Here is a 67,866-nt window from a genome sequence, read left to right as displayed (position 1 = left end):
CACATCCCATCTCCACACACTCCACACTTCCCCATTTCCCCAGGTCACGTCTCTGTTTGTGTAAGTACCTGTACCCCTGCTGCTACCCATGTGCTGCTCTCTGTGCTTCTGTGGCCACATGTATCTGGTTCAGTGGGGCTAGGATGGGACAGTGGACTTGGGATTGTTGCTGGGAGCTTGAGGATAGTTAGCACAGTGCTTGGCTCCATAGTTCACAACTGAGCTGGAAAGAAAATGCTGATCATTCCCTTTACCTCCCTTGTAAGAACCCTTGTAAGCAGTGTTGGGGGGATACAGGAGATGCAGGGAGGGGATCAGCCAGCAACGCTGGCTGGAATGGTCCTCCTGCTCCAAGGTCTGTCAGTTCTCCCAGGGGGAAGCCCACGCTTTCTGTGGAAGGCGAGTTGGGGCGTTGTGTGCTGAGAGTCTGCAGTGCATGGCCAGTGTGGGAGATCCCTGGTGGAGCACACAGAGAGAGTGCAAGCCTAGGAGATGCTGGGCTCCAGGGGCAGGATGGCCAGATTTAACTGCTGCTGGCAAAGGCTGCCAGGGTAAGCTGAGTTGAGTGTTTCCAGCCTTCCCTATAGGCAGTGGGCACCATGTGCATTGAGGAGCCTCTCCCTTCCCTGTCTCTGTCTCCCACAGACTTTTCCCCTTCCCCAAATGGAAAACCAAGTGGTTGACGCTTTGCTTGCTCTGAGCTCAAGGGTGTCCTTTCCCTCCCAGCTCGTGCTCCAATGAGATCCTGGGCCTGAAGCTGCCCTCAGAGCCAGTGCTGAATGCCAACACGGTGTGCCTGACCCTGCCGGGGCTGACCCGGCGGCAGCTGGAGGTGTGTGTGCGCCACCCCGACGTCACCGCCTCCGCCATCCAGGGCATCCAGATTGCCATCCATGAGTGCCAGCACCAGTTCCGGGACCAGCGCTGGAATTGCTCCAGCCTTGAGACCAAGAACAAGATTCCATATGAGAGCATCATCTTCAGCAGAGGTAAGGGTTGGACGGTTCCCCTCCTGTCCCACTATCCAGTACCTGCTCTCTGGAGCCCTCAAGGGCTCCCCCTGGGCCCCTGCACAGCTCTTCCCTGTCCCAGGGGATGATGAGGTGAGCTCTTCAGCACCCCCATGGATGAAGGCAGACAAATGTTATGGTCTGCCAGACAAAGGAGCACTGCACTATGGCAAAGCTGCTCCATGCACCTTTGTACCTGCACTGGCCCTTGTCCTGAGCTGCTCTTCCCTGACCAACTCCAGGTGTTCCTAAGGCTCTTCCCAGGCCCTCCTGCTTTCTGGCATCTTCTCCCAGTGTGGTGTAGGCTGGTGTTTGGAGCAGTGCCATGGGTGTGCAGCATAGTTGATGGGTCTGAAGGTGGATGCTATGCTCTGGGATTTGGTTTGGTGGATACAGTTGAACATCTTGGCTCAGTTCTGCCCTGGGGATGGTGTTTGAGTGTGTTGTGATGAGCTGAAATGCCCCTAACTAGTGGGATGTAGCTCTGTGAGCCTGTCACCTGGTGCTCTGCCAGTGCAGAGGGCTAAGGGGTCACTGTTTTGTGGGACCCTAAAGCGTGATGGCAGAGGGGACAGGCTGTCCTGGGAGCTCACCTGCCCACAGAGCCCCCAGCTGCACTGCTGAGAGAGCTCTCCTAGCTGTCCATGTTCTGCCAAGGATCCTGGTGCCCGGATCTCATCTCCCTCGCGGTCATGTCTGGCTCTGCCTGCACCAGAGCCTCCCTGGCTGATACTGTCTCCCTCAGGAGCAGACTCTGCGGTGCAGAGGGGCTGGCCTGCATGGTGCAGATTAGGGTTGTGACCTGATGGGATCTTCTAGAGGACTTGAATGTGTATTTTCACCTGAGTACCCTTTATTGAAACCTGTGCTTCAGCATATTTCTAAGTGCCCATTGCCACAGGCCATGGTCAGGAAGGACAGTGTGGTACCAGTGGCCAGCAGTCGGGGTGCCGAGGGCAGGACAGGTGCCCAGCACACAGACCACTCCTCCAGCAACAAAAGAAAAGTGAAAACTACCTAAGAAATTGCTCATATACCCGCTTTGTGAGCCTCTCAACCTGATGCCCAGCAGAGAGTTGCAACATCCACTCTTCTTCAAACATCCTTCCACATCCTATGTCTTCTTTCCTTGGGACTATGAGAAGATTCTCAATGAGGAGAGGTTGGCAGCTTGAGGCTTACATGGCATTGAAGGGATGTGGTGACAGGAGCCCACAGGCAGCTGTAGCAAGTGGGGAGAAAGCTGGAGAGGGGATCACAGAAGTGTTTTGGTGTCCAAAGATGTTCAGGGCAGCCTGGACAGCCTCGCTGGATGGAATGCTACCTTGGAGCATGTGTGGCATCAGGGCTGTGGTCCTGCCATGGAGCAGCTCTGGTCCCTCTCAGGAGCTTAGTGCCTGGAGAAGGGCAGCGTCTCCTCCCTCTGTGAGCAGTGCCCAGGTTAGGGCCTGGCAGAAAGGGTGGGGACTGTCAGCCCTGATAAGCATCGAGGTATTTTAGGTCCTCTGAGGAATGTGGTTCACTTCTAGTCTCCTCGGGCGGCAGGAGACACTGGCTTGCTGGCTCGAGTTGCTCACACACCCAGACAAGCTGCTTTGCACCGGGTACCACCAGGCTGGGAGAGAAGCACCAGCAGCAGAGAGCAGTGACCTGCATCCCTCCCTCAGCTCACCTTGTCTGCTGCTGGCCCCAGGGCCTCGCACCTCACTGCTGTCTCAGGTGCTCCTGCAGCCCTTCCTGCTGTCAGGGCTGTGACTGATGGATGTGGGGACTCCCACAGACCCTGGACTCCTGTCCCTGTCTCAAGTTGTTGGATATGGCTCAGCCCAGGCTCTCGGCATTGGTGGGGTCCCATTCTCTGGAATGGAGACACGATATCCAGCAGCAGGGCAGGATGGAGGTAGGGCTGGAGCATCAGAGCAGGCAGGCTTCTCATGGCACTCCTGTTTTGGCAGCAGAGGTTGCAGGATGAGCCCCAAGAACCCAAGCCGTCTCATGGAGCTGCTTGGAGCTGTTCTGGCATGGAGCAAGCCTTGATACCAGAGCCCTGGCCCAGTTTGAACCCACTCATGTCCCTCAGTGGCAGCACTGGAGCTGTGAGCCTTGCCTTCCATCTGTTCCAGGCATCAGAGAGGGGATGCATCTCAGTGAGTGGTAGAAGTGAGGGGTGCAGGCTTCATGGCGCAGACTTTAATGCACCCGACCTCCAGGGAGCAGGGCTCTGCTCTGCGCCCTGCCCCATCCCTGCCGTGCCTGGAACACAACGTGCTTGTAGGATCATTGTTTGTAACCCAAAGTGACAGACCCCTTTAATCTTTCATTCCTTTTCCCACTTCTTCTGCCATCAGCTCAGCCGTGCATGAATCTCACTTTAAATTATTTGTAGCTGGCTTCTCCCTCCTGCTCTCCCCGCTTGGCTTCGCTCCCCAACTCTGTCCTGTCCTCCTGCATCTCTCACGTCTTCTCCAGTGTGGGCATGAGCCAGACAGGATGTTACCCTGTTCCAGCTGTCCCATGGTGCCCATCCCACAGTGCCCAGTATCCAGGCACTCAGTGCTGCCAGGGACCTCATCCCCTGGGGACAGAGAAGAGGACAATGGCAGATGAGTGCCCATCTCCTCATCCTGCTGAGCTGATCCCAGAAGTCTGAGTGCAAGCCCTGGGGAGACAGGAAGGAGAGGCTTCAAATCAGACAGGGGTGGGAGTCTGGGGTGGCTTTAGAGCAGCACAGCTGGAGACAGGGATGCTGCCAGCATGCTGGGCAGAGCACAGACCTGGGAGATGCTGCCATCTGGGAAACAGTGGTTGTGAGGCACAATGGCAGGTTAGTGGAGGGCAAGGAGGGTGCCCAGGAGTTTACCATCCCTGCTCTCACAGTGTCACTGGGTTATTTGAGACACCACCATGGTCTGTGGTTTGGTCTTTTGATGCTGCATCCTTGGGGTATGAGATGTCCTTTATAACCTCTGTTGAGTCTCCAGTACCATCTGCATCCCACATCCTCCTTGGCCCATGTCCCCTCTATGTTAAGCCAGGCTCAACAGTGCTATGGCAAATCCTCTGCCAGTTTTCCCTGGCTCCCCAGCTGGCTGCCTGTGCTCACCACCTTCCTGCCCATTCTCTGGCACTGTCACTTCTGCCAGGACTCTCCAGTGCTGTCCCTGGTCCCATCCTTCTCTGCTATACCTTCTTCTCCCTCCATGTGCTCACCTGGCTGACAGAGACATTCTCTTCTGGCCTCAGGAGAGGTAGGGAGAGGGAGCAGTGAGGTCGAGGCAGGTGGCTGCATCTACACCAGCAGTGGAAATAGATCTCCTGCTCCTGCTCCAAGGGTGAGCAGCACGATTGTGCCCACCCCACTGGAGAGGATGGCCTGGTGTCCTGGTACATTGTCCCACCACAGCGTCTGTGGGCTGCCGGGCGCTGTGTGGCTTGGCTGGGCTGACCCGTGCCTGGTTGCCTGATGAAAACCAAGCTGCAGATGGTGGTGGGTCACTGAGTCTTGGTCCTTGTCCAGTATGTGTGGACCCGTGAGTGGGTACAATGCCATCACGGCCGGGACTGTTTGGCTGCTGGGCAGGGGCTGTGTGAGGTGTGCTATGGGACTGACTATTCCCCTTTGCTCATCCCAACCCCAACCTCGTCTACATGGGGCTCTGAAAAAACTAGGACCTCCCGTGGAGGGGCTGGGTGTCCTTGAAGGCCTTCAAAGGCTCATGGTTGGAGGGGACATGACCCTGGAGTGCAGTATTTCTTGGTTCCTGCAGCCTTTGGAGAGACGGGTGACGCTTCCAGGCCCTGTGCCCACCTTAGAAGGGCTCACTGGTGACAAGGGGTCTTCATGGCCATGGCCAGATCTTGATTTCATCCAGCAGGGAGAGGGGAACTCCCTGCAAGGCTGGAAACACCAGGTGCTGGGGCCCAGCCAGCTGTGAAACGGAGCTTGGGGAGGCTTTGCTGCGTGCTGAAGGAGGCAGGTGCTGTTTCAGCTACCCAGGGAGATGCCGCCAAGCTCAGGACCCCGGCACCCAGCTCTGCAGAGCCCCAGCCAAGCTGTGGAACCCGCAGACCGCAGCGCCTGGCCTGGCGCACCTGCAGCTGGGCTGCTGGCATGGATTTGTGCACCCCCGGGCAAACCAAGGGCTTTGCCCACCTGGCCCTGCAGCACATGCGGGTACTGTGGAGGCTTGGCTTCATCCCTGTGGGTTCCCCCATTCCCTGGACCTTCTCCCCACTGGCGGTGGAAGGGAGACCCTGGGGCCAGGCAGGATTGCTGGCGGTGTGGGCCGAGCTGGGCTCCCTGCAGCCCGCACGGCAGCAAGGGCTGCTCCCTCACGCTGCCGTGGGCGGACAGCAGCGAGGGCTGCGGGCTGTCCCTGGCACGCTCAAGGAGGTGCAGGGAGGCAAGTTGGGATCTGCAGGGAGGCATTTAGTGCCTGGTGCTGGGCCAGACCCTGGCAGGTTCACCTGCAGTTTAATTAGGGAGAGGGGAGGGGAGGGAGCGGGGCTGGGGGAGAGGCAGCATGTCGGGACTGGCCGTCTCGGCAGGCCTCGCAGGAGGTGGCAGGAGTTCTCCTCTGCCTTGTATCAGGGCTGGGGCAATGTACCCACAGCTCCTGGCAGCTACACCTCACTCCTGGGGGGTATTGCCATGAAGGGGGCAGCTGAGCATCCCTGGGGTACCCTAGGGTGGGCCTGCGTGAGGCTGTCCCGCTGGCTCCCTCAGTGCCAGCCAGGCATTGCAGTGATGAGTGCTGGGAGAGAGCTGCTGCCTGGATGTGATGGTGAGCGGTGGGAGGAAGGCTGTGCCTCCAGCTGTCCCTGGTCTACAGACTGTAGAGCCCAGAGCTGTGCTGGAGCCAGCCCTGTAGCCTTCATCGCACATTTGCTTGAAAGATGGAGGAACTGCAGCATCCATGGCAGAGCCAGTGCTGCTGGGACTTGGGGTCTTGCTAAATGACCCCCCATTTCTTAGGTACTGCTTGACAGAGAAAAACTTTCCCCCCTAAGAAAGCTGCTTTGGGATTTGAGCTGGGGAAGAGATTTCAGACCTGTCCTCCTTGCCCAGCATGGTCTTTAAGTACACAGCAGGGTGAACGCTGGTGGTGGTGTCAGGATTGTGTCCTCCTTTCTCTCTTCCCTGCAGGATGCAATACTTCTTGTACCTCCCACAGCTACACCTCTTCTGTGGTCTCTGGAGGCATATGGTGACTCAAAAATCATTGCTGAGGTCTTAGGTGGCTGGGGTAGCTGGAGAGCCTCCCCTCAAAGGGCTCAGGGCTGGCCACCACATGCCACTCTTGGCTGTGGTTCCTGGAAGCTTCCAGCTTCCAGCCACGAGGCAGGTGGTTGTTGCAGCCATGTTGCTTGTTGCTTTGCTTCAATCCTCTGTCTCTGGTGTGGCTGGGGTAGAGCAAGGAATGTAAACTGAACCTCCTAGCAAAACTGTACTGGCATGGCTGCTGTGATCCCAGTGCTGCCCTGACCCCTCCTCTCCTTTGCCCACAGCTCCCCATGAGAGCAGGTGAGGGAAGAAGGGGAGAAGGCAGGGAAGAATGGTGGGGCCAGGCAGAGTGATACTGAGCAGGGAAAGGACCACGATGAAATGGGAACAAGACTTCCTGATTGTGACAAGACATGGCTGTGATGCCATGTCTTGGGGACCAATCTGTCTCCTGCCCACAGCCTGGGCAATGGCAGCTCCAGAGAAGAGGATCCATACATCATCCATCAGCTCACATGTACTGGGCGAGCACTAGAGGAAGAAGGAGGACTGGGACTTTAACCCACGGGTTTCCCAGCCATGGAGGGTGCCCAATCAACCTGACCTCTTTACCTGTAAGGACACGAGCTTGCTAGACGGACTGGGTGGGGTAGAGCTTGTGTCTGGGCTCAGAAGAGATTTTAAGGAGATGCCACGCCGGAAATTATATTTTAGACTGAAGAAATGTGTGAGAAAGAGGCAGGGCTGAGAGGAGGGTGTTGTGCTGAGTGAAGGGTTTGCTGCCCCTGTCCCCAGGCACTGGCTGTGCGAGGAGCTGGGGATGCCCAGCAGGGTGGCAGTGACGGATTGGGCTGTGCTCAGGTTTGGCATATGAAGGGCTGAAGCTGGCCCAGATGGCAGGATCAGAGAACTGACACAGGGAGGATTTGGGAATCCAGGAGACTTTTCTGTGCTGTTTCTCCATCCTCCCTTGCTCACCTGGGGACTGAAGTTGCCCAGATGTGGGCCTTCATGCTCCAGCAGCGCTGTGGGTGTGTTGCAGGCGCTGCCTGCCAGCACTCTCCCTGGGGAGGCTGCACGGCACAGTGTACGCACCAGCGGCCCCATTACCTGCCCGCTGAAAAATGTTGTTCAACTTGTGCATGGAAAGAGGCAGGCTGAGAGCAAGCTTGTCCCACACCGAGGGGAAGCTGGGAGAGGCTCCTGCTGGCTTTTAAGCAGTGCCTCGTTAATTTTTTAAATGCACCAGTGTCAAATTAACACACAAAAGAGCAGCACGACTTTAAATGCAGGTTTCCGGGCTGCATTTCATTTTCCTTTAATAAGATCATAGCGTTTGCTCAGCGGGCGGCAGTAACCGCGGAGGAGACATGCGTGCTGGGGAGCACTGCCCAGCACGGCCGGCAGCAGCGCTTGCACTCCCACTGCTCCCGACTCTGGGGCACAGGCAGAGCTTTGGGGTGCTCATCCAAGACTCCAGTTTGATAGTGTGGATTTGGTGAAGAAAACACCCCAAAGCCTGTTGTCTGTTCAGCTGTGTCAAAGCCAAACTGCTCATGTCCAACAGAGGGAGAGAGGCTGGGAACTCCAGCTATTTATTTATTCACATGTGACGCCACGGCACAAAATCTGGCACTCCCTGCATCCTTGCCTCATGCTGGGGCCAGTCAGTGTGCACCAAAGCAAAGGGCACTGCAGGCTCCCCGTCTGACCTGGGAACCACAAACAAAAATATTACTTTGCATTTCAAATAGAATAGAAACTCCCAGGGAGGAGAGGGTCCTCACCTGGCTTCAGCGAAGCCAAGAGATTCTCAGGTATCCCCTGCTCACAGCCACATGGAGCCCCATGAAGCCCCTTCTGTGAGACCTGCCCCTTCTGTGAGACCTGTCCCTGTCCCCATCTGCCCTGTCTGCAGCTAATGACACTTGTGGATGTCCTCACTCCCTAGTGTTTAATGACAACCAGCTGCTGGCTCTGGCAGTCCACGGTGTGGTCACGGCATGCTCTAACTGATGAGGGATGCTCATTTTTTTACAGCCTGGTATCACATTTAGAGCTTCTTGTGGGACCTGGCAGGGTTCAGGGTGGGAAGGGATATGGGCAGATGAATGGGGCTGGACAGGCAGTGCAGCCTGCTCTTTTTACTGCCTAATCTGCACCCTGTGAGTAACCAGAAGTGGTCCATTCTTCAGCAGAAATACCTCTCGGCCAGTGTTACATTTAGTATAGTAGGAAACTCTGAGTGGAGAGGGGAGGAGGGATTGCCTTTCCCCTCAGAGCCATGACGCTGATGCCTGATCAGTGCTGTGGTGGCATCTCTTGGAGTGATGTGAGAGCAGGGTGGTGGTGGAAGCTGGGGTCCCAGCTAGGGCAGGGCTGGCCCTCAGGGCAGCAGTGTGTCCTGGTGGGGATGGGGCTGGAGAACAGAGAGTGGCGATTCACTCTGTGTGGGAGCTGGTGCATCAGGAAAAAGCAAGATGCAAGCTGAACCTCCCAATCCCTGCACGCCAGTGTGACGATGAACTCATCCAGCCCCACTCGGGGGTCACAGCGCCCAGCCTGACCCCAGCGTCTCCTTCCTTGCAGGCTTTCGGGAGAGCGCCTTTGCCTACGCCATAGCAGCTGCTGGTGTGGTGCACGCCGTGTCCAACGCCTGTGCCCTGGGGAAGCTGCAGGCCTGTGGCTGTGACCAGAAGCGCCGAGGCGATGAGGAGGCTTTCCGGCGCAAGCTGCACCGCCTGCAGCTGGAAGCCATGAACCGCGGCAAGGGCATGGTGCACGGCGTGCACATGGAGCACATGCCCGCTGAGACCCCTGGCCTCCAGGACTCCTGGGAATGGGGAGGCTGCAGCCCTGATGTGGACTATGGAGAGAAGTTCTCCAAGGATTTCCTCGATTCCCGGGAAACCTACAGGGATATCCACTCCCGGATGCGGCTGCACAACAACCGCGTGGGCCGGCAGGTGAGCGGGGCGCTGGTCACGGCTGTGGGGAGGGGATGGTGGCAACAGGGTCCCCAGGACATGTGTGGGAAGGCTGTGAGGGACTCATGCTGGCTGCTGTGGAACCATTTGTGAGTCTGGGATTGCCCCCGAGGCACCCCCTCTCCCCAGTCTTGCCCAGAACAAAGGCAGTGGTGCCCTTAGCAGGACAGGGCTGCAAGGATATGCTGGCCAAACACCTGCTGGGAGCAATACCTCTGAGCATTGCTGCTGTGGCCTTGCCAAGGGACGCTGGCCAGGCCACTGTCCCATGTCTGTGCTCCAGTGGTGCTACTGGGGTGGCACAGCAATGATTCTGGCTCCTGCCTCTCAGTGAACTGGTGTTGGGCAGCTGCAGTGGGGGTGAGCTAAAGACAGGGAGAAGAAAGTCACTGGCATCATGGGGACACAGCACAGATTCTGCAGCACCTAGACGTGTCTCTGCCTCCAGAAAGGGAGCCAGTGCCCTGAGGAGGCAGATGTGAATGAGATTGAGTTAGGCAGTGGTCTCCTATACCAGCTGGGAAACACAGCATGCCCTTGGGAGCAGAGGTGACAGCCCACAGCCTTGTCCCCCATCTCAAGCAGTGTGTTGGAGCCTGCTCAGGCAAGCAGGACAGCCTCCCCTCCATTCTAATGATGTCAGGTCTTGTTAAAGGTACTAATTAGTATCTCACTCTGTCTGGAAGCTGAGGTTTAAAAGCAGCCTGACACTGGAGACAAGGAGCATGAAGGCAGGACGGGCTGGGAGGATGGCTGCATTTCCCTGCCTGCTTTTGCTCACAGCAGGTGCCTGAGAGATCACATCCATTGAATCCAACAGGACACATGTCCCCAAGACCCCAGCCACATGCTGCCAGGGCAGTGCCAAGGGATGTGTAGTAGCTGCAGGAATAAATAATTAAAGTCAGAATTCCACAGGGAATGTTTCCTTGGGATGGCTCAGACATTTGGATGTGCCTCTTGCTTTGAGCATGTTTCAAGCTGGCTGTGAGATGAGGATGCTGCAGAGCAGGACCTTAATGTGTGGCTTACCCTGATGCTGGAGCTGAGCTTTACCACCCTGGAGAAGCCACCCCAGTTTGGTCAAGCTGTAAATGCCTGGGGAATAGCAGAACTTTTGATTTGTTTGGCTTTGTTTGCTTGTGTGTAGTGAAAGCTCACTCAGTGTTAGGCAGCTGAATTCTCTGCAGACTGCTCTGGCCCAATCTGGGCAAGACCCCCGTTCCAGTTCTGACTGCAGGGCTCTTCCCGATTCCCCTACATCTCTCCATGCCCCAGATCTCTGGGACTCTTGGCAGTGCTCAGAAACCTGTGGTCTGTGTTCCCCGTTTCCCAAGGGAAACCTCACAGCCTGCAGAAGAAAGGGAAGGTGAGAGAGGAATATTTGCTCTGGTAGGATGTCACGAAACATTTCCCATGGGATCCAGTAACAGTAAGAATGTCTGGGGTCTGCTTGTCCCTGAGGACAGACAGGCACGAGACTGGCAATGTCAACTCTTGATCGCTTCAGAGACAAGATCTGGACTGATGAAAGAAGCCTGGGAGCTGGAAGAAGAGGCAGAAAAAGACTAAAGGAATAAAGGAGGGAACGGTACCTGTACAGGTGGGGAAGGGATGCCTGGACAGGCAGCTCAGGGACCTTGTTGAGATGAGGATGTGAGCCCATGTGTGGTGCTGTGGGTGCCAGGCATTGGAACAAGGAGATGATGCTGTGCCTGGTCTGTGTTGGTGCTGTGCTTATTGCCAGGGCTGGCCCTGGGGATGGGTTCCCACTGGGGATGGGTTCTCCAACTCCCCACCTGCTCTTATAGCAATGCTGTGGATCCCACACCCACCAAGCCCCACTAAGTACCAGGAGCAATTTTCCTGCTGTAATAAGGAACAATCTCCTGGGATTTCCTCAGAAAGGAATGGCTGTGCTCATTGCAGCAGCTCTGTGGTCCTCCCCTCCAAGTCCTGAGGCTTGAACCTCTTTAGCAGGGCAGTGATGTGGACGTGCACACCTCGTGCCATGCCCTGCCATGCACCATCCCCGTCCGTGCACCGAGCAGCTGCAGCACCCAGAGCCCTCCATCATCTCACTGGTTCTGAGCATCTTCTCTCTGGTTCCTGTGTGTCCCGAGGGTGCTGTGCCTGTGGGTGAGCCTGTCTCCTGGCTCAGACCCTACAATGCTGGAGGGAGGTGACAATTCCATGGATGGTGGCACCCAGGTGCCATCAGAGGTGGTTTCTGTAGTGTAGTGGTTATCACGTTCGCCTGACACGCGGAAGGTCCCTGGTTCGAAACCAGGCAGAAACACACTGATTTTTCCTTTTTACACCCAGCTATGAAGCTGGGCAGGGGATTGCAGCTGCAAGGGATGTGCAGCATCCTCTGATAGAGCCCTGCAGTGGTGACCTTGCTCCTGAGGAAGGTCAGGAAGCCCTGGGACAATCATTGCTTGGTCCAACTCAAGACTGAGGTGGGTGTTCTGCATCCCTGGCAGGCAGCAAGCTCCCCAGCAAGGAGCAGCAGGAGTGTGAGAGAGGCTTTGCAGGTCCTCCTAACTCACCAGATCTGAGAGCAAGAGAGGATGAAAGGAAGCCAGGAACTACCCATTACCCTCACAACAAAGACCTATGATAAAGTTCTTATGAGCGTGCCTGGGAGGAGCTGGGAATGTGTGAAAGAAAGCACCAGCGAGTCCGGGCATGTGTCGAACTTGGGTGTCTATGAGACAGGGAAAGGATGGGTAAGGGTGCGTGGAGAGAATTCAATGACAAAAGCACGGGGCGAGGACTCACATGGGCTCTTCTTGCATCTCCCAGCTCTGTCAGGGTCCTGTCCCCTCTGTGCTGCCTGTGCAGGGGTAGACGGGTGTTGTGGTGCTGGGGCTCGGGATGTTCAGCAGTGATGGCTTGGGTGATGCAGATGGTCACACTTGACACCTTCTTCAGCCCCTGCTGTGACCAGCTGTAGGCCCAAATAAACTCTTGTCCAGCTGTCACACCACTGTGCCCTCCATCCCCATGGCGAGCCTGCCAGCCACAGCCCTGAATGCAGATTTTTCCTGGTCCAGCCAAGCCAGTAGGGTGGGAATGTGGGAAAGGGTGCCAGTGCCAGCGTGTTCCCAAGGATAGTGACAAGAACAGTGGCGAGCAGCTGCTGTCACACCCAGGACATGGTGGAGAGGCCAGGTAGCTCATTACCTGTGAGGTGGAGGCTCTTCCCAGCAGGAGCAGGACTCTCAGCAGGATGAAAGCCAAACTCCAGCCCAGCCCAGACCTCTCCGCCATGTGCCCCGAGCTCCAGGCGTGTTTCCCTGGCCTGCCTTCATTACCATAACTGCTTAGCAACTTGGAGATTTACTCAAAAACAAGAAAACAAGGAATAAAAACTACCCACCTCTACCTAAACAAGGCTCTCCTGTCACATGTGTCCCTCCCAGGGAGGGGGGCAGAAATAGGCAACATGTGGCAGGCATGAAGCCAGGTAGATATGTAGGACAGGCATTGTAGGACAGCACCTTTCACAGGGGCAGGTGTCCCCTGGAATCCCCCCACAAGCCCTGGAGCAGGGCCCTGGGTATGGGGATCAGCCTGTGATAGTCTGCAAGCCCCATCTGAACTCTGGTGAGGTTTGGGTGTGTGCATGGGAAGGGAACTCGGTGAAGCCTGTGTGAGCACATGGATATGGGGGCACACAACCCAGCAAGAATCCCTGTTGGGACAGAGCAGAGGACATTATAAACTGCCTCTTTCCAGCCTGTGTGGGGATGTGTGGCCATGTTGTGCCACACATTGATGGGCATGAGCTGTTTCTCTTGGCTTGGCCACAGCAGTATCCCTTACAGGGAGGGGGGGATATAGGGGATTCCAGCATGCAGCCTTGCCAAGGGAGTCCAAGGAGCCCCACACTGGCCTCTGACCCCTGCACGAGCTGTGCTTTCAGGCTGGCCCAAACCACAGCCAGAGCCCAGCCCATGCACCCTGGCCCTTGAAGGCGCTGGATGGGTGGCACTGGCCACACTGCAGCCTCTACAAACTGTAAGTCAGGGATGTGATCCCTGCTTGGAATTTGGAACTGTGGCGAGGTTGGCTGCAGGAGAGCAGGCAAGAGCTAAAAGCAGAGCTGCTCCTAGGACTCCCAGAACTGGGGCTTTATGGGATGAAGGCCTTGGGGAGAGGAAAGGAAGGGGAAGCATCCCTCCCACTTGCCCCACTTGCAGTGCTACTGCCTGGTGAGGTGCATGGGAGACCCTTGCACTGGGGAGGTCCCAGTATGGCTGCACCATGCAGCCAATGCTCCATGCTGGCTTTTAACTGGGGTCCAGGATCAGGTTGATGCTGCTGGAGCCAAGCAGCAGTGGGAGGTGAGATCCAGGCTCCTTCTCCTCCCTGTGCTTAAAGAGCTCACCCTCTCCTTTAGGTGCCAATCCCTTGATGAAACATAAAAGCCAGTTGGTATTACCAAGATGGGAAGGGACAGGGTGTGGGACATGAGTTGCACTGGGCACAGCAACAGGGTGCAGCCTTGCTGGCTTTGCAGTTCCAGAGCTTTGATGGCTACTCATGCCAGCCCTTGATGCTCCTGTAGTGCCAACCCACACAGAGCTCCATTGTGGCTTCTCCAGTCCCCAAAATGCGTCTCCTTCATGCTAACTCCTCTGTCCTTCCTTCCTTCCCCGCCCAGGTGGTGATGGACAACATGAGGAGAAAGTGCAAATGCCACGGTACCTCAGGGAGCTGCCAGCTGAAGACATGCTGGCAGGTGACGCCTGAGTTTCGCCTGGTGGGGTCCCTGCTCAAGGACCGCTTCTACGGGGCCACTCTCATCCGGCCCCACAACCGGAACGCCGGGCAGCTGGAGCTGGGCCACGCTCGGCACCGCCGCCGGGCTGGCATCAGCGAGCTGGTTTACTTCGAGAAGTCACCCGACTTCTGCGAGCGAGAGCCGGCCCTGGACTCCTTGGGCACTCAAGGGCGCCTGTGCAACAAGACCAGCCCGGGCATGGACAACTGCGAGAGCCTGTGCTGCGGCCGCGGGCACAACATCCTGCGGCAGACGCGCAGCGAGCGCTGCAACTGCAAGTTCCACTGGTGCTGCTTCGTGGCCTGCGAGGAGTGCCGCATCACCGAGTGGGTCAGCGTCTGCAAGTAGCCAGGCAGGGCTGGGTGCCCACCCCAGGGTGCCAGGGACAAGCACGCCTGCCTGCGGCAGGGGAGGGAGACGGGGATTGGCGCCGGGGGGAGGTGGAGCCGCGATACCCGCTTCCCTCCGCTCCGAGGGAGCAGGAGAGGACATGCTCGGCACCCTCCAAAATCAGCACTTTGTCGTCACCTGGGAAGGGCAGGGCAGGGCTGCCCGCTGCCCCCCAGCCCCACATGAGAGCACCAAGGCTCCCGGCCCCGGGGAGCCCACGGCCATGCTGTACAGACCGCCGACACCAGCACCACTCGGGGGGGCGGAGGGAGGGCCTGGGGGTGGGGGACTGCCCGCTGGCACCCAGCGGTATGGAGCAGGATGGGGCCGTGGACAGCAGGGCATGGGGAGCCCAGGGTGGGAGGGAAGTGGGGGGGACACACACTAGCACTGTGCACAAGTTCCTCCAACCACACGCGAGGTTGTGCTCGGAGCAGGATGGGGTTGGAGCACCCCGTGGGATGGAGAAGGGGCACGGCTCCCCGGGCTGGGGCTCACCTCTCACCTCTGGGCTGGCTTGGGCTTCGTGGCCGGAGGGGCGGGTGCCCGGGGCTGTGCTCTGTGTGTCTGTGTTATTGTATGGTAAGTTATTTTCTGATTGTGAATAAAAGTGGATTGGAGACAGCATAGGGTATTTCAGGATGCAGCACCCTGCTCTTCCTGCTGCCAAGGGCTCTCCATTCCTCTAGGGTGACAGAAGGATGGAGGGGGACCCTCGGTCCTGGTGACCTACTTGTGTGAGACTTTCTCTCGGGTGCTCTCCTGCCATCCCATAATAACTGTCCTGTCAGCTGTTTGCAGACTGGCAGGAGGTGGGGACCCATCACAGGCATCCCAGAGACTTGCAAGGTGGCTACTGGGAAGCTTCTGCCCAGTTGGATGCATGCTAGGCCCCATCCATTCCATGGGAATCCTGGCTGTTGCCCCTGTGCCTGTGACCGTGTCGGGGCTGGGAGCTGCCCCACTGTCTCCCGCAGTCCTGGGGAGGGATGGTGGGGCTGGAGAGCAGGGAGAGGGGAAGGCAGCATGGGTGGGCCAGGCAATGGGGGTACACGAAAGGCAGCTTGCTGTGGTGGTGGGGAGGGCACCCATCTGGCTGCAGCAGCCTGCAGGGGCCAGGCAGTGAATCATGCTGCTGCTGTCTCCTGACTGATAACTTCCCTGCTCCTCCCACGGCTGTGCACCCCTTGGGGCTATAAAAAAAAATAAAAAAATAGAAGTGAATTTAAAAAAAAAACCTAAATCAAGGAGGAAAATACCAGGCTGGAAGGGAGCGAGCAGCCCGGGTCCAGCAGGGAGTGGCCCGTGTCCTCGTTTCATAACGCTCATGCACGCAGCTGGAGCTGCATCGGCTGGGACGGATGCTCTGCCCTTCACCACCCCTGCAGGGGAGGGCTGGCTTTTCCCCTCCTGGAGGGACCATGTGGATGGGGTCCTTGCTTCTGGAACCAGGTGAGGAGAGGAGAAGAATGCTATAGGTGCTGGAAGGAAGCACAGGAGCTTCAGTGACCCTGCGGCACCTGCGTGGCTCTGTGTGCCAGCACAGAAGGGACAGCGAGACATGAGGTCTCCACAGTGGCTCCCAGCAGCAGAGACATTGGGCTGCTGTTCTTGCAGGGACCAGGATCTCAGCTTGGTCTTTGGGGCACCCAGGCTTGCCCTGTGAGGCATGAAAGCAATGTTGTTCCCGTGGGGCAAGTTTACTCTGACAGGGCATGCTCCAGCAGTTCATTTTCCCTCCTGAGATCCTACTTTTCCAATATCCATCTTCAGTATCAAGGCCCTTTTTCCAGATCTGCAAGACTTCTGTCTTTTGGCCATTAGCCCAAGGACTAATTGGACCCCACGAGGTTCCCCTCCCTCCCAGGCTGGCCAAACCCTGTGTCCCTAAGGTTATGCTACTCAGGGCAGGGGAGCTCTGCACATCTATCACACTCCAGCCCTCGGTAGGTGATGTTGGCTTCCCACGTCCCAGGGGCTGCTTTGCAGATGCCTGTGATCTTGGGGCTGCCTGGGGTGATGACTGACTCACCACGGAAGCTCTCACCACACTGCACTGGCCCTTTCACCCCCTGCTTGCTAATCCCAGACCACCTGCTCTGCAACAGCAGGATCCTAGGATATGACTCCCCCATAAGGGGACCAGAGTGGGGACAAGTTGTGTTTGATGATCCCCAGAGAAGTGATGCAGGGCAGGGCCGTTCCCCCCAAGGATGTATCACATCCCCCAGTGAGGCACCAGGCTCTGGGCATCCTGGATCTGCAAGGACTGCAGCTCGCTCTTGCCTTCCAGCCAATTATAGGAATGGCATTGTGAAAGAGCATACCAGTAATGCCAGCACACCTTGGCTGAGACTCCCTGCACAGTGCCCAGTGCTCTCTGGTTCTGTAGAGACCCTGTGTGAGCTGGAGACCCTGGGATGCTCAGAGGAAAACATAAGATCCCTTGATCCTTGTCAGTCTGCAGGAGGCATGGTTGGGGTGCAAGTGCTGTGCTGGCGGGCTGCTTTGGGCTGCAGGCAGCACGCTCTGGGTGCAGGCAGCTCCAGGGCACAGGCATCCTGCTTGCAGCAGCTCATTTTCCTCTTGGGGCCAGCTGGCTCCCAGTGCAACACCAGTCTTCAAGATCTGCTCTATGGCTTCTCTGCCGAGTGTCTGGGAGCCACAGGCAAGGTGCCAGTGTGCCTGTGGTTATGAAAAACAGTGTCCCCATGCTTTCCTAACTAGGAAGCAGCCACTGGGCAGCTGTCCTAACAACCACACTGCTGCACAGAGTGCGTGCAGAACACCTCCTCTCCCCACGGCCACTGCTGAGCTTCCAGAGCCAGCTGCCAGTGAGGGCTTGGCTCCCCGAGGTCTGGGCATTCCAAACTTCTCTTCCATGGACCACCCTCCCTGATGCACCAATGGGATATGTCCCAGGCCCACCACAGACCCATGTTTCCTCACACAGAGGGACTGTTTGAGCCTGCTGAGCTCCAGCCTTGCATATGCTGGTGCATGGCCCCCTACTGCCCCATGGATGGAGGGACATCTCCACCCTGCAGAGCACTGCACACAGCTCTGGGCTCAAGTGCAAAGGTTCAAGGTGCTTCATCCAAGAGAGAACAGTGACCATCAATGTAGAACAGCTTAGGCAGATGATGAAGTTGGTTTCCAGTAGAGAGGACCAGATTTCTCCTGTGTTTTCCAGTCATCTTCCTACAGAGGCAAATCACTAAGGGAGTTCCAAAACTGAAAAAGGAAATGGTCATTCCTTTCACTTGCATGTCATAAAAGGGCACTGAAGGCTCTAAAGAAGACAACAAGTCCTTGCTGGCAAAGCCAGGTAAAACTTATTCCAGTTTCACTAATTCTTTTGGCCCAAGCTCTGGAAATTCCTCCGTCCTTGAGGATTCCTGCTGCTGAGGGAACCACCAGCCCAGTGTGAAGTCCAGTGGTTTTCTCAAACTTTGAACTTCCTGGTCCCAGGGGCAGGAAAGCTTCTCAGATCCTTCTAGTAAACTGAAAGTAAATCTCACTTCTTGCCCCTGTGGCTGTGGAGAGTGATGGGAAAGCCTGACCTGACTGTGACTCTGAGAAGGCAATAGAGAGACCTGAGCTGGTCTGATCAGTTTGTATTTCTGCCAGGTCTGAAGCCAGATCTGTGGCTGACCAGTTGTGGATACCCCAGGCTGGTGCTCTCCCAGACCCTGGCCTTGTGCCCACCGACAGACACAGAGTGGAAGAGCCAAAGGGACAGTGGATTCCCTCCAGCACAGCAAGTTTCTGGGTCCTTTCTCCTCTCACCCAAAGCCCCAGCTCATCTCTTGCTTCTGGAAAGCTCCAGCAAGGGTGGGGAAGGTCTCTGGGGGTGGCAGGGGAGTAGTGGGGGGGCTGGGACTTTCCCCAGGAGATCACAGGAGGAACTTTGGCTGGAGGGTGGGGGGAACCGATGAGGAGTTGCTACATCATGCCCCAATGAGCCATGAGTAACTCCTCTGGTATTTCTTCCCCTCACAGAACAGTCATCAGAGCCAGATCCTGCCTGGGGGAATCACTACACGGGAACGCCCAGCCCCATCCAAATTCCATTCCTGCTCCCATCAGAGCACTCAATATGAAGCAGAGCTATGAGTGGACAGCTCTGTCTCAGTGGTAGCCCCTGTCCCATGCCACCCACTGGGGTGGCACGAGCATGGACATGGGCAGGGCTGGCAGTGCTGGCTGGCTGAGCCTGGTCAGCTGCTGACCCACAAAAGGAGCCAGATGCATCTGGGCTACTGGAAGTCAGGAGAGAGCAAAGCCTCGTTGTGTCTGCTTATCCAAGAGGAGCAGAGGGCAGCCCCTCTCCTGCTTTAGTCTGGGCAACTGGCTTCCATGCTTGAGAAGCAAGTAGCCATGGCTTGAGACCCATGCTGAGAGCCTGGCTGGCAGTGTTGTGTGAGCTGAGATGCAGAGAGGTGCTCCGAGCCTTTCCTGACGTTCAGCCCCAACATGTCGTGCTTGGCACCAGCACCCGTGCAAGTCCCCGAAGAAGAAAAAAAGTTTGGCCCTGACTGACCTGCTTGGCAAGGCAAGGTACCTACAGCGAGGCAGCACCTGGCTTGGGATAGGAGCCCAGGAGTCCTGTGCTCCCCCCACCAGGCCCAGCTCCTGCCCACCACCCCCTGGCACAGCGTTCCAATGGCATTGCCCTCCCTCGTGAGGGGTGGGTCACCTACCCAGTGAGAAGGCTGCAGCCACCCCTGTGTTGAGCTCATTGAGGTACCAGACATGCTGGCAGCAGCCAGGCTCTGGGAGTGTCACCACTGGCTGGGCTCACTGCAGCCTCCCTGCTCAGCCACAGCTGCACCAGCCCTTGGTCCTCCAAGGGAGTCCCTGGCCATGGGGCTGCCACACACCTGCAGAGTTTGGACATGGGTGGGATGTGGAGATGGAGAGCAGAGGGAGGGTTTGGGCTGAAGGCTGTGATGGAGCCAGGGCAGGTCCAAAGGCTGGGATAGGACAACCTCTAGGGGGAGGCAGGGCAAGGAATGGGAAAGATTGGGGCTGAGAAGAGTTTGGGGTGCACTGAGACCCTTAGAAAAAAGATCTGAGCAGAGGCAGTGGGCACACTGGAGTGAGAGCAGGTGGCGAGATGCATGAGGAAGGAGGCTGATATTGTTTGGGAAGGGGGTGATGTGGAGGTCCTCCACAGCACAGACCCCAGTGGCTGAGCTCCTCCCCAAGCAGATGGGCCCCAAGTCTCCCTAGAGAGCCTCTGAGCTAGAGGGAGAGCTCTAACCATTGGACCACTTAGCTTGTGTTGTGTCCCTGCTCTAATGGCTGCAGTTATTGTTGGACCCAAATGCTCTTTACTCTCTTAGTCCTACATGTGGTCCTCTGGCCAAGAAAACACCAGGGACACCCCAGGCTTCTTGGAGAGTGTGTGAGGAACACCAGCCCCTGGCACAAGTCTGTGACTTGCAGGAACAGGGTACCAAACATTTTCCTTACCCCTTAATCTGTCACAGGGAGTGCCCAACCCTGGCCACTGTGTGAGTAGGGTCCAGCAGCATTCCCAGCTCATTGCTTCCATGAGGCTGACAGAGGAGACAAGAGGATACCTGGCTGTGACAGCGCAGGACACGCCAGGGAAGGATGTGAGTCTGGAAGCAGCCTGGTGGGGACACCAGGACAGGTGGGGAAAGGGGAAAAGCTTTTTGGGCACAGTTGGAGAACACCTGGGGAAGACCTTGTGCTACTCCTCTCCTTCCCCCATTGCAGAGGGAGGTTTTGGGCTCAGGAGGGAGATGATGGAGGGGCACATCTGGCATGGGGGCAGGAGGGTGGGAGCAGGCAGCTGGGGGTCGGGGGATGAAAGCACAGGGTCCAGGAGAAGGGAGTGACAGGAGCAGCGCAGAGGCAGCCAGCACAGCCAGGTGCAGTGGGAAGGGCTGGGGGGAAGGCAGGGAAAAGAGGCCAAGTGCAAAGAGAGCAAAGGCAGCGGAGGAAAAGAGAGCGTGGCCAGAGAGGCAGAGATGAAAGGGGGAGTGAGGCAGGGGAGAGATGAAAGGGCCACGGCGCGGGTGCTCCTGCCTCCTCCCCAGGCTCCCGGGGCTCTGTAATCCCCGAGGAGCTGGCTCCTCTCATGTGGTGGCCCGCAGCTGTGTGCGGTCGGCTCAGCCCCACCGCTCCGCACTGGGACTTTCCAGGAGGGGGAGAAACCCAACACAAAACACATGACTGAACCAGTGCCTGCCAGGCCCCTGCACGCGGGGTCTGGGGGTACCCTGGCACGCGGCGCGCCCCGAGACGCCGCAGCCCACTGGGGCCAGGGCCAGATGGCAGACGTGGTCCCCTCTGCTCTGGGGAAAGCTGGCCCAGGGCAGGGTGAACGGACCTGGCTGGTCAAGGGGCAAAGCCAAGAGGTGCAGGCAAGAGCTTGGGTGAGCCAGGGAGAGCACAGCTCAAACAGAACCTGCGTCAGCATGGGGTGGCCTCTTAGGGAGACCCTCTGAGGTCACAAAGGTGGGGGGTGGAGGGGCCATATGGGCTTGGTCTGTTTCTCCAGATTTCTCTGTTAAGTGCCATACTGCCTGCTGGGCTTGGCTCTGGGTACCAGGGATGCAGCAGGACTTGGCATATGGAGCTGGAACCCATCCTGGTGGGTCACTGGGCCGTTTGTTTGACTGCTCCAAGGCAAACTGAAAATCAGGCTGCTGCAGATACTGAAGCAGCCCTTTCAAGGCACTTGTTACCTAGGTTATCTCTGTTGTCCATGCCCAGCTACGGGGGGTTCTTACCCGTAGCAGATGACTTTGGTGCTTGGTAGTCCCCACTTCACCACTGCTGACTGCAAGGATGCTGGGCTCAATAGGGATGCAGGCTCTCTTCTCATCTTTGGGGCAGGTGGGGCAGCAGACTTGGTGCCCATGGAGGGTGTCCCATGCCTCCCTTCCTCCTCATATCAGTTCTGCCCACCCCAACCTTCTCTCCTGTGCCTATGTGAACCTGGTGAGCTCAGCTAGGAATCACTGACAGCTTGGGCAGCACCAGAAGCTGCCTTTGCCTTCTTGTCTCAGGGATTTTCCTCTCCCCATCTCCAGTTTCAAGATTAAAGAGGCAGCTTGGCCAGTGAGTTCCTCTGAGCCCCTAGTGAGTGTCACTCTGTAGGACCTTCCTGTTCCAAAGGCTCTCTGTTGCCAGCCCCACAGGTATTGCCCCTCTGGGAAGATCCCATCTAACTCCATTTTTTGGGCTACATCTGGAAGCCTCCTGACTTCCTCTGGACTACCCCATCCACACTCAGCAAGGGGACCCTCCATGGGACAGGGAGGTCTCAGCCTTGACACATTGTCCCTGCCAAAGCCACATCTGACTCCGGCTCTGTGCCACACGGGTCACACCACCCCAGCCACACACACAGGAAAGAAGGGACACAGCTATCCCAGCTACCCCACAACTGCACAGCAGCCCTGGAATTGCTCCTGGGAGTGCATCTCCGTGCAGGCTGGGAGTGGTGACTCCGCGGCTGCAGTGGGGTCTCTCCTCAGGGACCGAGCTGAAGAGGTGATGAGGGCGCTGCGGTGCAGAGGAGCCCAGCACATGTGGAGAGCAGGAGGTGGCTGTCCGCAGGTCCCCATCCCTCCAGGTACGAGCCAGCCCTCCCCAGAGGAATGCTCCAGCACAGCCGCAGCTGCAGGGAGGGGAGGCGCTTGCCAGGCGCCGTGGCACGAAGGCATGATAGGGCACGCTCCTCCTGCAGGACCGTGAATACCTGTCCCAGACACTCAGAGGCACACAAAGCGTGTTCGGGTGGCGCAGGAGCTCACACCTCGTCAAGCCTGGGCGGTGGTGCTCCACCGGGAGAGGAGGCTCCATCCAGCTCGCCCTCCCACTGCCGCTGGTGAGCGGCGAGCTCCCTCTCGGCAGGGCCCGCTTCCCCATCACACCCCGCACGTAGCGCACGGGTCTTGCGGAGGGAAGGAGGGAGGAAGAGTGCCCTTTCCTCCTGGCACAGGGGGTGCAAGGGGTCTGGCCTGAGGCGTGGAGTGGGCTGGGTGGTCTTACTGGGTCCCTCCAGCCTTAGCATCTCTGTTTGAATTAATTGCCAAGGGAGTTGCTGAGCGAGGATCAGAAATAAGGAGATGTGCAACACAGCGAAAGAATAAAGACAAGCACAAGTAGTGGTGCCTGGTGACTTCTGTCATTTGCTGCTTGCATGGGCATGGACTGCACACCTGTCACATGCACAGGGATACATCCATGTGAGCCTCACCCATACTGCTTGCTCACAGCTGCTCCTCTGCTGCTGCTGCAGGATCCTATTGCTTGGAACAGGCTGCACCCCTCTGCCACACCACTGACCACACTCCCTGCACCAGACCAGGGGCATGTGTCTTCCCAAGAGGCTCCCAGATTCTGCGCTTGATTGTGCTCTCGACCCAAGTACTGATGCACATGTCCCTGGAGGCATCCTGAGGGGTTGGCTCCAAGTAAAGAATGAGGAAAAAGCTGACGCCAAAATCTCCAGCTGTTTGCAACAGCTGCCTAAAAATAAGGATGTACCACACCATGACATTGTCAGTGCAAGTCCTCTGCCATGAGCAGCTGGAGTAAATACCTGCCAAAGGAAGGGGCTTCTGCTGAGCAAATCTGGGCTGGTATTGATAGCTCTGTGCTGGCTAAAGGTGTGCTCCAAACTTCCTGAGAGACAAGGCTGGGAGTTCAATATTTCTCTATTTTCAGGCTATCAAGAAGGCACCATACTGCTGAAATGCTTTTAGCCAGGACCAAGGAGTCTGCAGTGCTGAAGGAGTTTGACCTGATAACCTTTGAGGACACCTGTCCTCAGAAGGTGGAGGCTGTGACAGGAGAGATGCAAAATCAGGAGAAGACTTCTGCCATGTGCCTCCAGATGTAGAACCCACAGTAAGCCTGAAGTGGCTGTGAAGTGGAAGGCAGCCCCACTGCCATTGCCCTCCATATCCCTCTACCTGCACACACTGCCTGCCCAGCCTTACAGGGAGAAGCAATCTGTGCTGTCATTATGTGTCACACTCACTGCTCATGGATGCTGAAGCCTGTCATGGGATGGAGTGTCCTGGATTGTCTTTGATGTCACTGCCTGATGAAACCACTCCTGCAAGGTCCCTTGGCAGCAGCCCTGGCTGCAGGGCAGATATCCCAGACCTGCAGGGGCTCCCCTTCAGGTGGTGTTGGTTGGGCTGAAAGAGGAGTCTGACAGCAATGGAAAACCTGGGATGTACTGGATGATAAGCAATTTTTCCCTGGAAACCCTTAGCAGACAGTAGGCTAGTAGAAGAAGCCTTGAAGAGCCATCCCTGGAGGCATTTTGGGAGGTGAATGCCCCATGGCAGGTATGCCCTGCAGTGAAGCATAGTTCTAAATCAAGGCTAAACTGGGGAGGGCTGTGAGGCACTTTTGTTTCTTGGCTTGGGGACCAGCCCATGCACAATTCAGGGGGTGCTCAAGCTGTGAGCAGAGCTGCAAATGCAATTGGTCCATGTGCTTCCTGGAGCCTCCTGACTCCCCATTCCTGTCACAGGCTGCTGCAGTCCCAGCCCTTTAGGATTTGGGGATGCAGCTCCATCCCTGCTCTTCTGGGGAGATGTCTTTTTCCACCAGGCCCCTGGGGCTCTGCAAAGCCTGGGGCTGGCCTGGCCCCACGCTCAGCAGGGACCACAGCATCCCTCAGCCAGGCTCAGGGGGAGCCTGGTGCTCCAGCTGCCAGCAGAGTGGCTCTCCCTTGCCAGCTGCCCCGCACTGGGGCTGCAAATAAACAAACACCCCAGAACCAAGCCCCAGAAACTCATCCCCTCCTAACGACGTAATTACAGTGAAGCAGCTGCTGAGCAGCACTTGAAACCTGGCATGTAAACATGGCTTTCTCCTCCACCGCTCAGGCAAATTGCTCTCCTCCTTCAAGGGGAGCAGTAATTTCGGGAGAGGGGTCCACGTTTTTGTGGTGAGGGTTGTGGCCAGAGACTTTCATCTCAGCCTTTTGATGCTGAGCGGGAATAATAGATGGCAGACATCAACACCCCACCTTGCTGTGCTTCCTGCTCTGGGCCATTTTCCACCTCCCGGTGGGTATTTGAGTCTCCTTGCCTTTTCGAGCCCCTGGGCCAGCTGCTGGCTCTCTCTCCTTTGCCAGCATGGGTAAGGGCACAGGGAATCTCAAAAAGCCAGGCCAGGGTTAGCACCAGCCATCCAGGAGATAAGAGAGCCATGTCGTGCCCAGAAGGGCAGGCAGAGAGAGGCACAAGGAGATGGCAGGGCCACATCACCACCCTGGGCCACATCACCACCCATCTCACTCTCTCACCACCACTTCAGGGCTGTGTCTGCTCCAGAGCCAAGGGACTAAGGATGTGCACTCAGATACCTTAGTGATGGGCACCCTTCGAGACCAGGTGAGGCTGCCCAAAATAAGAGATCACCTGAAGATCCCCAGTGATGTCATCTCTGGCAGAGTAAGCTCAGACTATCACATGAGGGATGTCCCACTCTGCGCAAGGATGTTACATCATTTCAGCATCCCCCAGTCCTGTCCCCTGCTCCAGTCTCTCAGCCCTACCCAGAGGTCCTTCAGCTACCACTGAAGAGAAGAGAAGGTGAGTGGGAAGCAGAAGGCAGGGGCTGAGGAGGCCGCATGGATGGACGAGGATTGGGAGAGGAGATGGAGTGAAGGAGGATTGTCCCTGTTGGGAGAGATGGGTGCAGAAGATCTTTGCTCCCTGCCTTACCTCCCAGTCCCTCCAGTGCTCCCAGTAAGCGGCCCTGGGCACGATGCTCCTGAGCTGTGGTGCCCGTGCCCGGGTGCTGGTCACCGTCCCCGTGCTCCTCGCTGCTCGCCCAGCCTGCTGCCGCCAGGAGCCTCCCATGCCGAGCCTGCAGAGCTGGGTCCCGCTGGGAAAGGAGGTGGCCTGTGTCCTGCCAGCACCGGGAGGAGTGCCACTGCCTCCCATGGTGACAGTACAGCGTCCATACAGGGACAGGGAGGGACGGGGACAGCCCACACTGCCACACCCAGTGGCAGTGCCAGGCTGAGCACTGCTCAGTCCAGTACTGTGGCATGCCAGCTGGGCATGGCTGTCCCAGCATAGGCAGTGGCAATGCTTTGAGAGACACTTGGTTTTGTGGGAGTGATTCCTGCTGGCCATAGCGCCCAGATATCATGGGCTGAGCTGTGCATGCTGGCAGCAAGGGGACAGAGCTGGACATGGGGGTGGTGGCTTCCAGGCTGACTGTCCGCACAGTGTCTCTGCACTGTTAGCCAAGGGCAGGGACACTATCTCAGCACATTGCATCTCAGCACGCTGCAAGAGTGCTGAGTTGTGTTGGGATTGATACTCCAAGTATCAGCCACAACATGCTGCCTTCTGCCCTGCTGTCTTGATGCTCCTCTACAGCCAGAGCCAGGGTGTTAAATCCACTCCTCTGGACCACTTCCAGCTCAGGTAAATGCACCTGCCAGAACCCCCTTCCCTGCAATTCAAGGTCAGGGCACCATCTTTCACTTGCTGGGGCATGGAAGGGATGCTGTTGCCTCCTGGGAATGCTCAGCTGATGCCCAGGATCACCCCTGGCAGGCCCAGGGCTGGTGCTGGTTCCCACAGAGCCAGGTGCTGCACAGAAGATGTGCATGGTCCAACTCCCCACTGACGTAACTCCTGGGAGGCAGACAGGAGTTGCCAGTGGGGAATTGGCCCGCATTTCTTACAGCACTTGGGGAGCTGTGTGGAGAGGTAATTGTTAAATGTGGGCTGAGATAGGCTGAGCAGGGAGGGCAGGAGGCCAGGGAGGTGGCAGACACCTCACCAGGGCTGGCTTGGTTTATACAAGTTGAGCTTTGTTCAGCATCTCCCCAGGGTTTCATGGCTGGGAGGCACCATCCTGTGCTGCTTGGATGACAGGCAGCCAAGGGGCTCCTTTGGAGCCTTGCAAAACCTTCCCCACCAACCATTCCTCAGCAGGACAAAGCACTGACGGGAAGGGGCCATGGCAGGACTGCCTCCATTCTATCCCAAATGCTGGTGCCAAATCCCTGAGGAACAGTGGCCTCAAAACCCCTTGGGAGAGCAGCACGGGGTGCAGATGGTGAAGCCTCCTTATCTGAACCAGGAGATGGTGACCACTGCCTGACTGGGCTTTGGCAGCCTTTATCTGGAAGCCAGGTTGAGGGCAGAAGCAGTGGGGTGGAGGCTGTAACCTCCCCCATTTTGATCATGGTCCTGAATACCGGAGAAAGCATCATCTGGGACACATGTTTTGGTTCATATTGGCCAAAGACCCAAGGCACAGGGTTTCCAAGATTTAAGAGCATCTGCTGGGCCAGTCCTGCAGGCCCCATGGACTCCTGTGGGCAGGTGAGAGATGCCCATAGGGTGGTAGGAGATGGGCCCTGGCCGCTGGGACAAGCTCCTTTAGCCTTCAAGCATCCAAATGCGTGTCCATGCCCACTAATGTTGATGTCCAGATGGCTGATGGTGCTGGGATGTGGCCCCTCCTTGCCCGGGGGAGATTTTGCTCCTGCAGGGTTCTCAACTAAGAAGGGAAGATCCATCAATGCCTTGGACAAATGGATCAGGTCTCTCTTGTGCCAGATCTCCTTGGCACTGGGATCTAGCAGAAAACTGGATTATGCAGCAATGCCCAGCTGCCCCCCACGGGCAGTCTCAGCTCCCATGTGTGCGCCCCTGCTGAGCCTGTGGGGTGCCCATTGTGCAGAGCTGGCTCACAGGCTCCCCCAGCCCTATCCATTGTCACAGGTGATGGAAGTGGAACCTCATGTCCTGCAGGTACAACCTGCCCTTGTCCTCGTCCTGGCACTGCCTGGCACAGGCTGGGCTCAGCCAAGCAGTCAGGCTCTGTGCTGCTCCCTGCCAGCCCCCGCCAGCAAATCTGGGGGGTGCTGGTGCCACCTCTCTGTTTGCTGGTACCTCAATCAAATTGGCAAGTGTCTCCAGGACTCTCCTTGTCCTTGCAAGCATGTCCTTGCCCGCACTGCCCAGTCTTGCTTGACATCCCTCCCAAGCTGCACATCCCCAGCATCACCCTGGCCCATCTCCAGCACCAACCAGACACATTGTGGGTCTCTGCACTAAAACTTCACGAAAAAAGGCAAGGACCTAGCTGGCTCACATGCTTACCCTCACCAGGCTGGGCTGGGGCCCATGTTCACAGCAGCACATCTCTCTAACCTGGGTTTGTGCCCACCAGAACACATCTGCTCCTCATCTGTGCCCACACAGGGGAGGTCTAGTGCAAGAGAGTTGCCTCTGCGTGATGCCTCTTTGTTGAGCAGAGTCCTGTGCTCCAAGCCAGCCTGAGAGAGGCTCCTTGCATGGCTGCACAGGTGTATTTAGCCCCCCTGAGCCTGCCTGCCCCAAGGCCCTGCTGGCTCACAGGAAGTGGAGGAAAAGCATGAGGGTCTGGCTTACACTGTGCTACAGTCTCATGGGTTATATGTAGAGGCTGCATAGCATCTCATGGCATCCAGACACCTCCTCATGCAGCTGTCGTGGACCCCAACCACCCCCAATTCTGCTGGCATGGCCCCTTGGCCCCTTCACTGCCTGATACTCATCTCTGCCTGGCTGCCAGATCTGGTTATTGAACAGGAGAGTCTTTTCTGCAGGTCTCTTACCTGCTGCTCCTTCCCAACACAGCCAGCCTCTGGTCTTCTGGCTGCCTGCAGGGGTGAGCAAGTCCTCCCCAGCCCCACAATCTTGTGCTGCCCCATACTGAGCACTCTTGATTTGGGACAACCTCCCCAACAACACCACTGCAAAGGCCTCTGTGAAAGTCATGGCGAGGAGTAGAAAATACATCTGAATCTGTCTCCCACTTTCCACAGCCACATTCTACCGGGCAGAGCGGGAGCAAGGATCCTGGGAGAGGCAGCTCCCTAGCTGCTCACTGCCTCGGCCACAGCTTGGCGTCCAGGCTGGCTCCCAGCACCTGCCTCCCCCCAGCCTGCGAGCCCCAGGGCAACATGCAAGGAGTGACAGGTGAGTTGGCAGCAGCTCAGCTCTGGCACCCCTCGGCGCTCCTTGCAAACCAAGCCCTTTGCACGTCGTGTTTGTGCCATGACGAACCAGCAGACATCAAGGAGAAGTAATTTGCTGGGATTCTTCTGGCCAGGTGTGTCCCGACGCCCACACGCCGCTCTCACCGCGCGGACAGGACACACGTGCTCTGATGTCTCCCGACACCTGGGCACGGCTGCTGCCTTGTGGTTGCTGGAAACACTGGCAGAGGAGTTGGGTCTGTTTCTCTCCAAGACCTTGGACTCAATGGATGGGTATCGGCTCAGGGTTTACCCTTCCCAGTGCACGGGTCATGAGACAAACAAACATGCGGGGTTTGTGGGAAGATTGCCAAGGCAGTTTTTTCTCGACAGGACAAAACCAGCTGCAAAGGCTGCAGGATTGCTCTGCCCTTCCTTCTGTCCCATCACTCTGAAGCATCCTTTGGCTTTAGGCAAGTAAGATCCCATACCCAAGCTGTTGCTCTGAATCACCTGGTCTGCCTCCTGCTGCTGCTCTGATAACTGATGACCTTCCTTGGCAGAGGCAGGAACAAGCTGTCTGGTCTACTTTCCAGGATTCCCTGGTCTCTGAAAGTCCTTCTGAATTTATAATTCCTGGCTCTGAAGTCACGCTGTTCTGCTCCATCTCTTGACCTTCCATGCCCCATCTCATGGCAGGGCTTTGAGTAAGCTTAGAGCAGTGCTCAGGGAGCAGGATCTCGAGCAGGGCTAGTGGGGCAGCTTAGTCTTTCCTTAGCAGGGAAATCATTCTTGGACTCTCAGTGTTGATTGTGTTCGTTGTGAAGCTGGGCTGGTGGGACAGGCCTTGGGGTCTGGGACATGCTCAGCTCCCACTGCCTTAGAGCTCTGTTGGACGGTGAACAGGAGCACAGGGCATGTCCCATCCCCAGCATGGAGCGGCTCTGTGCCTTGCCCCAGCTGAGGACTCTTCCATCCAAACAGGGTTTCAGGACCTTGGGCCAGTGCAGGCATCTCTCCTGGGAGGATTTTCCAAGGAAGAGACACTGAGCCAAGCTCCTCAAACCATGCCTCTCCTGGCAAGGCAGGCAACAGCCTCTGTCAGGGTGGGCTGGGAATCTCTTTCAACCAGCCCCGCTGCAGGCTTCCCCCGACCCAGGAAAGCACAAGTGGATGGCCAGCAAAGGCATACACACTCCAGCATCTGGTGAGGCTCTGGCATGCTCAGCCATAGCCTGGGCTCAGTGACAGCTGGGCTCAACCCAAAGTGCTGATTTGGCTGAATCCAGGCCAGGATAGCTCCGGCACTTCCAGCAAACCAAGAGGCTGAGAGTGACAGACTTGGGGATCTGGTGGCAAAGGCAGCATCCCACAAGACCCCTGCTCCCTGCCCAGCTCCCACCACCCTTCATGGGGCCACCCTGGCCTGAAGAGAAGTGCTGGGGTTGGGGTCTGGGAACACCCTCTCTGTGGCTTCCCTCCTAATAACGAGGGGATGACGCTATGTGTGCAAACTGTTCCTGAGGGAGGAATGTCCTTTCTTCCCTTGCCATGTCGCAGCCAGCTAAGTACAGGCCTTCAGCTCAGCAGCCTCCTCACGGCTTGCTGCTGTAAAGTGTACCTTCCACATCTGGCCTGAATGTTCCACAGCTGCCAGGCCTGCCCTCTCTCTCTTCCAGCCCAACTGGGTCAGGCATCACCAAGATAGTGAGACCAGAAATACTGGGAGAGGCTGGGATGTGCTGGGAGGGGTTGGTGCTTTGTGTCCCCCAGGGATGGGCTGGCACAGGGGACTCTCCCACAGGTGCAGGAGGAATCTTGAGGCTGTCTGTTATATGCCTTAGACCACTATAGTGGTCCTGCTTGTATGGTTATAGAGCTCCTCCTGGTATAACTGTAAGGACCTCTGCTCACAGAGCTATAGGGGGGATCCCTTTATACTCTGATGGGGATCACTGCCCACATTCATGCAGACACTTCACCTCCCCCGGTGCAGCAATAGAGGAGGGGTTCCAGTTTAACAGTCCACAGTTTCATGTTGACACTTCCCCTGCCCTTCCCACCCCCGGCACTGCCTTTATGGCCACATCCTTCTGCCCAGGGCTTTGATTTGTTGCCGTGACAAACACCATGAAAACGGCCCGGACTGGGCTCATGCAAGCAGAGACCCTGGCTGGCTGTCCCGTGGAAGTGTTGCCAGTCCCTGCAGGACCCCTGCCCCTCCAGGGGTGCCAGGCTGCTCCTTTAGCCGGCCAGCAGCACCAGGAGCCCCGAGAGCTGCCCCGCGCTGCCCCGTCCCTCCGTGTGCCGGGCCCCTGGGGTGTGCGGGGCCCGGGGGTGTGCGCGCAGGTGTGCGGGCAGGTGTGCGGGCAGGTGCGTGTGCATCCACTGCCCTCTGCTGAGGAGTGCGGGCAGCTCAGCGGGGCTGAGCCGTGCGGGGCTGCTGGGGCCAGACAGCCGCCGGCCACGGGCACCGGCAGCTTCGTCACGGGCTGATTTTGCTCTTTCTACCCCTCTCATCTCTCACCGGATGTTATTTTCTGAGCCCAGTCCCCTGATCCCTCACTCTCAGCTCTTTTCCCATGCCAGTCCTAGCCTTCCTTGCCATACCTTTCCTAGTTTCTCACTGAGCTTGGTCCCTCTCTACCCCTTTCCCATTATTTGCTGGAAGCATAATGCAGTTATCCATCCAGCTTTTACTTCCCCCAGCTCCAGCCAAGCAGATACATCTGAATTAGTAGCCAGGAGCTGGGAGGCACAAAGGAGCTGCTGGCAGCAGCTGGAACTGTGGGATGGTGGTGTACCAGCCCAATCCAGCCCTAGTGAGTGGTGATGCAGCTGCCAGCAGCACCCATGCTTCCCTCTGCCCTGCCCCAGACTTGTGAGGCACTTCGTCATGGCCAGCCTTCATGCCCAGCTCATACAGCAGTTGATTGCAACAAACCAGTGGGGTCTGGCCAGGCGTGAGCCCCTGCATGATGCGAAGTGTGTCAACAGGGCCAGATTCAGACTCTCTGCAGCACCTCTACTTGTCTGAGGAGCTACAATCACATGCTTTGGTGCCTAGAGGGTCTCTGGTGGGTCTAGGGTACATTTAGCTGCCAGATATATTGAGGAGGAGCTGGTCCCCCCTCCACATCCCTTCTATTCCCTCGCTGCCTCTCTGTGAACAGGCCTCTTAATTCCAAGCCTCCAGAGGAAAGGAATGGGAATCTCTGGTTATGTCTGCGCTGGTAAAACAAACAGTCCCAGGGCACTGCCAGGCACAGCACTGGGATTGTCCCTATGGGAATTTTTAGCACTGTCCTTTTATGACTTTGTCTTGGGCCAGCTTGCAGTGATGCAGACAGTTTTTGCTCACAGTTTAGGAGTTAGCCTGGGTCAGGGACAATCCCAGCAGGATCTGGCACACAGGCTGTCCATTTGCAGGATGCATTTCACAGCCTGAAAGAGGGCTGGTCTGTGACAGAGGTCCCCAGGGGCAGAGAGACTTCCCGAGTTTGTTTAGCTTAGCATAGGGCTGTAGGGAATCCTTCCCAGAGAGACTGGGAATGGATACTTTGAAATGCAGCCTCACTGCACATCATTGCCTCAGGCATTTGGAGCGGTCTCTGGGTAGAGGATATCCAAGGCCAAAGACAGGAGTGTGATTCCTTTCTGTAGGTATTGTGCAGTCAGAGTTAGGACGAGGATTAGAGAGACTTTCAATGACTGGACTATGGGACTGCAGGTATGGGAAGGGTTTGGGACAGAATCTGTTGGTGGGATGGGGTAGAAATTCATCCATCCATCACACAGGAGACCCTCAACCCATTTCCCCTTAAACCTGTCTCCTACATACACCAATAGCAACAAGATTTATTCACATGTTCAGTGAAACACTAGAGTGACTCCGAAGGAGTCACCAAGGTCTTTTCAGGCATCACTTGTCCTCTCCCACCACACAATATGGTGGAGAGGACCATATTATGGCCACACAATACCAGCTGTATTTGCACACCTGCTGGGCCTGAAGGGTGGGATGAGGATGCATGCACGTTTGTGTGTGTTTGTGTGTGTGTGTACATGCATGTGTGTGCACTCACATGTGTGTGTGTGTCTGTGTGTGTGTCTGTGTGTACATGCATGTGTGTGTGTGTCTGTGTGTGTGTCTGTGTGTACATGCATGTGTGTGCACTCACATGTGTGTGTGTCTGTGTGTGTGTCTGTGTGTACATGCATGTGTGTGTGTGTGTACATTTGCATGTGTGTGCACTCGTGTGTGTGTTTGTGTGTGTGTGTACATGCATGTGTGTGCACTCACGTGTGTGTGTGTACATGCATGTGTGTGTGTGTGTCTGTGCGTGTGTACATGCATGTGTGTTGCACGCGTGTGTGTGGTGTGTGTGTGTGTACATGCATGTGGTCTGTGTGTGTACATGTGTGTGTGTGTGTGTGTGTGTGTGTGTGTGTGTACATGCATGTGTGTGTGTGTACATGCATGTGTGTGCACTCATGTGTGTGTGTCTATGTGTGTGTCTGTGTGTACATGCATGTGTGTGCACTCACATGTGTGTGTGTCTGTGTGTGTGTCTGTGTGTACATGCATGTGTGTGTGTGTGTCTCTGTGTGTATGTGTACATGCATGTGTGTGCACTCACGTGTGTGTGTGTGTGCTGGGCAGACGCCCCAGTGTGCCGTGTGCCTGTGTTGGCACTGCAGTTGCCATCTGCATTTCAGGGCACGTGTGGGATCTGGCAGGCTGCTGCGGGTGCTCGGCGTGGGCAGGGGGTGTTTTTCTCCACACCTGCCTTCACCTACGGCTGCGGTTTTGATGCAGAGAGTGGCGGCGTTTGATGTCTGCGTGCGTGTGCGCTGCGGGCGTTTCACACAGCCTGTGTGCAGCCTGCCTCAGGGCTGCTTGCACATGCATGTGTGTGTGCACGTGTGTGAAGTGTGAGATCAGGGCCTCAGCTGGCTGCTGCTCCTGCTGGAATCCCTGCCTCCCAGGCCGAGTTAGAGATGAATACACTTGAAAGCATTTTTTCCCCCTTAGCCATCAGATTTCAGCGGGAGAAGAAAAGGAACTGGGCACTTTATCTTCATTAGCAGCTGGGAGGCTCTTGGGGCAGCTTTAGTCTGGGTGACGCTCCCTCCGCCCCAGCTCTTATCCCCTGTCCTCACTCATTAGCCCTTTCCAGAGGGCAAAGGGGCTGGCTGCAGCTCTGCTGTGTCGCTGCTCCTGCTGACCACTGTGTCCCCCTGGCCTTCTCCAGCTGTCCCTAAGTTGGAGGGCTGGGGGCAAAGGGGAGACATCCTTTTCCTTCCTGTCCTGGAAGACCCCAGAATAATTTCAGATGCCAAGAAGCTCCTGCAGTTGCAAGCTGCTGCCACCTCTGGGTTTGGAATTGGCTTAGGCCAATTCCAGAGCTGGCTCAGGGTCTGGAGCAGTTGGGGATGGGTATGGAGGGGCTCCATGGCCAAGCCCCATGGAATGGCTGCAGCTGGGCAGGTTAAGGGCAGCCCTTTCCTTCTGGAGCTGCTCATCACTGGGAAGCAGTCTGCCCGCATCCATTAATACCCAGTAACCATGACAACTGCTGTGGAGCTGTCATCCTGTCCCCAGGCCAGCCACCACAGGGCTCCTCTCAGAGGGGTCTCAGGACAGCAGCTTTCCTTGAATCACTGCTTTGTGTGAGGTGGCCTGTGGGCTGCACACTGCCCCACTTGAAGGGGATACAGCACGATTCCATGCCTGCCAGGGCAGCCCTGGGCAGGGCCTGGGGTGCTGCTGACAGGAACAGGGCAGGATGCTGGGGCTACCATGGCTGTGGGGAGGGATCTGGGAGAGCACAGGAGCAGAGAGAGTGGCTTCTCCCCTCTTGCAAGCCCAAATGCTAGGCTTTCAGTGAGACAGAGAGGCAGGGGTGTTGGGGGCAGACTGCCTTAGGTAACATTCCTTCCCACTTAAAAGAAGCTATAAATCACTCATTCTTTATTAAAAGCTCTGCCTGACCGGGAGAGAAATGTCAGGAGCATAAATCAACTCTACTGCTCTATTGCAAGGGTCCTGGCTTGCCAAGGACTGCTCCCTCCGCTGTCCCCAGGTAGGGCACAGCACAGCCACACTACCTATGCCCACCCCCATGGACGAGGGATGGGGTGCAGGTCAGGGGCCAATGATGTCAGCTGTTGAAAACCTAGGCTTTCTGGGCCAATCCTTACCTGGGGAGCTGTAAGGAATAAAAGCAGGGTCTATCCAGGGAGTATGGGCCCAAGCCCTTTGCTTCCCCCTGCTTCTCAGGGCCACAGGGAGAACTGGGCAGTGCCCTGGCCCTGTGGGTGCAGGAGTGCCAAAGAGGTGTGCATGCAGCTGTAGGCAGAGAGCAGCCCCTCCTGGAGCCACCAGGAAGGAGATCCCTTCTCCTTCCACCTGCCTGGCTGTGAGAAGGTCTGGCCTTCCCCAAACAGGCAGCCTTTGCTTAGGATCTGAAATGTGCCAGCTGAAGCCTCTGATAGCCTGCAGTTTTGCCCCAAAGGATGGGGACTGTCCCCATTTTGCTGATCCTGGAGCAGAGCTGGGGGATGGGGAGCTCAGCAGGTAGGAAAACACCCCATCCAAAGCCCAAGGGCAAGCTGTATGGGGCAAGGTGCCCTCTTGCCTGCATAAGGCCAGGCAGGGGGATAGAGGCAGGCAAGAACCCGAGCAGGAGGAGGACTCACACACTGTTCAAGCATCTGCGGGCACTGAGGTAGCTGCTCTTGCTTCTCCATCTCCTGTTTTTCCAGTTAGATGCGTGGCTTAATATAGCAGCACTTATGTTGTAAAACATCACTCATAAAGCAGAGAGGATGTGCTGTGTGGGAGCGTGTGTGAGCCAATCCCCAGCTGCTTTTTGATGTCGGCCTGGAAATTGCAGCGTCTTGGCAACGGCGGCTCGCTGGGCTTGGTGTGCAGCAGGGCCAAACCTGCCCCGGCTGCAAACCTGCACTGGGCTCTGGAGCAGCCTGCAGGGCTTCCATCCACCCCAGCTGCTCTGTCCGGAGCACAAGGGCTGGGAGCTGCTGGGGGGTGCTGGGGATGTGCACACCCTGCAGATCTCAGCTGTGCCTGGTGCCGTGGAGCTGGTGCCATGGGAGCCTTCCCTTGGCAGGTATGGGTAAATCTGGGGCCCAGGAGATGGGCAGCAACCAGCAGCAAGTACCCATGGGCACTGCCAGCACTGATTGTGGATGCTGAGGGGGCAGCTGTGCATGCTGATTGTTTCTGCTGCGTTGGTGGGGGGAATGGCTGCCTTGGCTGCTCCCAACAGCACTGCCCTTCCTCAAATGACTCTCCCCAGAGGGGGAGCAGGCCAATAAAGGAGGCTGGTGAGGCAAAATCAGACCAGGCTCAAGTAGTTTGCACACAGCCAGGATTCCTCATGTGGGAAGGGTGAACACTGGGGGCTTCAACCTGCATGGAAGCAAGGGCTTGACTCTGTGGGGTAGCACCAGGCCGGACCAGGCAGCCAAGGATAGTTCATCTTCTTATCTCAGCCCAGGCCTCAGCTGGAGAGGGAATGGGCTGTGAGGGGAAAGAAGAGACAAAGGGGAAGGGGCTGGGACCTTCTTGCTTGGGAACTTGCCAGGACTCTTCCTTCAAAGGGAAGGAAGTCCTCAGCACAGGGCCACAGGCTTTCATCAACCACTTGCTGCAAACCCCGAACCCCATGGGGCTGTTTATCCTGGCACAGGGGACCCTGTAAAATGCAGCCCTCATCTGGCCCAGAGAACATGGCTTTCCTCCCTGCAGCAACCCCAGCAGCAGGGCTGTGACTGCTCTCCAGGGCCCTGCTCAGTCCCCACACAGCCCTGGAGCGGCTCGGGCTCACCAGGGCACAGCGTCTTTGGGTCCCATCTCAGCTACTCACAGACCTGAGAGCAGGTCCCAGCCCCAGGGGGGTGAGGGGACATGAGCAGGGCTGGGAGCTTGTCACCACGGCTTGCTGGCACCCCCAAAGGCTCTGACGTGCTCAGTGTGTCTCCCAGCTGGCCGAGGTGCCCGGTAGTTTCCCACGTTTCCTCCCACCTGCCACCCATCATATTTTGCATTTCTCCCTCTATCTTATCTCCCCGCCAGCTCACCCCTTTGCAGCTGGTGTCTTGTTTTCCCTCTGCCCTGTCCCTTGCTCCTTGGCCTCACCTTCTCCAGCTCCAGCCCAGCTCCCATGCCCAAGGGCCTCGAGGCAGGGCCCTGATAAGGGTCAGACCAAACAAGAACCTTTTGTGCCATGCTGAGCTCATCCACAGGAGCTGGGAGAAGACCTGGCCTGGGCAGGGCAAACAGCAACACACAGAGGGACAGAGTGGCTCAGTGCCTCCGTGTGGGGTCAGACATGCAGCACAATCCTGCCTCAGTTTCCCAGCTTCTCTGAAAATCTTTCTTCTGCCCCTGCTCAGAGAAGCTTGCGTTCCTGGAGCAGGGAGGGAAAAGGGCCCGTGATGTGGGCTGATCTGGGGAGGGAGGGCACATGTCCTGCTGAGAGATGCTGTCAGTGCTGAGCCCTGTGTGCACAGAGGGCCTGGCAGCCAGCAAGTGGAAGGAATAAAATTCTCCCCCCTCCCGAGCCGCTGCCGGGTTAATATTCCCTCTAACGACAGACGGCTCCTTTTATCCTCTCTCGCCCTCCCGCCAGTGATTTAATCTTGGAACAAGCCGTGATTATTTCCTGTACAGCTGCCTCCCTCGCTTCCACCGCAGACCAGGCTTGACAGCATCCCACCAGGCAAGGAGCAGACTCTCCTCCGGGCCTGGCCATGGCCGAGGGCAGACAGACCCTCTCCAGCACCCTGCCTTCCCAGACCTGCGCTGGGGGAGCGTGGAAAGATGAGGGGCAATCAGTGATGGGAACCCTTCATGGGACTGGCAAGCACCAGGGGAGAAAGGAAGGTGTGGTGGATTGCAAATGGAAGGTGATGGATTGCTTGACCAGGGGATCTTTCAGGTCCCAGCTTCATGAGGCAGGTCTGGGGCTGTGAGAGGAGTCTGGTGGGTGCCAAACTACCTTTGGGAGTTATCATGGTGTCATCACTAAAACAATTACCCCTGAACCCCTCAAAGCTAAGGCAGCTGGATCTCAGGCTGCCAGTCCTTGGTGCAGGGCTGCTGAGGACTGGCAAATGCAGGCTCTTCTACCAGAGGTCCTCACAGTCCTTTTGATCTCACAGTGCTTGAGCAGATGCACCTCAAGCACAGGGCCACAGGGCACATGGCCTGGAATTCTCCATCACAGCAGAGCTGGTGGCATGGCCAGCAGCAACTCCAGAGGGTCAGGGGATCCCTGGGGACCCACACACAACTAGAATGGGCAAGATCCACTCTACATGAAGAGCTTGGCAGGTGCTGGGACTCAACCAGTCCTCCACGCAGTGAATGCAGTTAGCCCCAAGCCCTGGAAAAACGTGAGGTCGGAACCCCATTGAGGGCAATCTCCCAAGTCCCCTTGTGTTGCTGCTGGGGAGTAGGCTTCCAAAATATGTCAATATCCACTGGCTACCTGCAAGCAGGCAGTTACTGCTGGGCAAGTGGGGCTAGTGGGGGTCAGCACCTGTCACCAGAGCATGTGTACATGACGTGCATGCTTGTCCTTCACATGTGCATTGCTTGGAGGGCTGGGGAAAGCCAGGGTCGCTCCTTGCCAGGATAGGGAAAAGCGAGAGACCAGTTCCGGGCCAGGGCCACCCCAGCAGCACCAAAACGTGGGGTGCAGCTCCACCTGGTGGACAGCCAGCCCCCCCCCCCAGTTTTATCGAGTCCCCTTGGCCACCACACGCAGACAAGGCACACCAAGAGCTGCAGCTTACAGCTCTGCCTTCCCAGTCACCATTAGGAAACAGAACCAGGGGATGCAGCCTCGTCCCAGCGCTTGGGATGCTCCAACACTTCGGAATGCTGAGGCAGCATCGACCTGTGGATGCACACGCTGCTGCAAGCATGCAGTTGCACATGCACACAGCCTGGGCAGAGAGCAGCAGGAGAGCTGGTGCAGAGCCAGCTGTGCCTCCACAACCTGCCCTGGGCGTCCTGCGTGTCCCATGTGCCTGCAGGAGAGCTTAAAGCAAGGCAGCTGCCTGCCTGCCAGATGAAGCAATCCCGAGGGATTGGATTGTTCAGCTCCTGCCAACCAGGGAGATGTGGGAACAGCTCTCATTTCGAAACCAGGGGTCCTGGGCTCAACACTCGGCAGCTACATGATCCTGGATAAATCTCTGCTGACTGCCCAGGAGGATACTGGCACAGATGCTTTTGTTGCCCCATGCTTCCCTTTGGCCCCTTCCCGCAGGATTCTCCTCACACAGAGCATCCTGGGGCATCCCTTCCATCCCCAGCACAGAGCGCTCAGCCCTTTCACTGCCAGGAGACCCCAGAGATGCTCCGAGCTTCTGGTGGGCTGGGAGGTGCCGGGTTTTTGCAGGTGATGGACAGCAGGAAGGAATCACAGTCACCAAACGGGCAACCAGACGCTTTCCCTCAGAGCCCTGCGGTGTTCCCACAGCTGTGCCAGTGCCCCTGACAGCCCAAAGCGGAGAGAGGCAAGGAATTACGGTGATGGGCTGGGCACGCAGCCGCTGGAGACACATCCTGGAGATGGGGGGGAGCCGAGCGGCGCTGGAGCCGAGCAGCTGCGGGGGCGGCTGCCGCGAGAGGGCAGCGCAGCCCCGGCCCGGCCACCCCCGAGCCCCCCGGAGCCGCCGCCGCGCCCGCCTCCGCCTCTCGGGGCTCCAGCGCAGAGAGCACCGTCACCTCCCCGCGCTGGGCTGGCAGGGGTCTCCTGCTGGAGCCTGAATTGGCTGCAGGGAGGATAAATTAGCCCTTCGTTAGCCTCTATCACCCTGCGGCCGTGCGGATTTTCTCCTTCCACAAGACCTTACAGGTGCGCTGGCAGGCATTTAAGCAGCCCATGGCGATACCTCGTGCTTCCCAGTTATTCCTTCTTGTTCCACTCAGCGCTTAGAGCTCTTTCCCTAAGGGCTTTAGCGGCAGCAGTCCTGTGAGGGATGTGGGCTGGAAGCATCGCCTTGGTGGCAATCGATCCACATCCTCCCCCCTCGGTCAGCAAGGACTGCCTTGCCTCTCCCACCAGCAGCCCAGTGCTGGACCCATCTCTCTGCCCACAGATTAGGAAGCAGAGATGTGTTTTCATGTGGATTCAAGCCCGCCTCTGCCTTGCATGTTTTCCACTCGGAGAAGCTGCATTTCTCCAGCTCTCTGAGCCATTCCCATCACCACCGTTCAGCAAATGGCAGGACAAAAATAGCTTCTCTCCAGGGGCTGCAACAGGGCTGCTCGACTTGAGTGTGCTCTGCTTCTTTCTACTGTGTGAATCCAGGGCTGACTGCAGAGCAGAGGCTGCACAAGCTCCTCCAGCTACCCTAGGTGGGCACTGCTCCCCACCCTGAGCCGCACCAGGCAGGTACTGCAGGGGAAGCCGTGGTGGACCCAGAGCTGCAGCCCCCTGCCCTTGAGGGCTGGGACAGGAGCAGGAGACAGGTGGAAGATAACCAGGAATGGGAAAGGGAGAGATGCCTGGGCTGGGGCACCCAGAAGCACAAGCTGTCCTCCCTGGGCACTGCAGACATCCTGCCAGCCAGGTCCTCTGAGGCTTCCCAGCCCCAGGGCGACCAGCACAGGCAGGACTTCAGCTGGAAGCTGTCTGCTCTGTGGGAGGGGGAGCATCAGGGCTGTCAGACCCACTCACTGAGGGATCACTGAGCTCTGTCTCCATGGGCAAGGCAGTGCAGGGGCTGGCTGGCCAGCTGCTGCCAGGGAGACAGTCCTTTCCCTGCCTGCCTTTGCCAGTACAGACAGACCGCAGCACAGCAAGTGAGCTATTAAAGAACAGCTCTAGCCAGCCAGCAAACACATGCTCATTCATCATTCTGGAGCAGGCAGGGGGACGTGCCAACTGCTTTAAGCCAGGACCCATCACAAGCCAGTGTCCAATAGCTCAGCAGCCTGGAAGCTGACTAGGGGGCCCTGGACCCTCCAAAATGCCTTTTTTGTCGTGGGGGGGCTGGAAGAGCTGCCCTGCCCCAGGCTGAGAGCTTACGCATTTCTGAGCCAGAGCCCCAGCATGGGAACATCGTGCCAGAGACAGTTTGGAGAGGATGTGACAGTTGGCACGAGCTTAGCCAAGGCCCAAGCTGCCCCCATTTCCACCTGAACCAGGCAGGCAGAGCTGCACAGCTCTGTGTGCTGGGAGGCTCAGGTCAGGTGAAGCAGAGCAAGAGACTGCCAGGCACCTGCAGGGAGCTGTGTGGATCCTGCAGGTCAGTGCTAGCTCTCTCAAAGAGTTTGTACAGCACTACCTACAGGACTGGTTTTACACCAGCTTCTCTCCCCTGGTGCTGCTGTCTTCCCACCAGTCTCCATCCCTAGAGCCCAGTCAGCTATGCTGGGGACCAGAGTTCTCCAACTTCCCATCTGGAACGCCCCTGATTCCGGACAGGGATACCCCTTTCCATGGCCCAGATTAGGGTTTTGGACAAGAAAGCATCCCTTTGTTGGTGCTAGCAGGACACTGAAGTATGTGTTGACCTGGTAGTGTGACCCTTGGTCACAGAGGATCTGTGTATGCCCAGAGTGTCCCTGCAAATCCACCCCACCTGGGTGAAGATTGAGCCAAGGGCAGAAGTCCCAGAGCTTTGAGACTGACTGTGCCTGAAGGTCTACCTCATTCCTCCCTTTCATCTGAGGACATGTCATTGCTGCTGCCTGGGGTGGGAACCCAAATTCCTTGGGGAAGGGAAATGCTGCCCTTGCCTCCTGCTTTGTGCATTTCCCTACCAGCTGACCAAGAAAGAGGCCAAGAAGAGATGGTGTCAGGGATGTAGCTTGTGCTATAACATTGCCTGCCAGCCTCAGGGCTTGAGCCTGAAGAATAAAACTAAAGAGTGGGGAAAAGATCCTCTTCTTTCACATGGAAGTGCAGCTGCCTCCCATGTAAGCTGCAAAGCTGCTTCTTTACCCACGTAAGAAACATCCTGCTGTTCTTTTGGGGCTTGGGTAATTCCACAGTGCTTGCAGGAAGCTGTTGCCACTGTCAGCAATGCTGTCTTGGAGAAGGACTAGGGGCCCGCTGACCTCCTCTGCCCCAGAGCTGCTGCCGCAGCAGGACACAAGCTGCAAGCAAGAAGGGAATAATGCCCTGGAGCTCCTGTGCTGCTCATAGCCAAGCCCTCGAGCTGCATCACTAAACAGCCCCGAGCTGGATTTTTAAAGAGGCTTCAGCCAAATGTCTCCTCCTGGGAGTGGTGGGAGGTGCACACACACCAAGCAGAGTGGTGCAGCAGCCACAAGCCCAGCCAGGGCTGGGGAATTCTCTGGCCTCTGCTGTGCAGTCCAGCTCATCACTGCCAAACAGGAATAACCTTTATGAATGAGTTCTGGGAAGCCAGCTTGGGAGCTCACACAGCATGGGGGAGGCTTCGTGTGAAGCGATCTGAGAGAGATTTTACTTCAACAGGAGCCAGTAGTACGCAGAAAGGTCTCTGCTTCCTCACCTGAAACCCACCTCAGCTGAGGGTTTCTGGTGAGACCACGTGTGCACACCAGAAGATCCTTAAGCATGCAAAGAGAGCAAAGACAACAAGCTCCCTCCTATCCCCTCCCTAGGGCTCCTCCATCTTCTTGGCTAGGTTGAAACTGGCTATGTATATCTAAAGGTGCTGACTCAATTGTCATCACAAACCTTGTCCTGATTTTCTTCCTCTGTATTTATACCCCTTTACCAACTCCTCATGCTTACTTCAGCCCAGCCTAAGCTGGCCTCGAGCAGGTAATGCTTGCCCAGATCCACTTTGGTTCTGGCCATTCCCAAAGCAAACCTCTGCATCTGAGGGTCTGTGTGTACACGTGCCTGTTCCTTGCAGATGCCCCTGCAGGGACGGCGGCTGGCCACAGTGCAGGATGTGTGGGAATGAAACTTTGCTCCATTTCCCTGCCATGGCTCAGAGGGCACAGCCTCTCCCCTGCCCCCAAGCATCAGGAAGCCAGTCCAGAAGCCTGAAACATGGCTCCGAGTCTGCGCTTTCTTTGCAAACACCTCCAGCATCGGCAGTGCAGGAGGAAGTGGGGAGGGGAGAGGGTGGGCTGGTTTAGCTCCTCCCAGCTGATAATTCATTACCGCCCGTTAGCCTGGATCCATCCTGCAGCAGCTACATCCTGGCAACGACATGTGTTCATTTCACACATAAAATGCTGTATCAAAATGCATCCTTGAGACATTCCCCCTAAACCTTTTCCAGCTGCCTCTCCCAGTGCTTCACTTGTGGAGCAGTCCCTGCAATTGGGATGTTTTGCTCTTAATGGATGCCTGGCACCCGTCGTAGAAATCACAGAAATCAGGGTTGCAGCTCATGAGAAATACAAGGGGGATCTTCCTGCACGGAGCAGAGAGGCAGCAACATCTGTGGCGTGCTCTGCTCTATAGAGGGAGAAGCAGCAGCTATGCTCATGCACGTGGCTGGTTTATTACACACCATTTGCAATGATGCAGAAGTGCAGCGTCTCTTCCCTCCCCTCCTTCCCTGTGGCTTTGGGAGCTTTGGGCAGCAGAGCTGGCTGGTCTTGCCTTGGGAACATGGAGGTGGTCTCGTCCTGTTTCTCTGAGGTCCCTGACTGCTGCCTGATGCTGGTGACTGTCAGCCTGGTGGTAAATCTCCCTTCCACAGCTGAGTGGAAGAGGCAGGGTGGCTGAAGGACCCCATGCTTGCACAGCAGTCATGGGAGTGCTCCCCCGTGGCACCTTCTGACTCCTTGTAGAGCCATGCCCAAGGTTGGGCTGATTCTCAAGACAGATGAGGCTCGGCCACCAAGCCTAAGCTTTTCATGTCGGCTGCCAAGTCACAGCCAGCCTTGCACCCACCCCAAGCCTTCTCCAGCTTCCCTCTGAGCACCCGTTCTTCTTGATCCTCAGCCTTTCCTCTAGCATTTTCAAAGGCAGGCTCAAAGGCTTCTTCCCCACCAGGTACCCCTAGCGCCACTGGGCCAGGGGGCTCTGCTGGTCTGGGAAGGTTCATCCCTCTCTTTTGTAGGTAAGAAAGCAGAGCAGGACTTGGCAGGAACAGCCGAGTTCGGCAGCCCTCCCCAGACCCTTCCCGTGCCCCCTGTCCTCTGGGCTCCCCCCACGTCCCCCAGACAAAGGGCTGGGGGTCTGTGACAGCATCGCAGGTCCCAGCCCGTCCGCCCTGGCGGCCGCACCGAACGAGCCCCCCACCGGTGAAGGTCACGCCGGGGCGGCGGCCGCCGGGCAAAGCCGCGCCGCGCTCTCCCCCTCCCGCCGCCCACCGGCGAGGGGCGGGCGCACCGGGGCCCCGTGCGGCGGCGATTGGCTGAGGGCGGGGAGGCGGGGAGCGGCGGGGCCGCGGCTGGCTGCAGCGGCGGGCGCGGAGCCCAGAGCGGGCGCGGCGGAGCATCCTCGGGCACCGCGGCCCCGGTGCGGGCCGCCTCCCCCGCAGCTCCCGGCCTCATATGGGCGGTGCCGGCGCCCCGGCCCCCGCACGCCCGTCCCGCTCGGCGTTAGCATGGGCACGGTGCTCTCCCTCTCCCCCGCCGCCTCCTCGGGCAAGGGCGGCGGCGGCGGGGGGCTGCTGGCCGAGAAGGCGCCGGGAAGGGTGCCGGGCAAGGGCGAGAGCCGGCTGAAGCGCCCCGGGGTGCTCATCTCGGCGCTCACCTGGAAGCGGCTGGTGGCCGCCTCGGCCAAGAAGAAGAAAAGCACCAAGAAGGTGACGCCGAAGCCCGGCGGCGGGGCCCCGGCGGGGGCCCCGGGCCAGCCCGACCCGCTGGTGGTGCAGCGCAACCGCGAGAACTTGCGCAAGTCGGTGGTGGGGCCGGCCGACGGTGCCAAGCAGGGCCCGCTGGCCGTGCCGGTGCCCACGGTGCCCTCGGCGCCGCAGGAGCTGCACCCGGGCTCCGGCGGGGGAAAGCCGCCGCCGCCACCGCCGCCGGCCGGCAGCCGGCCCTCGGGATCCCCGCGCCGCGTGGTGGTGCAGGCGTCCACCGGCGAGCTGCTGCGCTGCTTGGGGGACTTCGTGTGCCGCCGCTGCTACCGCCTGAAGGAGCTGAGCCCCGGCGAACTCATCTCGTGGTTTCGCAGCGTGGACCGCTCGCTGCTGCTGCAGGGCTGGCAGGACCAGGGCTTCATCACCCCGGCCAACCTGGTGTTCGTCTACCTGCTGTGCCGGGAAGCGCTGCGGGGCGAAGACATCGGCAGCCAGGCCGAGCTGCAGGCCGCCTTCCTCACCTGCCTCTATCTCGCCTACTCCTACATGGGCAACGAGATCTCCTACCCGCTCAAGCCCTTCCTGGTGGAGGGAGACAAGGGGCGCTTCTGGGAGCGCTGCCTGGGCATCATCCAGCGCCTCAGCGCCAAGATGCTGCGAATCAACGCGGACCCGCACTACTTCACGCAACTCTTCCAGGACCTCAAGAGCGAGGGCGAGGGCGGAGACGGGTCCAAGCACTGGACGATCAGCCTGGACCGTTAGGGAGGTACCAGGCCCCCGGCGCCGGGGGCGGAAGGGGCCGCGCACCGAGGGGCGGGGGAGGCGAAGGACTGTCGGATTCCCCCCCCTGCCCCCGCATCCTCCTCGCCTTCCCCCTTCCCCGGCCGTCAGTTCCACGGAGACGCTGCTTGGACCCTCCCTGCTCCGGATCCGGCTGCCCTCCTCCCCCGCCTCCGACCCCAGCTGGGGGCTGCGCTCCGGAGCTCCGAGGCGGCGGCGAAGACCGGGGAGGGGGAGCGCCGCCCCTCCCTCCTCGGCCAAGGGCGGGAGGGGGAGGCTGCGGAGGAGCGGAGGCTCCCGGATGCGTTTTCTCTAGAAAAAAGGGGTGAAGAAATGGATGTGGGGGCAGGAGGGCTCGGGGGGGGGGGATTTTGGGGCGTGGCGGGTGCCCCGGGTGGAGGGCGCATGTGAACGAGTCCCTCCGCAGCGCTCCCGGCGCTGTCCGTGGTGCTGGAGCTGCCGCGCCTGAGCAGACAAAGGCGGGGATTGCGGGCACGGCTGGGGGGGTTTCTGTGGGCGATGCCTTCCCCCCCCTCCCGCCCACGTGTGGTATATGGCCCCCTCCCCCAGCATGGGCGACGCTGCCCCTCACCCCGCGGGAGCCGCCCGCAAACCCCTTTGTTCGAGCCGCTGGTGGAGGGGGGGCGCCCACGCCCCACCCCTCGGGCAGATCCCCCCCGTGTGCCCCCCGAAACAGGCGGTGATGCCTCCCCGTCCTTGGCTTGCTGCGGGAAGAGGGGTCTGTGCCAGAAGAGGCCTAGGGTGCCCAAACGGAGGGGCCTGCTATGGGAGGGGGGGGGTCTCCTCTCCTCTTGCTTTGCTTCACTGGAGAATAAAGAGGTGGCCTGGATGGGCCTGGCGGTGGCTCCTGGACTTGCTGGACTGTGGGGCGCAAGGGCAATTGGGGTAACACCCCGAGCTCCTGGTCATGACCCACTCCTCTCCGAGAGGGATGGGGGGCCCTGGTTCCCAAAGGGGTTTTACTCCCTGGTGTGAGTTGGGGGTCAAATTTTCACCCTTCTTTGTCCCCAAAGCCAGTTCTGGTCCACCTGAGCGCCTCCTGGGCCCTTGTGTGAGCTCTCCTGGCCTCCTCCATTCCAGATGAAATTTCCTGATGCCTGTCTGCCACACTGAATTTAAACAGGATGCCACAGTTTAGGTCACCTCCATTTTTTTAAATTTAATTTTCTTTTTCCTGAAGCTATGCCCTCCCTCACGTCACTGCTCCCTACCTCTGCTCTGCAGGGCTGGGCTCCCTTTTCCTGGCAGCAGCAGGCTGTAGGAGCTGTGCTGCTATCCCTGTTACCAGCCCCGTGCTTCTGCAGACCTCCAGGGAGAGGGGTGGAGCACGGGAAAGCTTTGCCTTTTATAAAACTGGTTGCTATGCTTCAGGGTGCTGAATTTTCCAGGACTCCTTTAGCAGAGGCTGCTGCACATGCTCTCTGGCTGGGGTCTGCATCCAGGGCTTCAGAGCCCCTCCGAGCCAGGCATTTGGGCTCCCCTCTGCTGGCAAGAGCTGTGCTGGCTCTGCAGGTCATGGAGGGTAAGCTGGATTCTCTACCTTTGTGTGCATCAGCAGAGCTGCTAATTAGGCCCAATCTGGCTCATTCAGGCAAAGCTGTGCTGCCAGGAAGACAGCACAGATGTCCCTGTGACGGGGCTGACCTGGCAGGGTGCTGTGCAAGGCTTTTCCGTGGCTGTGCGAACCCAACGAGACCCATGCGGCTCCTGTGTTTCCTCTCCTCATGGGTGCTCCTGTCTGTGCCTTTAGAGTGACATTCAGGTGACCTTGTGGGCCATAAGGCATTCCCAACCCACCCCAACTTTGGCCATACCCACACCTTGTCATGGGAAAGGTAACTCTGGCTTCAGCTGGTGGAATTGGAGCCTTACAGCTCCTATGGGGGTGCTGGGAGAGCCCTCACTCTCCTGTACCAGCGTTTTGCAGAGAGGGAAACTGAGACACAGTGAGATGAATACAGCAAGGTAATCTGCATCACAGGGTAACACCTGAGCCATTGGTACCAGCTATTTCCACCCCAAGCTGTGGTGTTTGTCCACAAACATGTGATTTCTATTCCCAGCTGTAAGGCTTTATGGAGTCTCCTCCTGGAGCTGAACAAGCTCCCAGCACTGGAGGATTTTCCCACCCTACAGATCTCCTTAGAGACACTCACAGGGTTATTCCAGCTTCAAGCCCCAGCCTTTCAAGTTGCTTCCAGCTGCAGTGAGGCCATGTCCTTCCCCTCCTCCCTTGTGTTTCATTGATTAAGAGTCCTAGGCCTCACTGGGGGATTTAGGAAGAGCTAATTGCAGACTGGTAATTGAAGACAGCTTGGAGTCTCTGGAAATGTCAAGGAATGAGAGGGGAGCTTAGATGCTCCCATGCATTTAAATATGCATCATTGTCTCAGCCAGAGCCTTGCTGGGGGAGGGAGGGAGGGAGACAGACATGTCTGGTTTTCCCTATCCCAGAGGACCTTGTAGAGCTGCTGGGGGAGCAGGGCAGGGGTAGCACTAATCTTACCTTGTCTGGGAGCTTTTTGCTCCCCCCAAGGCGAAGGAGAGAACACGAGCAGGCCTGGGTACTGAGGGTGGGAATCTCAGGCTTGGGAGCTAGGTTTCCCCCTTTTTAAAACCATGATTTGACATGCCAGACTCCTGTGCTGCTGCATGATTGATGGTCTGGACTCAGGAGCCAGCTGTTGGACAGCAGCAAGCGGAATGGAGAGAGCTCATGTCCAAACTTGTGGTCCCTGCAGCGCTCTCTGAGGAGCCGGGAGGGACTGAGACCCTCCAAGGAGGGGCTGGGCAGCCCCCAGTGCTGCCAGCCACAGGGCCCAGCAGTGTCTGGGATTGCAGGGATGGGAGGATTCACATCGGGTTTGGGACTTGGAGGTAGAGCAACAGGGCCAAATCAGTGCTCAGTCACTGCAGGGATCCAGGTGAGGGATCCCAGTGCTTTCCTAGTTTGAAATTGCTCCAGCAGCAGCACATTTCCTTTCCATGCCTCACAGCGGGTGCCCCATCTGCTCCACAGTGCAGCAGCAGAGGTGGGCACTGCAGCCCGCAGTGGTTCAGCCCCTCCTGCCCCAAGGAAGTCTCTGCTCAGGCCAAAGCACCCTTATCTTCCTTCCAAAGATGCACAGGGCTCTTGGATGCACCCTGGGTAGCAGTGGGTCCCAAGGATGCATAGTCACATGTGAAAAAGGGAGTTTCTGCCTGGAGTCATGGAAAAAGCTCTGTGGGACTTCCCTTGCCTGACTGCTCTGTCTGTGGAGCAGCCTCCATGGGCTGGATGAGCTGGCCATAGCACTGGGGCAGGGAGGGTGACAGGCAGCTGGAGCAGCCAGCCTGGCAAGCCATGGCTCTTCCATGTCAGACCAACAGCAGGGAAGCCGTGGTTCAGCTATTAAGAGCTGTCATCATCCCCCAGAATGACTTGGAGATGCTCCATGGGAGGAAAATGCTCTGGATGATGCAGACCCAGCACCTGCTTGGCTGCTGAAGGACCTGCTTTCTGCAAAGCCTTTCCTCAATTCCCTGCAAGGATGCTGGAGGATGTTCCTCGAGGCAGATGGGAGTGGGAGGGCTCTCTTTGCCTCTGTGGGAGCCACTGGAGCACTGGCTCCATTGCAGCTTTGGCTGTTGCTGCCCTGTTGAAATGGGGATGGCTGGTGGGGGAAGGGCTCTGGTCACCTCCCTGCTCTGTGGCACTTCAGTCACAGCTGCTCACAGGGGCCTGGTGGGGAGCACGTGGGCAAAATGACCAAAATGGCCCAGGGAGATGGCAGCAAGGGCAGAGAGAGCCAGAGGGCCCCAGACTACATTGGCTGATGAGATATTTGTGCTCAGGGAGGGGCAGGATGCTGCCACAGGGTCTCATCTGATGGAAGACACATCCAGGTTGGGTGGAAGGCTGCAAGAGCTCTGCCTGTGCCCAGGGTGGCCCAGTGGCAGGCATGGGACTGAGGGAGGTGGGATGGCAGCAATTTGGTTCCCACTGCAGCCAAAGCATGGTCTGTGGCATTGCCTGGCTGATGTGTTTGGGAATGAGGGCACAGACTGGGAACAGCCCAGTGCCAGGAGGCTGGGGCAGGTGAGGAAGGGGACTGGCTGCCTTGGAGCCCTGCTGGGGTGGTTGATCCTGCTGCCACAGAGCCTGGCAGAGCAGAAGGCTTTAGGGTGGGTCATTACCTGCAGCCCACTGAGAGCTGAGTGCGGAGGCTTCCCTGTGCTGTGTCCCCTGCCTGTCTCACAGTGCTTTGTCACTTCTGAGGACTTGGCTCCTTGGGGGACATCCAGGCAGAGCCCAGCTGTGACCCAGGGCAGATGTGGGGAGTCTGCCCCAGGGAGTGAGTGTCCCCTGGCTGCAACAGGGACTGCTCCCTCATCAGGCCTGCATTAGAGCATAATCTGGCATTATTGCATTAATCCAGCCCTCCTGCCCTCAGCAAAGCCCACACCAAGGGCTCGGTGTACAGCTGGGCAGCAGCAGCACCAGGACACTCTCCCTGGCCACCCCGATGGGCACCAGAGAGGAGGTGGCAGCAGGGACAAGGTTTGGGTTTATGGGGGCAGTACAGCCCCAGCCCTCAGCACACTGCCAAGGGAGAGAGAATCTTCTGGAAACATCCCTGTTGCTTTCTTGGAGGGACTTCACACCGGGTTTGGAGCCCGGCTGCCTGCACCTGCAGGCTCTGGCTGAGCCACACTAAGTCACGAAGCACTTTGCAGGGAGCCAGGCCAAGAGAAGGTGGTGTCTGGAGAGAGGATGTGAGTCAGCAGCTCGGGTGCAGGGGGCTGAGGAGCCACTGCAGCTGGGATGAGGAGAGAAGGAAGGAGGTGGGAGTTAGGGGGGCTGGAGAGGGTGCAGGAGTGGGCAGGGAGGCAGACTGTGTCCCCCAGGGCAGACATGGCCTGGCTGTGCTGCAAAGGCTCTTCCCAGCATGAGCAATGAAGACAGTGGCAACATGACTTCATTAAAATAGGGGAGGGACTAATCTATCCTCCCTCTGATACATTATGGGGGGGCTGGAAGATTTTGGAGGAGTTGGAGAGGTCCCCCTGTCATGCTGGCAAGAGGCTGAGGTCAGGGCAGCCCTCTTGCCAGCTGAGCAAAGCCAGACACAAAGATACATTTGTTGTTCTTGGTTTTTTTAGTAGGAAGAAAAAAAGTCCTTCTTCCTTTAATCACAGGGCAGCAGAGGAAGCTGCTGGGCCATGTGCTCTGCTCCCTCAGTCTTCCCAGCACAGGCTGAAGCCCTTTGGGACTGTGTTCCCCATCTCACCCCACACAGGGCACTCAAGACTCCCCCACAGGTAGGTTGGAAGCCCACGGGTGCACTGAGTGCAGCTCTCAGCCACACAAAACGGGCTCCCCACCAGCTGGTGCACCCCACAGCCACACACGGTGCTGCCCCCTCTGCCCCCCGGGCTGGGCACCCCTGCCCAGGGCCAGGGATGGTGTTCCAGGGGGAGCTGTGCTGGGCTCGGCCCTGCTTGCCCATTGGCAGGATTTTGCTGCAGTCTGCTCCGAGCCCGTGGTTTTGGTGACTGTGGAAACCTGCAGAAAGCAGCACTGCTGGTGGATTGGGTCAGACAGGGCTCTGGGGAGGAGGGAGGCTTGGTTGGGTGAAGCTGGTGCTCTGTTCAGCCCTCCGACAAGCTCAACATGTGAGGGGAGGCGGCTCCCAGTGGGGCCTGGGGATGGGAGCATCCCGAGTTGCCATGGTGACAGCGGCTGCATCCTCAGGCAGGCAAGAGCATCGCTGGTGCAGCCCCGCACGGGTGTCCCCGGCTCCGCTTCCTTCCCGGCTGCCGTCCCCGGGGAGAGCAGGGCTGGTGCCCGGCTTCTGGCGTGGCACTCAGGGGACAGAGCGGTGGCACGGTGGCACCCAGGGGACAGAGCGGTGGCACGGTGCCAGCTGGGCTCGGAGCAGAGCGAAGCAGCTCAGCCTGTTGCTCCGGGTGTGTGCGGCCGCCCTCCCTCTCCCGAACAGGTAAGTCCCCCTTTTCCCGAGCGTGTCCCGCCTTCAATCCATCGGGGATCCGGGCTGCAAGGTCGGGCCGGCCTCACCTGGGCTTCCCCGGTGCAGCCCTGGCAGAGGGACGGGAAGGGGGAAGGGAGGAGCTCCTAGTGACCCACATCCCTTAATCCGCGTCCTGCCCTGCGTCACGCAGTCACCTAAGCCCCGGAGCGGCTCCCCCGGCGCGGGCACAGCCTCTGGCCCGTCTCTGAGGGAGCCAGTTGGGGCCATTTTCCCCATTTTGCCCTTGCAAAGTGAAACCTGGGGGGCAGGGGATGTCTTCAGCCTACCTCGGCGATGGTTGCGTGGGGGTAACTACTCCTTTTGCCCCTCACTTCACCTCCTGCCGTGCCTGGGAACAGTCTGTGCAGCACCCAGAAACCCTGGAGGCAGGGACAGCCCCCTCCCAGTCCCTGCAACTCCTTTTGCTCTCAAGGATTCTTTGTCAGCAGCATCAGCCCCCCAGTTCACAGCCTGAGCCCTCCCCCGAGGACACACTGACATCAGATCCCACTCCCTTAAGCTGATTAGGGCAGTAAGGATGCATTGGAGCAGATGCCACCAAGGCTGAGAGTGACCAGGCCCTGGAGGGATGCAGGAGGGGCAGCATGGAGCCCCCAGATGTGGGAACTGCTGTGGTCTGGGGCATGAAGGGAGAGGGGGTGGGGGCTGGCCACTCCTTCCACGGGCTGGGGAGCTGCATGACTCCCCCTGCACAGCAGGTTTGATCCCTGTTGCAAGCCTGGGAGCCTGAGGACAGCACATGTGGCTTTCCTGAAGGGGAGTCTCAAGTAACCCAGAGGTTTCCAGCTCTGTCCTCTCTCCTGGGGATTGTAAGAACCAGAGGCGGTGCCCAGAGAAAAGATCATGCAGACAATGGCCACATCCTTCCCACCCCAGCCCTGAAGGTGTTCTGGCTCAGATGGGAGAGGATTTGCTGAGTGGTTCCCCCTCTCCCCAGCTCCCTTCAGACAGAGAGGACACAGGTGACAGCACCTCTCTGTTTTATTGAACACCGACCCCACCCCCCAGCCAGTGCGGAGCTCAGCGTGCCCAGCTCTTGTGCATCCACTGGGCCAAAGTCCTGCTCCAGAGGATGGGGGCAGCTCCTTGAACCCAAGGGGCAAGACCCAGGGCTGCCCCTTGGTGCCTGGGGCTCCCAGGCCTGCTGTCATCCCTTCTGCTGCTCCACCACCCACGCTGCCTTGTCCCTGGGGATGTTCCCACTTATGGAGGGTGTCCCACCAAGCCCTGCATGTGAGAGGCTAAAGCTGGAGTAAAACTGGAACATTTATCTAGGAAGTGATGAGCAGGACACCGGCTCATGTGCAGGGTGTCAGGGACTGTCTGTGGTGTGATCCTTGGGCACTGGGGAGAGGGCAGAGCTGCAGAGACCAGGCTATGCTGCCTCCAGGCTCTGGCCTTGCCCTGAGGACTGGCAGTGAGCCCCACACTTGTCTCTGGCACCTCCAACCCCAGAGCCCTGCCCTGGGTCTGAGTGAACCCATAGAAAGCATCTGCTCTCCAGACCAAGGCTTCTCCTGAGGTGTGAAGGAAGTCACCTTCAGGCAGCAGGTATAGGAGAGATGGAGGAAACAAAGCTTTTGGAGACAAAGGTGAGGGGACCAAGTGGTCAAGGAAGGTCCCCTTTCCTTGTCCCTGCTCAGTGGACTGTCATTCATGGACACAGCTGCCCTGGGGCCCCGGCTCCTGACTCCTCTCTGCAGGGAATGGGGAGGGCAGGCACAGGCTGGAGGCAGAGCTAGGGACATTCATGGCATGGGCAGCACGTTGCAAAGGAAAGGTGGGGCAATGTCCCTGCCAGGAGAGGAGCCCATGGTTTTTCCTTCCATTTTACGCCCTGCTTTAGGCATCCACATCTGTTCCCAGGATCATGGATACTTCCTCATCTTAAATTTAGATGGCTTCCCTCCTCCAGCCACCCACATCAGAGAACAAACCCAGCTTTCCTGCAAGCACCCCCATCCCCCACAGCACATCAAACATAAAAGGGGGCAAGTGAGAGCAGGGCACAATCCCATCCCCCATCCCTCCCCGCTGAGCTTCCCAAATCCACAGCCCCACGCTGCCAGGGACATGGAGCATCCATGTGGCACAGCCAAGCCCCTAATGGTAATGGTTGTTCATGTTGTTGAGGTGGGAGGCTGCCATGGCGCTGAACGAGGCTGAGGGCTGGAGCCCGTGCCCCGGGTAGAGGGACGGGCTGGAGCCAGCCCAGTAGGAGAAGCCAGCCGGTGTCACTCCCGAGGTCATGAGGTTGAGTTTGGAGATGCCCGAGAAGGGCAGCGGTGCCAGGTTGCCCTGGAATTTGTAGAGGGCGTGGTCGGGGGTGGCTGGCTGGCACACCTGGGCCAGCCCATGGAAGTCGAACTTGTAGGCGTAGCGTTTGCCGTGCACCTTGGTCATGATGTTCTTGTCGTAGTAGTAGCGCAGCGCGCGGCTCAGCTTGTCGTAATTCATGTTGGGCTTGCTCTTGCGCTCGCCCCAGCGCCGCGCCACCTCGTCGGGGTCGATCAGCTTGAACTCCCCGTTGGTGCCTTCCCAGGCGATGCAGTTCAGGTTGGCCCGGTCCGAAAGCAGCTCCAGCAGGAACTGCCACAGCTGGATCTGCCCGCTGCCTGCAAGGCCGGGCCCCAGAGAGGTTAAAGCTCCCTCCCAGGGCACAAGGTGAGGGACAGGATGTGCCCCAATCCCCTTGACCCGCTGTTATGTTGCCCTCCCCCACACCCAGGTTTTGCCTGCACCTCATTGCATCTTCCCTGCTTTAGAGACACATAAGGTGGTAACAAGGTTATGTCCCCTTTGTGACACCCCAACCCTATCCTACACCCCCAGATATGAGGAGAAGACGTCCCTGCACCTTGAGATGGAGTAGGAGTGCTCAAAATTCAACACAGGTTGCAGCAGGTCTGGATCCAGAGTCTCCCCATCCCTCCCACCCACATTCACACACCACTGAAGAGAAACACCTGCTTGTTTGTTTTCGTGGGGGGATGTGGACTTATTCTTTTATCAGCAGCCCCAAGAAGGACCTATCTTGGCAGAACCCAGATCCATCCCAACACAAGCATTCCCCACTGCCATTCCCCACTGCCCTGTCTGCTGGAAACTGGGCTGGTCTCACAGCCCCTGCTCTAGGGACATTGTGCCCTGCACAGATATCTCCATGGTCAACTCAAGTCAGGGAGCAACACTCATCTGAACTTCACCACAGAGAGACACAGACAGGTGTAGGGAGGGAGAGACGGGGACAGAGCATGCCCTACTGTGGCTTTGGATGAGGCATCAATGATGTTCCTCATTTCCAGAGGAAAAGCATCCTCCCTGAGCCATGACCATTGCACCTGCACTTTGCACCAAGGAGTTTCCTCAGTGGGTGCCCGTGGTGCCCCTGTGCCCGGCTGTGCACACACTGGAGCCTGGCACACCTCGACACGCCCATGGTGAGGCACAGGGCCATGCTCCATGGGGTCTGGCCAGAGGGCATGAGAGGAGAGGGAATCTGGACCTTTGGGCAAGGAGGATCTGACTGCTGGGACCCGGCCACCCTGCAGAGCAGCCCTGCCCTTCCCAAGGCACCCCACTGCCTCCTCTGCACATCCCCTGCAGCATCCCCTGCACATCCCCGCTCCTGATGCCCGTCCTTGCAGCACAGTCTCTCTCCAGAGCACAGGATATGCCTTTGCAGTTATCCCTGTGCTCTTCTAACATTATTTTGTCTAAAGGTGCTTGGGTCCTATACGGAGGTTCAGGACCCATGACCACAGCAACAAAAAAGTCCTACAGCTCTGCTACATTTCCCACCAAAAAAAATCCTGTTCTGCTTGTTTTAAACCCACCTATTTTATCTGGTTCTCCCTGTATTTTGCTCTAGAAGAAGCAGGGAACAGCCATTCCCCATCGATTCCCATTCCACCAAAACCCACTCAGACATCCTGATCCTGGCAGCTGAGCCCAGGTCTTTCCAAGGAGTTGTATTTCCTAATTCCACATCCTGGGACCAAGGCAGGGGATCTCTCCTCCCTAGGGTGCATCTGCAGCCCTTGCCTCTTCTCCATCACCACAGCCCCCACCCTGGCCTCCAGCTATCTCCCACCCGTGGGAGTTCCACCCCATGCAAGGAGGTCAGGAAGGTGTTGGGGGGTGCATCTGGGTGGGAGGGTGAGGCTCAGTCCTGCCTGTTGCATGGCGCAGTGCATGACAGTGCTCCTGAGATCTCCCTAAGGAAATATCCAGGTGTCCAAAAAGATCCCTCTCACTGCAGCACAGTGTTTAGAGTATGGCTGGGCAGAGTCTGCAGCGCAGAGGTAAAAGGGCTCCCCCAGTTCCATCTTTCTCCCCCTCCCACCACTAAACCAGGGCTCCATTTTTCCTGCTCAGAGGAGTCCCTGGTCCCTGCCTCCTAGCAAACAGGCAAGCTACACGGCCCAAACACCACAGTGTTGGCCCCGCTACCCCCAGTGCTGCCACGCTCCCAAGCAGGGTGCAGGCTGCTCCCTGGTCGGCACTGGCAGCTCCAGGCTGTTCCCTGACCAGTACTGGGAGCTCCAGGCTGTTCCCTGGTCGGCGCTGGGAGCTCCAGGCTGCTCCCTGGTCGGCACTGGGAGTTCCAGGCTGCTCCCTGCCAGTGCTGGGAGCTCCAGGCAGCTCCCTGGTCAGCACTGGGAGCTCCAGGCTGTTCCCTGACCAGTGCTGGGAGCTCCAGGCTGCTTCCTGGCCAGCGCTGGCCGATGCCCGTGACCCCTGCTCGGGTTGTTCCAGATGGATGGCTCCGATTCCCGGGGACACATCACTTCCGAGCCCTGTCCGAGCCCCAGCACTTCAGTGGCAGCTCCCTCACGAATGATGTCTCATCTCTCCTCTCCACTCGCAGGAACGGATCTCCCGAGCCCGGATTAGCCCGCCCCGCTCCCGGGATGGCTGGCAGCTCCCTCCCGTCGGATGTCCCGGAGCTCCCGGGAGACCGGAGTTAGGACCCCGCACTTTCCCCGCTGCGGGGCTCGGGGGAATGCGTTCCCCGCTCCTCTCTGATGCCACGGACGGGAGCTTCCGACCGTCGGCGTTGGCCGCTGTCCCCGTGGGAACTGGCGGCGGGATGCTCCCAGCCGGAGGCACTCGCAGCAGCAGGGAACGGGGGCTCCGTGTGGCTGTGTCCTGCAAGGGCAGTGCCCGGCAAAGGACGGGAAAGGGGCTCCGCTGGCTGCTGGGCGGGAGAGAATGCGAGTGCCCCGGGGTCCCCGCTCCGAGGGGAGCGGGGCCTGTCCAGGGGAAGGGGCAGCGGTGCTCTTACCTTTCTGCACGCCGGGGCTGAGAGACCCCCACGCCTGGCTCTTCCCGTCTTTGAACAAAGTTTCCCCGACTGGATCTGGGGGAAAAAAGGAACGCGGGTGGTGTGGAGGGAGGGCTGGAACCAGGCGGGACCGCGACACCCCAGCGCCCACCCGCGGGCAGCGTCCCCGCAGCCCCCGGCCGCTCCCCCTTGCCTGCCCCGCCGCTGCGGCGAAGCCAGGAAACGCGTCCAGGAAAAAGGAAATCCGATTTCCGACCCAGCCGGGGAAGCTTTTAAATAGGAATAGACGATCCCGTGGGCTAGGGTAGGGAGGAGAAAGGGAGTGATGGAGAGAGGTGTGGGGCAGGAGGAGAGGGAGAGGAGGCGGGTGGGTGGCAGGATGGGTGACAGGAGCGGCGGGTGGCAGCAAGGATGTCTGTCGGCATTTGGGGAGTGGACTGCTGTGGAAAGGAGAGATAAACGGACAGATGGATAGAAGGAAGGAAAGGGGTGAATGGATGGAAGGACAGAAGAGACGATGGTGAGTGGGTAGGTGGAGGAAAGAAAGTGTGAGAGATCGATGGATGGAAGGGCAGGTAATGGATAAGATGATGGAAAAACAGGCTGATGGAAGGGATGCTGGGTGGATGGAGGGGTTGGCTGGTACCAGGGATGGAAGGGGAGATGCAGGGACAAGTGGGTGGGGTGGAAGAATGGATGGAAGCACAGGGGAAGGGTGGCTGGGTGGATGGGTTGGAAGAAAAGAAGGGTGGATGAAGAGATGGAAGGACAGGGTGACGATGGGTGGATGAAGGATGGGAAGATGAGTGTGCGGGTCTGGAAAGCTGTGAGGGCAGCTGAAAGGAAGAAGGAAGGGATGGTTGTGGTGCTGGAAGGCAGGAAGAGAGAATGGACAGAGGGAGAGGGGATAACAGGGTGGGCGCTGGAAGGAGATGGGGCAGAGGAGCGCCCCAGGGCCTCAGCGGGACAGGGTGGGCAGGGGCTGGGCGCTGTGCGGTGCACGGCGCTGCGGTGGGGCAGCGGCCGAGGGATCCGCCCGTACCTGGCAGGTACATGTTGAGCAGCAGTGGCACCGCTCCGGTGCCGTGTCTCATGGCAGCTGTGGGGGCGGCCCGCGGGCTGCATGTTTTAATATTCCTGCCCCTATTATTATTATTATTATTCCACTTTATCAGGGAGCAGCTGATGGCGAATAAATGGCAGCGGGACGGGCAGGGGACGGGCAGGGGCCGGGGGGAGGCGGGGGAAGGGGGAGTTTCCAGGCAACTCGCAGGGGCTGGGGCCCCGGCTCCAGCAATTTCCTCCGCTGTAATTAAAGCGGGCGCTGCCCCCCCCTCCCTCCCCCCGCTATCGGGCCCGCATCAGACTTTAATCACGGCCGCGGGTTTCTATGGAGAGCGGTTCGGGCCGCTTCCTGCCTCTTCCGCCTCCTTAACTCTTCGCAAACACGGCGCTGACATCCCAGCTGGGAGCGGGCCCGGCCACTGCCTGGAGACCGCCCGGGCCCGGCCTCCCACCCGCGCCTCCCTTCCCGAGCCGCCGATCGGCCCGCAGCGCCTCGGGGCCCGCTCCCGATCGGCCCGCAGCGCCTCGGGGCCCGCTCCCGATCGGCACGGCACCGGTACCGCCCCGGAGCCCGCGCATAGCCCTGGGGCCCCTTGCACGCACGCCGCCCGCCCCCCAGAAACACTACCCCGCCTGGCCGGTACCGCCTCGGGGCCCCGATCCGTACGGTACCCGGGCCCCTCCACGTACGCGCCCCCAGCCCCAGCTCGCCTCGCCCCCGCGCCGCACCGCAGCCGGCCGCCGCACGGCAGCGGCCAGCACTGCCCCCCTGGCTCTGGCCCCCCGAGCCGCCGTGCTGCTGGCCCTGCGGGTCCGTGCCTGCCCCTTCCCCAGCTCCGGCATCTTCAGCACAGTCCTGGGGGCTCCTTGCAGTTCACAGAGCCCTGGGGTGGGCCCGGTCAATACCCACCAGGTCCCTCCACCTCCAGGACAATGGTCACGGGGTTCCTTTGCAGTGCCCAGAATTTTGGGGTGGGTAAGTGCATCTCCAGCAGATGGTGGCACCAGGTTGTCCCACAGCTCTGCCACCTCCCTGGCTCCTCTGTGCTTTCCTGAATAGTCCCTACCCCAGGGACAGTAAGCCTGTCACCATCCCACAGCACCCAGCCCTGTCCCAACCTGCTGCACTTCTTTATTAGGATCGATAGAGGCTGGGTAACCCCCAACACCCACACAAACCAGGATGGCCCCATCTTCATCTGCTTGTCCTGGGCAGTGCTGGCTACATTCTGAAGACAGGAGGACATTTCATGGAGAAACTTATGGTACGCATAAGTTATAAACACATTTCATGGAGAAATGTGACACCAGCTCCAAAAAAACACATCTGGCCAGGTTTTTCCCTGTCACCCATGGCCCCAGCTGTTACATGCACTTGTGGTCAGAGTGTCTGTCCCCCAGGTCAGGATCGGACCCCCCACAGGATCCCACAGCTTGAGGCAGCCAGGCAGTGTGCCAGCAGCTGTCTCCAGCTCCACTCCATGAGTCCAACACTGTACAGCCAAGCTCACAACTTCTTCTGCAGTGTTTCATTGATGTCTGGCAAAAGGATGAGCTCTCATGCTGGATTTAGCTGCCTTTCTGGAAAGTGATCATTACAAAATATGGACCCAATGGAAATCAGGATACAGCCATGCCAGACTCTCAGTTTTTATTTCTACTGCAGCCAAAATGTGCCTGCCCTGCATAAGAAGCTGCAGCCCAAGGGGAGCGATGCTCAGTCGGGGTGGGCACAGCCAACAGAGCTGGTGTCTCCTCTTGGCAGAGGGTGTCCAAAGTGTTTAGGAAACAGGGGGTCCCTTGGTTACTGAGCTCCACCTGTGCTCCACGTGCTCCACCTCTGCTGCCCATCTCCATCATGGACAAAGAGCAGATGCTGGTGAGGGAAGACATGAGCAGAGACCATGGTATTCCCCCAGCAATTCCCCACCAGTCCTGTTTGGAGGTAGCAGCCCTTAAAAAGCTTCTCTTCCCCCAGCTTGTCTCCTGAGCTCCCCTGAACTTCTCAGGGGGGTGTCCAGCTCTGTGCAGCCCAGCAGCCCTGGCTGCTCCCTGCGTCCCTCTCCTGCCCAGTCCCCCGAGGTGCAGCTCTCCCCGCAGTGGCTCCGCAGCCTCCCAGACTTGCTTTCGCTGCCTGAGTCACTGAAACAAACCGCAGGCAACGGAAAACAAGCCCCGGAGACGGCGGGGTGAGGTGGGGGCGTGCCTGACCCACCACCCGTGCTCTTCTGGCAGCCCAAGGGGACACCATGAAACTCCTGCAGCAAACTGCACGGTGGAGGGCAAGGAGGGGGGTCTGGACTGAGGGACATTGCATCAGCCCAGAGTGGGGAGGGGATGCAGTAGGGATCAGGCTGAGAAATGGGTTTAGGGCTGCTGGAGCTGGGGCTGGGGGTGCTTTGGAGGACACTGGGGATGGAGACGCCTGGGTCCCTGGGAAAGCCAGTGGGTGAGGGGCTTAAAGTGGGATGTGAGGGGACTGGGGTCTTGGAGTGATCTGTGGTCAGAGGTCTGCAGAAGGACAGGGAGTGTCAGATCCTAAGAGCTGGCAAGCCCTGTGTCCATGTGGAGCATTGGATACCCGAGTGATGTGATCCCAGGTTCATGGGGGAGCTGGGGCAGACCCAGAGGAGGATGAAGGCAGGGTATATGAGAAATCCAGAAAACAGGGGCCCATGTCCATGGGGGAACAAGGGACTGGGCTGTGGGTCTGAGTGGGATCTAGGAGATGAGGTTTCAGGTCTCTGGGGCTACTGGGGATGGAGCCCGGACATGTGCAACACCCAGCTGGAAGCAGCTGCAGGTCCCTCCTGCTGCAAGAGGCAGTCTGCCCCCCACCTCCCCACGCCAGCGTTCTCCTCCCACCCTAGGTGGGGCAATAAGGACCCGAGACTTTGTAATGACCCCCACAGCCCACCCCTACCCCCCCAGCACAGCCCTGTGTGCAGTGCCCGGGAAAGCTTCACCTGTGAGCCGGCGGTGTGGAGCGGAGCCGAGCTGACGTGGCCCTGGGCTGGCTGCGCCTGGCCAGGTGTGCCGGAATGTGTTTGTGCTGGGGGAGAGGCCGTGCAGCCCGGTGGGGTGGGGCCACTGGGGACACAGGAGACAGGGGCGGGCTGGGGGGGCACTCTGCAGCCGGGATGCCGTGTGGGATGGGGATACACAGGGCTGGGTCTTCTGCACAGCAGCGCTGGGGCTGGAGGGGAGAGGGGGCACGCAGGGAAACGTGTGTGAGCTCAGCTGAGTGCAGCTCACACACACACACACACACACACACACACACACACATACACACCCGTGCACATGCTGACACACACACCAGGGCTGGGGTCTCTGCACGCTGCTGGGTGAGGGCTGTGCACAGACTGACCCCCAACCCAGTGTTCCAGCAGCTTTCTAGGACACTCCCTTTCTCAGGACCAAGCATGCTTTTAGCAGGGTGGGCATCAGGGAGCCCAGGCATCTGAGGCATTCCGAACTGTTCCACCATGCATCCATGTCCTGGGTGTGGGGGGCGCCTGGGGACCAAAAGCCTGTGCCCCAGGAGGGCTTTGGGGTGCCAGAGCAGGATAGAAGACAAGGAGGACGAGAGGGGGAGGAAGCAATGGGCTGGGTGCAGGGAGCACCTTGGGATGGGTAGCCCACACGCCAGGAGGGTTCAGAGGCAGATGGAAGAGGAGGAGGCTGGGAAAGGGTGCTGGAGGAGGAGGAGGCTGGGTGGGGCTCCCGGTGTCCCGGAGCCGGATACTGGCACGGATATGCTGGCGTGGCAAGGCTGGAGGAGGAGGACACACACACCTGCGAGCATCAAGCCAGGCCCCCTACCACCTGTGTCACACTGCCCTCAGGCCTCCTTCCCCTGCACAACCACCTCCCCTCCAGCCCCTCTGTGCCAGTGCCCCCAGGCCTGACACAGCTGTGGCTGCCCCATGTGTTGGCAGAGTCCTGTCCTGCCCCAGATGACCCCTATGTTCTTCCTCCTTCCCAGGCCCACAGCAGGCAGGGACCCCCTTCTCTCTTCCAGAGGGTCGCAGAGGAAGGAGGCCTTTGCAGACTTTGTAGCAACCAATTTCCCTGGCATTGATCCTGGGAGGAGAACCCAGGGTACAACCCTGCTGGATGCCTTCTCCCAGGGCACAACTCTCTTGGTGCCCTCTCCCACCTCCAGCGCTCTCTTTGCCCAGTAAGTTCCCATTTTCCCAGCCAGAGCATCACAGCAGTGGAACTGTGCATGGATGAGAGGTGGGTGCAGAGAGCTCAGCCCAGGATGGAGCTGGCCATGAGCCCAAAACTGCCTGGGGAAGGGGAAACCTTCCAGGTTGCCACCATGGTCCTCCCAGCATGGCAGCCCCCTCTGAGGAGAGAGCAGAGGCAGGAGCACTCTTTTTTTTGACAAATGCCTTTATTTGCTACCGGATAGAGGTCTATTGCACAGCAGCCTGGAGGCTGCAGGGCACACAGCCCTGCCCCAGTTCAGTGCTGGACGCGGCGGATGGATTGGATCTGGTTGGTGTGGGCCTGGCTGCTGTATTCATTGTACTTCTTGAACTCGCCGTTCTGTCTGTCCCGCTCCAGCACGTACTGGTAGCCCCTATATCCCGGGTACTGGTATGCCACCCACCTGCAGGCAGAGCCTTGGCTCAGAGCCCCAAGCCAAATCATCCCATCCCATCCCATCCCATCCCATCCCATCCCATCCCATCCCATCCCATCCCATCCCATCCCATCCCATCCCATCCCATCCCATCCCTGTGCTTGCCTTGGGAGGAGAGGGACAGAAAATACCCAATGGCTTGTATTTTCAAGGAAAAGGTATCAGGAATGCATCCCTTTTTTGAGGGGGTCCCCCTTCTACATCCTGGGGTTTATGGAGGTGTTTTGTGCAAGGAGGTGCTTCTGAGCCTCTGCTCTTGGCACCCCCAGTCCCTGCCCCGCTGGCTGCACTCACGCTCCGGCGTTCACTTTGATGGATGCCACCTCCTTGTTGCCCCAGCCCATGGCCTGCAGCGAGGGATAGTCGTCACTCAGCTCAAACTTGTGACCCTGGAAGTTCTCAGCCTCGTAGAGGATGACTTTGCTGTCATTGTGGTTCTGCAGAGAGACAGAGCTGGAGGTCAGCAGGAATGGGTTGGCTTGCCCAGGGATAGGGATGTGGCATCAGTGTGACACACACCAAGGCACTTTGAGAAGCCTGGGATCGTGAGCAGCTTTGGTGCAATGCATGGGGATGTCCTTCAACCTGGCACCCCCTCACTGGGACACCCCAGAACTGCCCTGAGGATGCTGCTCTCATGTCCCTGTGGTTCCAGTGCACAGCTGTCAGTGAGAGTTAGTGGCTGCAACCTCTGGATCCACACGGACTGCTGCCCTCAGCATCACCACACTCCCCAAGGCTGCAGGAAGGTTCAGGGCAAGGCAGAATGGTGAGAGAGGTCCCCTCAGCTCTGTGGGGCCTTTCTGGGTGCTGGACACGGTGGGGTTAATGGCTGGGACACTGAGTGATGCAGCACTGTCCCCCGTGCCCAGCCCCCACATGCATCTATCTGCACCGAGGAGCAGTCCTGCCAGCAAGGAGTGATCTTATCGCATCCCCTTTATTAAAGCCTGAACATATCTGCCTGGTGATTATTAAAAGTTGGGGGGGGAACCCCCGCTCGGAGGCGCAGACGCCGCTGCTGCGAGCAGCGGTGTCTGTGCAGATGGAGCGATAGAGCCGCGGCTGCCTGGGCACGCCCCGGCTGCCCGCGCTGGGAGGGGGACGGGCCCGCGCTCCGAGCATCCCTGCGGTCCCGCCAGCTCCTCGCTGTTCATCCCAGCCCCGGGAATCAGGGCTGCGGGACAAGGCCTTGGGACCCCAGCCTGGCAGGTGGCTCTCCAAAGCACAAAGCAGAAGGAGATGGAATTGTGCTTCAGGCTAAATTTTAGACCTAGAAAGCATCCCGGGATCTTTGCAGGGAGGTGGGAGCTGGTGGGTGCAGCTACTCCTCCACTTCACACATACCTCTGTGAACACCTCACCCCTCCATCCCATGCCCCATCTAAGTCATCCTCCAGCCTGTCCCTCATTGCCTCCATGCTGGGCTTCCTGGAGGAGGCTCTGCCTGCCCTGAGCCCTCCCCCTGTGGTGTCCCAGTAACTCACTGCGCATTTGACAGGCCGGAAGGAGAGGAGGTGTTCGGTCCGGTAGCCACTGTTCCCGCTCCAGGCCTCCCACCGGGGATAGTCACCCTTCTCCAGGATAAACTGCTGTCCCTGGTACTCAGGGTACTCGAAGCCTACCCAGCTGGAAGGAAGAGGAGGAAAACCCTCAGGGATGTGTGACACTGTGCCCAGAATCAGTCAGGGGTCAGCTTCTCCTTCCTGGGCAGGGGACGGAGACTTACTGCCGAGTTATGGGTCTGTCACAGATGTTGGGGTCCTTGCTAGCAGCAAATGTCCCTTTTGAAAGTGGGACCCCTCTCCCCAGAGCCACATCATTGCCTCCAACCTACGCCTTGCCTTGGTAAGGTCTCCCTGACTAGCAGATGGGAAAGCACAAGGAGCACAAGCAGGGAGGTCGCACGATGAGGCTGTGTCATAGCTGAGGAAGAACTTGGGAGTTCTGGCTCCCTAGCAGCTCCCAAGAGTGCCCTGGGAGCAGTGGGTTTGCTGGAGCGGGGCGTGCCAAGGGGCCGCGGCGCCGGCGGGGCACTTACGGGCCAGACTCCACCTTGATGGAGCGGATCTTGCGGAAGCCGCGCTCCATGATGCTGGGGCACTCCATGAGGAACTCGCAGCGCTTGCCCTGGAAGTTCTCCTCCTCCCACACCGTGATCTTGTACTGCCCCAGGGTGTCCATGGCTTCACTGCTGGTCATACGGGTCTCTCGGCTGCTGGCAGAGCCCCACGGATCACCCCAGGGCAGGTGCCCACCACCAGCCCCCAGCCACCCTCCTGCCTGCTGCTGAGCCTGGGATGCCGGTGGCACTGCCCTCACACACCTCATGTCACTGGCCCCTTGCCCTCCCAGGCTGGCATGGGGACATTTCCCATTCCCTTTCCTTCCGTGCTGGGGGATCTCTGTCCAGTGAGCCCCAAGCTACTGGGGGAATTTGCAATGCCCCATCTCTCCATGTGATGTGCCCAGGACTGCCTCAGTTTTTCTTCCCCCAAGCTCCCTGCCGTGGCTCCGGGAGTTGTCTGGGTGCGGTGGCACTGTACCCACTGCTGGGAGGCGGCGATGACCGCAGCTCAGATGCGGGTGTAGCCCCGGGGCAGAGCAGCCCGGCTCCTCCATCCCTCCTGCCAGGGTCCCTCCTGCCCGCTGTGGCACACAGCGCCCACCACTTGCCCTTCCCCAGGGTGAGCGTTGGCTGGCTGGGGGGCTTGCTGTAGGGCGAAGGGAGCGGGGCAGCGCCTGTGCACGGGGGTCTGGGGGCTCACAGCCTGGTACTTACTTGCTCGGAGGGCAGGGCACAGAGGCGGAGGTGGCGGTGCCGGCGCCGGCTTCTCCTCTGGCCCTTTATAGCGGGCGCTGGAGCGCCGCTGGTGCGGCGGCCAGGGCGCTGTGTCAGCAGGCAGGGGACGGGGGGCACGGGCGGCTCGCCCACCCCAGACTCCGGCTGTCCATTCCACTTAGGCAGTGTGGCGAGAGCGGCCCCCCCGCGCCCGGCGGGGCTGACAATGAAAGTGCTGGGCTGTGTTTGCGCAGGGGCTCAGGGCACAATGGGCAAAGGGCCTGACGCGCCGCTTTCCTTTCTGCCCCCGGACAATGTCCCCGCTTGGCCCAGGGATTAGGGAGCCAGCCTTTCCCAGGGCACCCGCAGCCTCTGCCAGGGTTGAGGCTGGTGGGAAGGAGGTGCCAGGGTGAAGTGGGGATTTACCATCTGGGAGCTGAGGGGCACTGATGTCCCCCCGCTGGAACACAGGGCTTATCTGGGGCTGCTTCTGCCCCTCCACGTGGGACTCTGCCGCCATGGGCTCCTTTTCCAGCCAGGCCCTGCAGGGATTCCTGTGCTGGCTGCAGACTGGGCGCTGATGGACCCCAGTTAAAAGCTTGTAATTCCCTCAGCATTTCCCCTGGCTTGAGAAAGAGCTCCCTGTGCTCCCACTCACCTCCCACAGGGGCAAGGGACACTGTGCACAGCAGGAGGGGATCAGCTTCAGGGCAGAGCTGTGTCCTTCACCTGGACAGGACCAGCCCTGCCTGGAACTGCACCATGCCATGCAGCTATCCCCAGTGTCTCCTACCAGGGGCTGGGATGGACGAGGCCAGCACAGGCTGGAAAGGAGGAAGGAGGGCCCTGCTGAGCTGTGAAATCCTGCGTGTCTAGGCGGCTGTTTCTTGCAGCATCCCAGTGTAGTCTGTGGTGAGGCTGGGCACGCCCCACCTTCAGCTGGGCAGGTGCCATGCTGGCCACTGGGCAAGAGCTGGACCACAGCACCTCAAACTTTCCCACAAAAACTCCAGCCCTTATGGGGGTCCTGGGCATGGGGTCAGCATCACAAGAGACCATTGCTGGTTATGGAGAATGCAGTGTGAGCAGCTGGGGGTGGTGGTAGTACGCCTGGCATCAACAAGAAACGGGGACTGAGGGGTGACAGCAAGGACGGGCTGGGGGCAGGACTTGGGGGTGCCCTTCGTGACCTCCCCACTGCTCGGCGGCCCCGAGGCTCGGTGCGAATCCGCGCCGATGCCTGCGGGTCCCAGCAGAGGGTGCAGCCTGGCAGCGGTTGGAGCAGGCTCCAGCTCAGGGACACCAGTGGCCCTTGCCAGGGGACAGGCATTGGGGAGGCGACCCTCAGCTTGCGTTGCCTGAAGTGCTCCTAGCAGGGAGGAGGAGACCCTCTTGGAGCTGTCTGGGGAAGCAGAAGGTGGAGGGAGGGATAGGGATACTCCCTGGAGAAGGAAGAGCACTCCGGTGCAGCCTGGTGGCCTGGGGACATCTCTCAAAATGCTGGGAGACAATCTGGGCAGGATTTAGGGAAGCCAACACCTTGGCAGTGGTGAGGCAAGATGCAGAGCTAGTGCGCTGCAGGGTCTCCCCACGGTGCTGCCCCCCTTGCCTGGGCTGTGAGAACAGAGCTCTGGGGCACGGGTTAGTTTGGGGTGCTTGAGGATGAGGGCAGCTGGGGACTCTGAGGTGCAGGGCACTGTGGGCTGTACTACAGAGCCCCAGGACGTGAGGCACCACAGAATACACAGGATGCTCAAGCTGTTATAGGATGTGCGTATGTGGGGCACTGTATGGTGTGCTACAGCATCTGTGGGGCACTGGGGCTGTGCCATGAGGAGCAAGCCAGCCACTCAGCCATCCCCATGCAACATTTGGATAGAAGCACTGGAAGGTGAATGGTGCAGAGGAGAAACCCAGATGCAGACTGTGCCCCTCCCTTGTTCCTCAGCGCTTTGTACTCCCTGGGATGTGGTTCACCTCCTGCTTGGTACATTCAGGGCAGCCACGTGAGAGCCACAGCCACATCAGGGCACAGGATCAGTGGGGTCACTCACAAGGAGCCATCCCTGGCTGCATCCCAGAGTGCTGATGCAGCCTGTCCTCCCTGGGCCATCTGCAGGTGGTCTCTGTCCCCAGCCAGCATTCCCTGGCTAGGTCACCTGCAGGCCCCCAGCCACCCCTGCCCAGCTGGGTACGGGGCACAGGAGGCTGGTGCGGGGGCAGGCAGTGACTCTGCTCAAGGGCAGCTGCTAATGCTGCCTGTGGGAGCTGCTCAGCACTCGCCCAGGGCCTCCTGCATAGGCTAATTTAATAAGGGCCCCTCGTAGCTCCCAGCTCAGCTTGTTCCCTGCACTAGCAAAACAGATCATGTTTCTCAGTGCCACTGGGCACAGCGCGGCAGCCTGGGGGCACGCTGGGGGCACAAGGGCACCCAAGTGCTCCCTGCCAAGCCCAGACCATGGAGCTGTACCCCGTGCCTTGGGCAGGCACTGGTCCCAGGGCAGGGCACAGCTGGGAGAGCCGAGCAGGCTGAAGGGCGGCCGCAAGAGAGGTGAGGCAGGCGCTGCCCAGGAACCCTGAGGCTGCTGCCGTGCCTGTGGCAATACACAGCTGTACCCATCGATGTTAGGGATCTCTGGGCTGGCTGACCAAGGCAGCACAGCTGTGTGTGGTCCACCTGGCTGGCACCGTGGGCTGGGCCCTGCTCACACCCTGCAAGGACCTCTAGCTGCTCTCTCCTTCTCCCCAGCCCGGTGGGGGGCTGGACCCGCACTCTGGGGGGCTGGAGGTCTGGGGCTGGGCCCAACAGGAGCAGATGGAGCTGGTGCCGGCCCCTGTTTGCCTTTCTTCCAGTTGCCTGGTGCTCTGTTTGTTCTAGGCATGGCTTCCTGCTGTCAGGGCCAAAACAGGTGGCCTTTATTTGCAGGGTCTGGCTGATTAGATCAGGGGTGGTGTGTCATTGCCCCCACGCAGCCCCAATGCTTCCTTTTTCCTCTGCTGTTCCCCCAGCCTCATTTCTGTGGGAAATCATCCTCCTCAATAAGGATGCACACACCCTCCTTCTCTCTCCAGTCACTTGTACTTCCGGGCTGCTCT

General features: G+C 58.7%; 4 protein-coding genes and 1 non-coding gene across 5 annotated transcripts in view; 3 read left to right on the top strand and 2 right to left on the bottom strand.

Annotated features, from left to right (window-relative positions):
* The window catches only part of WNT10A (Wnt family member 10A), a 16,864-nt gene extending 2,207 nt beyond the window's left edge, over window positions 1–14,657 (top strand). The window contains exons 2-4 of the mRNA XM_030952380.1: window positions 727–989; window positions 8,824–9,200; window positions 13,894–14,657. Of these exons, the coding sequence (XP_030808240.1) occupies window positions 727–989; window positions 8,824–9,200; window positions 13,894–14,361 (1,108 nt within the window). The 3' untranslated portion in view covers window positions 14,362–14,657. The remainder of the gene's footprint in view (window positions 1–726; window positions 990–8,823; window positions 9,201–13,893) is intronic.
* On the top strand, window positions 11,448–11,520 carry TRNAV-GAC. Its single transcript has one exon. It is a non-coding gene; the product is annotated as a tRNA-Val (tRNA).
* A 29,178-nt stretch (window positions 14,658–43,835) lies between the features above and the next one.
* On the top strand, window positions 43,836–45,777 carry CDK5R2 (cyclin dependent kinase 5 regulatory subunit 2). Its single transcript, XM_030952413.1, has one exon. It carries the CDS (start codon window positions 43,949–43,951, stop codon window positions 44,909–44,911), a length of 963 nt encoding a protein of 320 aa, XP_030808273.1. The 5' UTR covers window positions 43,836–43,948; the 3' UTR covers window positions 44,912–45,777.
* Window positions 45,778–53,085: 7,308 nt separating this feature from the next.
* On the bottom strand, window positions 53,086–57,363 carry FEV (FEV transcription factor, ETS family member). The gene is made up of 3 exons (XM_030952480.1): window positions 57,312–57,363; window positions 56,270–56,473; window positions 53,086–53,597 (listed from the first exon to the last, which is right to left on the bottom strand). The coding sequence occupies exons 1-3, from the start codon at window positions 57,361–57,363 to the stop codon at window positions 53,086–53,088; spliced, it is 768 nt and encodes a 255-aa protein (XP_030808340.1).
* Window positions 57,364–61,725: 4,362 nt separating this feature from the next.
* CRYBA2 (crystallin beta A2) lies at window positions 61,726–64,197 on the bottom strand. Its single transcript, XM_030952412.1, has 4 exons — window positions 64,030–64,197; window positions 63,476–63,617; window positions 62,283–62,425; window positions 61,726–61,955 (listed from the first exon to the last, which is right to left on the bottom strand). The coding sequence occupies exons 1-4, from the start codon at window positions 64,188–64,190 to the stop codon at window positions 61,808–61,810; spliced, it is 594 nt and encodes a 197-aa protein (XP_030808272.1). The 5' UTR covers window positions 64,191–64,197; the 3' UTR covers window positions 61,726–61,807.
* Window positions 64,198–67,866: the final 3,669 nt, after the last annotated feature.

Source organism: Camarhynchus parvulus, chromosome 7 (assembly GCF_901933205.1).
Source record: "Camarhynchus parvulus chromosome 7, STF_HiC, whole genome shotgun sequence".
In the NCBI taxonomy this organism is placed as follows: Eukaryota; Metazoa; Chordata; class Aves; order Passeriformes; family Thraupidae; genus Camarhynchus; species Camarhynchus parvulus.
Note: the sequence above shows the minus strand (reverse complement) of the source record. Positions and strands in the feature narration are given on the sequence as shown.

Coding starts and splice junctions, on each gene's coding strand:
- CDK5R2 (XM_030952413.1), top strand. CDS start 43,949: ATGGGCACGGTGCTCTCCCTCTCCCCCGCCGCCTCCTCGGGCAAGGGC.
- FEV (XM_030952480.1), bottom strand. CDS start 57,363: ATGAGACACGGCACCGGAGCGGTGCCACTGCTGCTCAACATGTACCTG. Junction 56,474..57,311: donor GCTCAACATGTACCTGCCAG/GTACGGGCGGAT, acceptor GCTTCGCCGCAG/CGGCGGGGCAGGCAAGGGGG. Junction 53,598..56,269: donor CAGCCCCGGCGTGCAGAAAG/GTAAGAGCACCG, acceptor CCGGCCTTGCAG/GCAGCGGGCAGATCCAGCTG.
- CRYBA2 (XM_030952412.1), bottom strand. CDS start 64,190: ATGACCAGCAGTGAAGCCATGGACACCCTGGGGCAGTACAAGATCACG. Junction 63,618..64,029: donor ATCAAGGTGGAGTCTGGCCC/GTAAGTGCCCCG, acceptor TCTTCCTTCCAG/CTGGGTAGGCTTCGAGTACC. Junction 62,426..63,475: donor TCCGGCCTGTCAAATGCGCA/GTGAGTTACTGG, acceptor GTCTCTCTGCAG/AACCACAATGACAGCAAAGT.